Source organism: Tachyglossus aculeatus, chromosome 6, assembly GCF_015852505.1.
Source record: "Tachyglossus aculeatus isolate mTacAcu1 chromosome 6, mTacAcu1.pri, whole genome shotgun sequence".
Lineage (NCBI taxonomy): Eukaryota > Metazoa > Chordata > Mammalia > Monotremata > Tachyglossidae > Tachyglossus > Tachyglossus aculeatus.
Window position 1 is genome coordinate 35,929,874 of NC_052071.1, and position 54,871 is coordinate 35,984,744.

Here is a 54,871-nt window from a genome sequence, read left to right on the forward strand (position 1 = left end):
GCCTAGCACAGTGCTCTGCACACAGTAAGCGCTCAATAAATACGATGGAATGAGTGAATGTTGCCAACTTGTCCTTCCCAAGTGCTTAGTACAGTGCTCTGCACGCACTAAGCGCTCGATAAATACGATTGAATGAATGAATGAATCCCCTCCGCCCTACCTCCTTCCCCTGCCCACAGCACCTGTATATATATTTATATATATATATATATTTGTGTATATATATACATTTATTACTCTATTTTGCTTGTACATATTTACTACTCTATTCTGTTAATTTGTCTACTATATTTACTACTCTATTCTATTACTATTCTATTATTCCATTCTATTCTATATTTACTACTCTATTCTATTATGTTAACCTGTTTTGTTGCCTGTCTCCCCCTTCTAGACTGTGAGTTCGCTGTTGGGTAGGGACCGCCTCTATGTTTCCAACTTGTGCTTAGTACAGTGCTCTGCACACAGTAAGCGCTCAATAAATACTATTGAATGAGTGTTGCCAACTTGTCCTTCCCAAACGCTTAGTCCAGTGCTCTGCACGCAGTAAGTGCTCAATAAATACGACTGAATGAATGAATGAATGATTGTTGGGGGAGGAGGAGGAGGAGCCCCTAGAGAGGCTCCTTCGCAGGAAAGCAGGGACACCTGGCTCCCACCCCACCGAGAAATCCCATCTCCATCTCCGCTCCCCAGCCTCTCTCTCCCCTCATTTAAGATTCCCGCCCTTTTCCGCCCCCGCCTCGGGAATCCGGCGCAAAGAAGAGGCAGAGCAGGCGCTGCGGGTAGACATTGTTTCAGTAGCATCATTACACACGTCACGGGAACATTAAATAAGAGCCCCACTTCTGCCAAAGTGCAGAGCGGCCCAGTGCCATTCCCGATCCCCGGGCCTCCCGGGGCCCCGCCACGCCTGGCCTCCACACAGACAGAGTTGATCTTTGAGAACTGGGGGGGGAGAGGGTGTCCATGCAGGGAGGGGGCCAGGCCTGCAGCCGGCTCCGAAGGGAAGATGGAAGAGGTGCCCCAGGGGCCCTCCTCACCCCTCTCCAGGCTCGGGGGAGACAGCCTGGGGTTGTCACCCCTGTAACCACACAGCCCCCACTCCACTCACAAGAGGACCCTTTTCTGGCCCCCTCGTACCTTGTCGACCGAGAGGAGAGAACCCCAGCTCTTTGGAAAAGGGCAGGCCCCCCCAAAAAAATGGGACCACATGTTGGCAGGGTGGGGAGAGTGGGGCTTGAGGACAAGCGAGGGTACGGAGAATCAGCAGCAACGGACTGGATTAGGTCCTGAACCCCTTTAATCACCCCCCACCCAACCTAGCCCTCCGTTTCTCCTTCCCCCAAGGGCTCCCCTCCGACTAAGGGGCACGGCCGATTTGGAAAGGGGCTCCAGGGTGTGGGGGGCCCCTGACGGGAGGGGTTCAGCTGGTGTCCCCCGGGGCCGGCTCGGGACTGGGGGAGCCCACGCACTCTTTGCTGAGTCGGACGATCTCCTGGGACAGAACCTCCATGTCCTGCAGGCGACAGACAGGTGTCAGGGGGACGGCTCCTTTTCAGGGGGCACTCTTCACCTTCCTCCCCACCTCCCTCGCGGCTCCCACCCCGTACCCAGGGGGTGAGGGCCCGCCCAGCTGCTCTGGGGGCCGGAGAGGATGGAAAGCTCGGGCTTCTGCCCCGTCTGAAGCAACAGGACCAGAGCTTGGGCCTGTCCCTACCTCGCTTCCCCCGTGCCCTCCCTCCCCCAGCTTCGCTTATCGTTGATACATATTTAATTCTCTTAATCTCTCCCCATAAATCAATGCTGACTGGATCTTTAATCACTCTGCTCTTCTCTGGGTTCCGGCTTCTTCCTCAGTGGCTGGGGAAAGAGGCGACGAGGGAGGGGGGTGGGGATGTGCTGGAGAGTGGGGGGCCGGCTTCCAAGATTCCCAAAAGGAGGCAGGGAGCCGACAAGTGGGGTAGCTGAAGAGATTCCCAACTTCCAAGTCCTGATCCCAAGCCCCTGCTCTCACGGCATCAAACTGACAAGGAGGAGCTGGGGGCTGGGTCCTTCCCCAGAGAGGGCCTTAGTTTGGGTGAGAGGCACTGCGCCAGGAACGGAGCGAGAGAAACTGAGGGACAGAGGGGGACTTCCGCTTTCCAACTGAACCTTTCTCTTTCTCCCAACTCAGGGAATGGCAGAAAGTGGGGAGCACGGAGGTCAGAGAAGTGAGGGAGGGAGAGAGAGTACATACACAGCTGAGAAAGGGAAAAGGGAGCTGAGGCTGCTGGGAGGGTATGTGGCTGGGACGGGACCGGGAAAAGGGAAGGGGGAAGAGGGAAAGGAAAGAAGGAAAAATGAGAAAAAGAAGGGGGAAAGGATAAAACAAGAGTGAAGGAGACCGAAAGGATGTTGGAAAAGAGAAGGAACCAGAGGAGGGGTTGAGTGGGGGTGAACAGAAGAAGGGTAGGTAAGGAGGCTTAATAGCTTGGGCCCGGATCTGAAGTCCCAGCCTGCAGGGGCCTCTTCATTCATTCATTCAATCGTATTTATTGAGCGCTTACTGTGTGCAGAGCACGGTACTAAGTGCTTGGGAAGTACAAGAGGACCCTTTTCTGACTGCTTGGAGAAGCAGTGTGGCTCGGCGGAAAGAGCCCGGGCTTTGGAATCAGAGGACATGGGTTCAAATCCCGGCCCCGCCAATTGTCAGCTGGGTGACTCTGGGCAAGTCACTTAACTTCTCTGGGCCTCAGTTCCCTCATCTGTTAAATGGGGATTAAGATTGTGAGCCCCCTGTGGGACAACCTGATCACCTTGTAACCTCCCCAGTGCTTAGAACAGTGCTTTGCACATAGTAAGCGCTTAATAAATGCCATCGTTATTATTATTATTACAAATCGGGAACATATAGAGACGGTCACTACCCAACAACGGTCTTCAGCCTCACTCCCTTAATGCGCTGTCTCGTCTGCCCTTCCTGCCCAGGAGAGGGATGGGATAACAGGGGTGGATGAAGCGGAGGGAGGGAGGAGGGGTGATGAGGAGCCAGGATGGAGAAGGGGAATCCCCCGGGAGAACTGGCTCTCCAGATCGTTTTTCCGGCCCCTCCTTTCCCCGTCTTCTCCCGGCCCTGGGTCTCCGCCTCCTTCCCGCTCCGTGCCGACGGTTCCCGGGCCCCAGGCCCACCTTGTGCAAGTGCATATTCTTGGTGAGCTGCTCCTCCAGCATGTTCTGCAGCTTTTTGTTCATCTCCCGCAGGTTCTCATCCCCTGGCTTCACCAGGTCCCGGAGGACGCTGCCCAGTCCACTGCGGTCTGTGTGCCCAGCTGCCACGGAGACATCTGGGAGGCACCCGCCCGCCACGCTCAGTCCGGCCGCCACCTGACCCTCGCCCACCCTCAAAACCTCCCTCAGAACGCCCCTGGTTACCAAGGTGGGATGAGGGGAAGCCCCTCCACGTGGTCAGGGCTGGGAGCCGGAGGGGCCCGGACCCCCTTTCTCCCCCCACAACCTCCCACTCGGCTAAGGGAATCTTCACCCACCCCGAGGGGCGGACACGGAGGGGACTTGACCCTAATCGAGACAGGGAGCGAGCAAGGACCCGAAACGGATACACGGCAGCTGGAGTTGCCATTGTTGCATCCCAAACTCTCCCTGCCAGGCTCCAGTTCCCCTCTCCCAGCTGGGGAGCAGCGAGGAAAGGGAGATGTGGGGAGGTCCGGCGGGGTGGGGGCTGAGCTACTACAGAAGAAACCCTGGCACCCAAGGCCCGAGAGAGTTCAGCAGAGCAGAACTGGGGCCTAGCAGAACGCCTCTCCAGGCAAAGGCATCGGGGGGAGGTGGGGGGAAAAGACGCCGGCAAGGGCAGACAGGTGACGACGCCAACCTCCATTTCAGAAGGCAGGGAGAGACACCACAAGTCTCACCTACGCTGACAGCCCCTTTCCCACCCGTCTCTGTCACTGTTAACTGGGACTCGTCAATGACTTTGCAGCGTCTTGCAGGGAGTGGGAAGGGGGGGAGAAGGGGGTAACCTGAGGAGACAAGAGACGCGCGTGCACACGCACCCGCGAGAAGGGCAGCTGTCAAGGAGAGGGGTTAGGAGACGGTGAGGAGAACTCTCGGCGGGTGGTCCTTGCCAAATCCCAGACCCCAGATCTCCGTGCCCGGCCCAACCCTCTGAAGGCTGCGGGGGCTCCTGAGTCGTGTCTCTGACCGGGCTCTAGCCCAGATTCCGGGCCCCTGCCCCTTCCCATTCATTCTACCAAGAGGGGAAATTTCCAGAGCCGGCCAAACCTAGCGGGAAGGGAACGGAAAAGGAGGGGAGCCGGTACCCTGGAGTAGCTGGGCCCGGACCACGGCCCCAGAGAGACAGTGACAAGAGAAGCGGCCTTGCAGCCCCTTGCCCCTTCGTGTCCCTTCAGTCTGTCCCACCCGCCATCCCCTCACCGATGCGACTGTCCATGACGTAGGTCTCGATGATGGCGCTTTTGCGACATAAATCCTCCGCCATTGAGGCGCTGCTCACCTCCAGGTGCTTCACCTGCCGAGTGGTGCGAGGAGGAGGGGGTGAGGTGAGGAAGGAGGAGGAGGAGGAGGAGGGAGAGGAGAGAAGTGGATAACTTGATGCCCTTCTCGGGGGCCTCCCCCTCCCCAAGAGCATCAGAGGGTACAAAGAGGGTCTACCTGCCCTCACCCAGCGCCTGTGGATTGGGGAGGGACAGAGGAAGGTGTCACTCTGAGGTCTGGGCGGCCTCCTGGCTGTCCAGGAAAAGAGGGGAGCATGAGAAGCAGGGTGGCCTAGCGGAAAAAAGCACGGGCTTGGAGGTCAGAGGACCTGGGTTCTAATCCCAGCTCCGTGCCAACTATCTTCTGGGTGACCTCGGGCAAGTCATTTCACTTCTCTGTGCCTCATCACCTCATCTGCAAAATGGGGAGTAACTCTTCCTCCCTCCGATTTAGACCGGGAGTCCTATGTGGGCCAGGGACTCGATTATCTCGTATCAACCCCAGGGCTTAGAACGGCGCCTGATACATAATCAGTGGTCAACTGATGAGAAGCAGCGTGGCTCAGTGGAAAGAGCCCGGGCTTTGGAGTCAGAGGTCATGGGTTCAAATCCTGGCTCCTCCTTGTCAGCTGTGTGACTTTGGGCAAATCACTTCACTTCTCTGTGCCTCAGTTCCCTCATTTGTAAAATGGGGATGAAGACTGTGAGCCCCGCGTGGGACAACCTCATCACTCTGTAAACTCCCCAGTGCTCAGAACAGTGCTTTGCACATAGTAAGCACTTAATAAAAGCCATTAAACATACCATAAAAAAAAAGAGGGGGCTGAACAGGGTGTGGCGGGGGAAGGAGGAGAGGGAGCCGGGCCAGAGAGCGGGTGGGAAGGCCTGGGCTTGGGCACCTTCTCTTCCAGCATCCATTTCTCCTGCTGGGTCTCCGCCAAGCGCTGGAATAACTCAGCAATCTCGTCATCTGACAGCTCGGCCGGCCGAGGGGGCTGCGCCTGGGGGCTGCCCGTGGTGGTCTGGGAGGAGAAGAATCCACGGCGGGGAGCCGGGCTCACACCTGGCCGCTCAGCACGGGAGTCCCAGCCTCCTGTACCCCCGTAGCTGCCCACGGTCAGCCCTCTCCTCGCCCCACCTCCCACCCGGGAGGTCCCGGGGTTTCAGGTGAGAGCGAGCCCCTGGCATCCCCTCCCCTGCCCGGCCCAGTCCACCTTGGCGGTGCTGGGGGTCGAACTTTCTTTCATGATTTCTCGGTAGCTGAAGGAGGAGATGCTGCTGCTGTCTCCAGTCTGGGCCCGGCTGGGGGAGTTGATTTCCGCCAGCACCAGGTCCTCGATGCCTGGCAAGTCGAAAGAGACACTTGGTGAAATAAAAGGCCGTTGAGCCCGAGGGGAGGCCGGGGACAGGGTCAAGGGCCTCGGACAACCTGGACCTCTCCGGCCCTTATCCCTTTGTTCTCTATCCCCAGGTGCCCCGCTCTTATGCTCCTGGTCGGTCCGGCAGGAGCGAGACACTCAAGACCTAAGTGTGCCCCGACCTCCCCCCGTCTGCCCGTCACTGGTTCTCACTCTGCTCCCCTCCCCCTCCGCCCCTCCAGCCAGCAGCAGGAGCGGCTGCCGCAGTGAGGAAAGCCCGGCTGGCAGCAGACTTATGAATTATGGATGCTCCCCCCCGACACACACACCTCCCGGGGAGAGGACTGGGCGCTGAACTCTGCGGCTGGGCCGGCAGCGGCAGAAAGAGACCCGGGAACAGAGACACGGGGCGCCAACACAAGCATAGAGACTTGGGGGCAGGGACACGGGCCGACAGAATCGGCCTCAAGCAGAGAGGAGGGGATGGACGGCACAGATAAGCGGACGGAGACACAGGGAGAGAAACAGAGATTTGGGGGCAGAGGCAGAGAGACCCAGGGCCGGAGACAGGCCGAGATATGGGCCCAGACCGCCCCCGCCCACAAAACACGCGTGCCCCATCATTCATTCACTCAATCATATTTACTGAGCGCTTACTGCGTGCAGAGCGCTTGCGAAGTACAAGGCAACATCTAGAGACGGTCCCTACCCAACAACGGGCTCAAAGTCTAGAAGGGGGAGACAGACAACTAAACCAAACACGTGGACAGGTGCCAAGTCGTCAGGATAAATAGAATTAAAGCTAAATGCATCCCTATCCCTGGGTCACCCATCTGGCACGCTGCAGTTTCACCCGCCACTCTACCCTGGGTTATCAACTATTCACGGAGCAACGAAAGACAGACTCTGCAGGCGGTGGGGGGATCCTCCTGGAAATTCAGGACCTCCAAGGATCTCCCAAGGCTGGACTGCCAAAAACAGAGTCCCCAGGCCCTAAGCGTAGGAGTACTGGAGGGTCAAGGCGGTGGGCGTGAGAGGGGCAGGGGAGCATACCCACACATACTCCCCCACTCTTGTCTGTCTGTCTCTCATCATCATCAATCGTATTTATTGAGCGCTTACTATGTGCACAGCACTGTACTAAGCGCTTGGGAAGTACAAATTGGCAACATATAGAGACAGTCCCTACCCAACAGTGGGCTCACAGTCTAAAAGTCTCTCTCACATACATAAACACGCGTGCACACTGGCCTGCAACTGGTGGGGCAAGGGGGATGGGGAGCCCTGCTGTGGCTCCTTGCCCAAGAGGGCCAGATGGGTTCTGATACCTGTGGGCCCGGGTTGCCCCCTTCACCCCCGGCAAAGCTGGGCCGGAGAGGGACGGCTAGACTGGGGCTCCGGAGAAGAGCCAGAAGACGGGGAGGGATGAAGGAACGCACCAATCACGGCTCTAACGCCTCAGGAAGGAACACAGACTCAGGGGAGGCCTCAGGAAGACGGTCAGACAGACAGTAAGCAACGCAGAAACCAAAGAAAACAGGGCCAGAGAAAAGGAAAGGCAGAGACGGAGCGGGCAGAGGAAGCAGACCAGGCATCGAACGGACGAGCCGAGTCGCCGCCTCCTCACCTCGGGCAGGCCGAACTCCCTCCGGCCAAGCCCCGCTGTGGGTCAGCCCTGATCCGAGAAGGGCGGCTTAGATTCAAGAGCCTCCTTTCCCCTTTAGGCGACTGAATGAAGACTAAGGAACATCCACTACATCTGTCACCAGGCTCTCTCTCTGTCTCATCAGAGAGATTGTGTCTGTTTATTGTTATAGTGTACTCTCCCAGGCGCTTAGTACGGTGCTCTGCACACAGTAAGCGCTCAATAAATACGGCTGAATAAGTGAAAGGACGGGAACAACCAAGGAGGGACCGAGGATCGGGCTGTCCGGTGGGCCGGCCTCCGGGACCCGTGGACAAGGGCACTGCGGGAGGCAGCAGCAGAGGGGTGGGATGGGCCCAAGGGTGCCCTAAGCGGTAAAGCCCGGTCTCCAGAGGCCGGGGGCTCACCGGAGCGGCTCTTGCTGTTGGTAAGGATCTCCTGCAGCCGCTCCTGCAGCTTGTCTCCCCGCTTCCGCTCCAGGTGCAGCTGGCGCTTCAGATCCTTCAGCTGAGGAGGAGAGGCAGGCTGATGGCGGGGACAGGAGGGAGAATGGGGGGACGGGGCCGACTGTGGGAGTTTTTTTAGCGGGGGGCCCCCAGCCGAGTGACTCTGAGCCCCTTTCCGTTCCTCCCCACCCCCTGCTGCTCACCGCGGCGCTGCCCTTCTTCTCCAGAATCCGCTGCCCGTCCACTGTGTCCTTTACCTCCTGGGGGAGTCAGGCGAAAGGACGTCACAGACGGCCGAGGCTCTGGGAGGCGCGCGTGGCCGCCTCCTCCTCCCCCTTCCCATCTCCCTTCCCTTCCGCCCCCAATCCCACCCAGGCTGCTCCGAGCTGAGAAGCAGCGTGGCTCAGTGGAAAGAGCCCGGGCTTTGGAGTCAGAGGTCATGGGTTCAAATCCCACCTCCACTACATTGTCTGCTGTGTGACACTGGGCAAGTCACTTCACTTCTCTGAGCCTCAGTTCCCTCATCTGTAAAATGGGGATTAAGACCGTGAGCCCCATGTGGGATAACCTGATCACCTTGTATCCCCCCCAGCGCTTAGAACAGTGCTTTGCACATAGTAAGCGCTTAACAAATGCCATCATCATCATCAGAAAGTGAAGTCACTTAACTTCTCTGTGCCTCAGTTACCTCAACTGTAAAATGGGGATGAAGACGGTGAGTCCCCCGTGGGACAACCTGATCACCTGGTATCCTCCCCAGCGCTTAGAACAGTGCTTTGCACATAGTAAGCGCTTAAATGCCATCATCATCATCATCAGAAAGTGAAGTCACTTAACTTCTCTGTGCCTCAGTTACCTAACTGTAAAATGGGGATGAAGACTGTGAGCCCCCCGTGGGACAACCTGACCACCTTGTATCCCCCCCAGCGCTTAAAACAGTGCTTTGCACATAGTAAGCGCTTAACAAATGCCATCATCATCATCAGAAAGTGAAGTCACTTAACTTCTCTGTGCCTCAGTTACCTCAACTGTAAAATGGGGATGAAGACGGTGAGCCCCCTGTGGGACAACCTGATCACCTGGTATCCCCCCCAGCGCTTAGAACAGTGCTTTGCACATAGTAAGCGCTTAACAAATGCCATCATCATCATCATCATCAGAAAGTGAAGTCACTTAACTTCTCTGTGCCTCAGTTACCTAACCGTAAAATGGGGATGAAGACTGTGAGCCCCCCGTGGGACAACCTGACCACCTTGTATCCCCCCCAGCGCTTAGAACAGTGCTTTGCACAAAGTAAGCGCTTAACAAATGCCATCATCATCATCAGAAAGTGAAGTCACTTAACTTCTCTGTGCCTCAGTTACCTCACTTCTCTGTGCCTCAGTTACCTCAACTGTAAAATGGGGATGAAGACCGTGAACCCCCCGTGGGACAACCTGATCACCTGGTATCCTCCCCAGCGCTTAGAACAGTGCTTTGCCCCTAGTAAGCGCTTAATAAATGCCATCATTATCATTATAAAGTGATGCAATCGGGGCAGTCTGCAGGGTTCTGGGCTGGGGAGAGGAATGGACCGGGATTCAGCTTGTGGAGGGGAACAGGCAAGATTACGGCGCAACGTTGGGGGGTCGGGCAGAGAGGGGTGGAACTGGGCCCCCCAGGGCAGAGAGAGGATCCACCTGGCGCAGGCGGTTGATGGTGTCCAGGTGCTCGTCCCGAGCAGCCTCGGCCTCTCGCAGCTGGTCCTGTAGGCCTGCCGCCACTTCCTGCTGGCCCTGCGGGTGACCGCGCCCGAGTCCGCCGACCGCGTCCACCTGGGACCCTCCTCCCGTCTCCCCGGGAGGGGCTCCGGCCGAGGTACAGGCCGGCGGAACTCACTCGGGGCAGGGGAGTTGGGATCGGGACGGGACAGGGAGCGTGGAGACAGAGATGGCAAAATCCGGAGCGGTTTTCGGGGGGCGAATACCTGGAGCTGAGCAGCGTGCTGCTCCTGGCACTGCTTCAGGGCCTCCTGGTGCTCCCGCTGATGCTGTTCGATCGATTCCTGGCAGGGAGGAGGGGGCGAAAGGCCCGTTTTTAGCCCCGCTCCCCAAAGCCTCCACCTCCCCCAGCAACAGCCGGGACCAAGAGTGGGGACCCCCCGCCTTTCGGCCCACCTCGGCTTCCTTCAGCCTCCGCTCGAACCAGCCCTTGGCCCCATCCATGGAGTGGACCTGGGCTCTCAGTTCCTCCACCGTCTGCTGCAGGCTCTCCAGCTCTCGGCTCCGGGCCTGGGCGGCGGGGAGGGAGAGCGTGGGTGGGCCGAGCCGGGGGGAAGAGCGGAGTCACCGGTTAACGGGTTCTCAGAAGGTGGGGATTCTAGTTGGAAGAGGAGAGGGCCCCTACGGAGAGCGGGCAGGGGCAAACGGGAAGAGGAGGAGCCGGGTGTCGGGGAGGAGGGGGAAAAGGGTCCTGGGGTGACGGGACAACCCGGGCGCGGGCACCTTCTCCTCCCGGATCTGCCCCCGCAGCTCCTCCTCTTGACGCTTCTTGTCTTCGTGCAGCTCTCGCAGCTCCCGCTCGTAGCGGGCCCGGATGGCCAGCACGTCTTTCTCGTGCCGCAGCCGCACGGCCCCCACTTCCTCCTTGTGCTGTGTCTTCTCCTGCAGCGTCTCCATGGCCAGTTCGTCCAGCATCACCTTCCGCTTCTCCGCGCTCTGACCGGGGCGGTGGCGGTGGGGATGAGGGGAGTCCCCGGTCAAGCCCACCCCAAGGACGGGGCGGGTGCCCCCTCCCAGCCTGGCGGAGCCAACCGGCCCCCGCCCAACCATCCCAGGGCTCCACTCCTGACACCCTCCTGCCTATCTACGTGCCCCGGGTGAGGGGCGCAGTTAATAATAATAATGATGGCATTTATTAAGCGCTGACTATGTGCAAAGCGCTGGGGAGGTTCCAAGGTGATCGGTTTGTCCCTCGGGGAGCTCACAGTCTTCATCCCCATTTTACAGATGAGGGAACTGAGGCACGAGAAGCAGCGTGGCTCAATGGAAAGAGCCCAGGCTTTGGAGTCAGAGGAAATGGGTTCAATTCACTGCTCCACCAATTGTCAGCTGTGTGACTTTGGGCAAGTCACTTCACTTCTCTGAGCCTCAGTTCCCTCATCTGGAAAATGGGGGTTAAGACTGTGAGCCCCACGTGGGACAACCTGATCACCTTGTATCCCCCCAGCGCTTAGAACAGTGCTTTGCACATAGTAAGCGCTTAAATACCATTAAAAAAAGTCATAGGCCTTCCCAGACTGAGCCCCCTCCTTCCACTCCCCCTCCCCCCGCCTTCCCCTCCTTCCCCTCCCCACAGCACCTGTATGTTTGTACATATTTATTACTCTATTTATTTTACTTGTACATATTTATTCTATTTATTTTGTTAATATGTTTTGTTTTGTTGTCTGTCTCCCCCTTCTAGACTGTGAGCCTGCTGTTGGGTGGGGACCGTCTCTAGATGTTGCCAACTTGTACTTCCCAAGCACTTAGTCCAGTGCTCTGCACACAGTAAGTGCTCAATAAATACGACTGAATGAATGGTTACATGATTTGCCCAAAGTCACACCGCTGACAACTGACAGAGCCGGGATTTGAACCCATGACCCCTGGCCCCAAAGCCCGGGCTCTTTCCACTGAGCCACGCTGCTTCCAATGGTGCAGATGGTGGGGGTGGACTAGGCTCGGGGCCCAAGAGGACCCTACCTTGCGAGCTTCCTCTAAATCCTGCAGCAGTTGCTCCTTCTCCTGCCCCAGTTCCTGCAGCTGCTCCAGCAAGCGACTGTTGGCTCGGACGGATTCCTTGTGGGAATGGTGAGGGGTTGGCGGGTGAACCCTTGGCTTCTGCACCCCCACCCCCGGGGCAGCCCCGTCCCCGGATCCCTCGCTCGCTGGTGAATGCCTGTCCCTCGATCTCGGGAAACGGGGGGAAGGGAGCACCCTCTGTGCCCCGACCCGGGGCCGGGCAAAGAGAGGCGCTGGCTCCCCGCTACCTGGAGCTGGCTGTTCAGGTCATCCCGCTGCCCCATCAGGGCCTCTCGCTCCGACTGTCGCTGCTGCAGCTCCGCCACCAGCCCCGCGCTCTGCTCCCGCAGCAGACTCAGCTCCTGGGTCTTCGCCGTCTGGATCTGTTGGGATCGGGATTGGGATCGGACCTGCGTGAGCAGAGCTGCTGCGACTCCAGGAGGCCTTCCCAGACTGAGCCCTTTCCTTCCTCTCCCCCTCGTCCCCCTCTCCATCCCCCCCCATCTCACCTCCTTCCCTTCCCCACAGCACCTGCATATATGTATATATGTTTGTACATATTTATTACTCTATTTATTTTACTTGTACATATCTATTCTATTTTATTTTGTTAGTATGTTTGGTTTTGTTCTCTGTCTCCCCCTTTTAGACTGTGAGCCCACTGCTGGGTAGGGACTGTCTCTATATGTTACCAACTTGTACTTCCCAAGCGCTTAGTACAGGGCTCTGCACACAGTAAGCACTCAATACATACGATTGATGATGATGATGATGATGATGACTAGACTAGACTTCTAGACTGTGAGCCCACTTCTAGACTGTGAACCCACTGTTGGGTAGGGACCGTCTCTATATGCTGCCAACTTGTACTTCCCAAGCGCTTAGTCCAGTGCTCTGCACACAGTAAGCGCTCAATAAATACGACTGGCTGATTGATTGACTGACTAGGCCCCGGGCCTTAAGCGGGGGAAGGCTGACTGGTGGCTCTGGGTAGGGGGGATGGCCAATACATTTCCTTACTCCCACCGAAACCTACCCCTCGAGAGCCACAAAACCGATCTGTCTCCCCCTCGAGATTGTAAACTCCTTGTGGGCAGGGAATGTGTCTGTTTATTGTTATACCGTACTTTCCAAGGCACTTATTACAATGCCCCACACACAGTAAGTGCTCAATAAGACTAACACTATATTAATCGAGCCCTGAAAGTGCCTCCAATGTTACCCTTAGCGGTCAGCGGTGGGCAGTTCCAGGGTACCGGAGCGATCCCAGAGAAGCTACCTCAGTGGCACTTGATTCCACACTCCAGAATGGGCCCCTCCAAGCCAGAGACCCCAAAATGCCCGGGGCAGCCCCACTGGCCGCTGGAGATGGGCCCCCGTAGCCTGCACGGGCCAGAAACCCCAGCCTGCTCACCTTGATCCTGCCCAGTCCACTTGAGCCAATACCACTGACCAGGGCAACTGGTCCCACCTGAGCCCACAAAGACCCGGCAGTGGCTAGAAACGGTCACACGTCTTTCTGGAGGTGCCGTCTTGCATGGGTGACGTTCCCAAAGACGTGTAATTCAACCGAGAGACCGAGTCACCGACAGACACCAATACTCCTGCCACCCCGGGGCCCAAGCCGAGGCCTACCCGCAGCCCCAAACCATCACGAGAACGGAGAACGGGGTCCATCTTAGTACTGCCCTGTCCCGGCAGGATAGCCTTGGGACCCGTCACCTCTACAGGGCTAAGCCAGAAGCAGCATGGTCTAGTGTACAGAGCACGGGGCCTGGGGATCAAGCGGACTCGGGTTCTAATCCCGGCTCCGCCACTTGTCTGCTGTGCGACTTTGGGCAAGTCAGTTAACTTCTCTGGGCCTCAGGTCCCTCATCTGTAAAACGGGGATTACCACTGTGAACCCCATGAGGGGCGTGGACCGTGCCCATCCTGATTAGCTTGTTTCTACCTCAGTGCCTGGCATATAAGAGCACTTAATAGTGATAACAGCAATAACAATAAACAATTAATAATGTCCGTGGGCTAGGGCAGAAGTTATTCCCTCTAAGAAGTATTATTTTGTTAGTATGTTTGGTTTTGTTCTCTGTCTCCCCCTTTTAGACTGTGAGCCCACTGTTGGGTAGGGACTGTCTCTATATGTTGCCAACTTGGACTTCCCAAGCGCTTAGTACCGTGCTCTGCACACAGTAAGCGCTCAATAAATACGATTGATGATGATGATGAAGTAATAAAGTTGGAGGCTCGTTGGCCCAGGCCCTCCCACAGTCCCAATGAAGAAGGCCCATCCCCCCTACTCCACCCAGTGGGACAGACACACTCTCCCTACTTTTAATGGGGCTGACTGATTTTCCCCAATTCCAGCCCCCGCCCACCCCATTTCTACTAGCTCAGGCCAATACATACTCACCCCAACCTTTTTTTTTTTTTAATGGAATTTGACGCAGTGCTATGCGTCAAGCACTGTACTAAGCACTGGGTAGTAATAATGGCATTTGTTAAGCGCTTACTATGTGCCAAGCACTGTTCTAAGCGCTGGGGGGGGATACAAGGCGATCAGCTGTCCCACGTGGGGCTCACAGTCTTAATCCCCATTTTCCAGATGAGGGAACTGAGGCTCAGAGAAGTGAAGTGCCTTGCCCAAAGTCGCACAGCTGGCAAGTGGTGGAGCCGGGATTAGAACCAACGACCTCTGGCTCCCAAGCCCGGGCTCTTTCCACGGAGCCACGCTGCGCAGTCCCTGTCCCATATGGGCTCACAGTCTTAATCCCCATTTTACAGATGGGGTAACTGAGGCCCGGCACAGTGAAGTGACTTGCCCAAGGTCACCCGAAGTGACGGACCCCGCCCCACCTCCCCCAAGAGAACACCTCCACTGCTCTCCGGGCCCAGAGCAACAACAGGAAGATACACGCCGAAGGGAACGGCCGATGGGGAGAAGTCAGAGAGCAAGCTGGGGCTAGGAGGATGCTTGGGTTCTTCTCATCAGGCTCGGATCAGGTGAGAGCCAGTCCCGGGCCCTTCAGGCCCAAACTCTCTCGTCCCTGGTCGCGCCGCTCCACCCTCCATGCGTCCGGGAGGCAGGTGTCCAGGCCCCCGCCCCGCCCGCTGAGGCCATACCTGCTCTAGGGCTGCCAGGCTGGTGCGCAGGGCATCATTCTCTGACAGGAGGCTCTCCACCTGCTCCTGGCTTTCAGCGCTCTGGCAAGCCACCTGCACCCCGGGCACCCCAGGAAGCACAGGATAGAAACACGCGAGGGAAAGGACAGGACAGGGAGAGCCAGGAGGGGTGGGCCAAGGGCAGAGAGAGAGCCAGAGATCCAAAGGCCGGGCGGGCGAGGAGAGGACAAGCGGGGAGTTGCCGGAAAGCACAGATCGGGGCGGGGGGGCGGAGGGCATGGCAGAGGCAGGGAAGGAGAGAGGGAGAGAGGGAGAAGGAGAACGAGCGAGAGTTAGAGGATGAGACAGAGACAGACACCAAGAGAGACAGAGCACACTGCTGGGGCTAGGAGAACAATCTGGCACCCACGAGGGAATTAGGGGGCCAACCTGGAAGCCTCAGCGAGAGAAATGGTCGTCCCACACCCTACAGCGGGGCACAAGCAGGGCGGCCCCCAGCTTGACCCTGGGCGGGGGATGTGTCTTCTTTACTGTCGTATTGTACTCTCTTGAGCGCTTAGTACAGTGCTCCGTGCACAGTAAGCGCTCAGATACGTTTGAACGAATGACTGCACTGATTTACCCCAGGGGGGAGAGTCTGGGACTTCCTCCCCGCCCCCCGACGCTGGGCTGGGTTCCTGGATCTCCTCCACATGGCCGGGGAGCCCAACAAGCGCTTTAAGATCACAGCGGAGAGGGGGAGATGGTGGGAAAACGACCCTGAGCTGGAAGAGCCCGGCCCTGGGTCTTTGGCCTCTCTCCGACCAGAGGGTCGGCCGCACAGGTGGAGGGGAGACTCGGAACGAGACCCGGCCCCGTTCTCCGCACCGCCCGCCTCCCTGAGGCGGAGGGCCTGGGTCCCCAAATCCTCCGTCAGATTTCTGATCCCTCCTCACCCCCGAGCCTTTGCTAGGGAGCGGGGGGTGGGGGGTGGAGACGGGGACGGAAGAGGGAGGTGGTTTTCCTGCCTGGTCCTGCAGGGCCTGCAGGGCGACTTCATGCTCCTTCCTTTGGCTCTGCTGCTGCTCCCTTAGCTCCACCAAGCTCTGGAAGGGAAGACGAGGCGACAGTTTAGAATAAAACTTTCCCTCTGACCCCCGGAACCAGGCCGGAAACGGCAACCTCCGCTCCGTCTCGCTCATCCACTCTCGGCCCCAGCCCTCACACCTGGCTGGCCACCTGCAGATCCTGCTGCAGCTTCTGGTTCCTCAGCTGCAGGGCCTTGAGCTCTTCGTCCTTCTGCTGCTGCAGTCCTTCGATCTTGGTCCTGAGGGAGGGGAGCGGACTGACTGGGCCCACCCCGCGGATTCCATACCCCCAGGCCCGGACTTGTGGGGGAACTGCAATCTCCCAGGCCTCAGAACCCATTACACCCCGCCTTGCCTTCCCACGCTACCTGCTATCATTGTACAGTGCCTCCTTTTCTGTCTGCAACCTCAGGAAGCTGGAAGGAAGGGGAAAGATCAGTGGACTTGAGTTGACCGGGCCTGGGTCAGAGGCCTACCGGCCCCTGCCCCAGCCTGATCCCAGGGAAAAAGGACCGTGCCCCTCTATGGACCCCACCTACCTCTCCTGTTTCTTCTTCAGCTTCTCAGAAACCTGCGGAAACAGAGCCGCACGGGTTACAGATGTAAGGGTCAGAAACCCCGGGGTTAAGGAAAGGGGGTCCCTGACACGGGGGGGAGGGTCAGGAATGGAGTGACACAGGCAGGGACGCGAACAGGTGGATCGGAAGTAGTGGAAGGAATCTCCTAATGCAGGGTTCAGGGAAGACCACTACTCCTGAGTTGCGGGGGAGGCGGGAAACAAGGGAGAAAGAGCCAGGTGGAAGCGGCCAAGAGTTGCTAGGCAACTTGGAGGATGTAGATGGGCGGGTTGATATGGCAACTGAGGAGGAGGAGTTGGCTCCCAGGAAAGGGGAGAACCCACCTTGGTCAGCTCTTCGTGCAGACGTGACGTCTCCGCCTGCTTGGAGGTCTTGGGGGAAAGAAGATATAGGGGTCACTCCGGAAGCTCCTAGACGCAGTTCCCTAGTCTTCCGTAACGGGACGGTCCATCGTCAGAGCCAGTCCTCTCTTCCAAGGCTTCCTGTGGACCCTCCGCCCCCTGGGTAACTGCCCTCACCCCAGTCAGCCCCTCCCAACCGGTGGTGATGTCACAGGTGTGGTCACAGCAACCACTTGGGCCACCCCTGCCCAGGTGGCACGAGCCTCTGTTTGTTTCTGTTGTTGGACGGGGTGGGGTGTGGCGGTCACAAGTAAAATCCCCTGCAACTCCTCACCTCGAGTCCCTGCAACTGCTCCTTTAGCAGCCGTTTCTCTTCCTTCTCCATCTCCCATTTCAGCTCCACCTCCGCCAGCAAGGGTGGGCCCAAGGAGGCAGGCGAGACCGGTGGCAGCACAGTTCCAGGGGGGTCTCCCTGCCCACCGGTCCCACCGTCCCCCTGCTGCTGAGCCACTAGCTCTTTCTCGTAGCGTTCCTGCAGGGCTGGGAGGGAATGAATAATAATAATAATAATAATAACGATATTTGTTGAGCGCTTACTATGTGCCAAGCACTGCTCTAAGCACTGAATAATGATAATAATGATGATGATGGCATTTATTAAGTGCTTACTAAGTGAAAAGCACCGTTCTAAGCACTGAATAATGATAATAATGATGATGATGGCATTTATTAAGTGCTTACTATGTGAAAAGCACCGTTCTAAGCACTGAATAGTGATAAGAATAATAATGACAATGGCATTTATTAAGTGCTTACTATGTGAAAAGCACCATTCTAAGCACTGAATAATGATAATAGTAATAATGATGATGGCATTTATTAAGTGCTTACTATGTGAAAAGCACCGTTCTAAGCACTGAATAATGATAATAGTAATAATGATGATGGCATTTATTAAGTGCTTACTGTGTGAAAAGCACCGTTCTATGCACTGAATAATGATAATAGTAATAATGATTGGCATTTATTAAGTGCTTACTATGTGAAAAGCACCGTTCTAAGCACTGAATAATGATAATAATAATGATGATGGCATTTATTAAGTGCTTATTATGTGAAAAGCAGCGTTCTAAGCACTGAATAATGATAAGAATAATAATGATGATGGCATTTATTAAGTGCTTACTATGTGCAAAGCACCATTCTAAGCACTGAGTAATGATAAGAATAATAATGATGATGGCATTTATTAAGCGCTTACTAGGTGAAAAGCACCGTTCTAAGCACTGAATAATGATAAGAATAATAATGATGATGGCATCTATTAAGTGCTTACTATGTGCAAAGCACCATTCTAAGCACTGAATTATGATAAGAATAATAATGATGATGGCATTTATTAAGTGCTTACTATGTGAAAAGCACCGTTCTAAGCACTGAATAATGATAAGAATAATAATGATGATGGCATTTATTAAGTGCTTACTATGTGAAAAGCACCGTTCTAAGCACTGAATAATGATAAGAATAATAATGATGATGTCATCTATTAAGAGCTTACTATGTGCAAAGCACCGTTCTAAGCACTGAATAATGATAAGAATAATAATGATGATGACATTTATTGTGCTTACTATGTTAAAAGCACCGTTCTAAGCACTGAATAATGATTATAATAATAATGATGATGGCATTTATTAAGTGCTTACTATGTGAAAAGCACCATTCTAAGCACTGAATAATGATAAGAATAATAATGATGATGGCATTTATTAAGCGCTTACTATGTGCAAAGCACCATTCTAAGCACTGAATAATGATAAGAATAATAACGATGATGGCATTTATTAAGTGCTTACTATTTGAAAAGCACCGTTCTAAGCACTGAATAATGATAATAACAATGATGATGGCATTTATTAAGTGCTTACTATGTGAAAAGCACCGTTCTAAGCACTGAATAATGATAAGAATAATAATGATGATGGCATCTATTAAGTGCTTACTAGGTGAAAAGCACCGTTCTAAGCACTGAATAATGATAAGAATAATAATGATGATGGCATCTATTAAGCGCTTACTATGTGCAAAGCACTGTTCTAAGCACTGGGGATGTTACAAGGTGATCAAGTTGTTCCACAGGGGGCTCACAGTCTTAATCCCCATTTTACAGATGAGGTACCTGAGGCTCGGAGAAGTGAACTGACTTGCCCAAAGACAGACTGTGAGCCCACTGTTGGGTAGGGACTGTCTCTATATGTTGCCAACTTGTACTTCCCAAGCGCTTAGTACAGTGCTCTGCACACAGTAAGCGCTCAATAAATATGATTGATTGATTGACAAGTGGCAGAGCCGAGATTTGAACCCACGACCCCTGACTCCGAAGCCCGGGCTCTTTCCACCGAGCCACGCTGCTTCCCCAAGAAGCCCCGTTCTAAGTGCTGGGGTAGATATAAGGTAACCAGTTTGCCCCACATGGGGCTCAAAGTCTTAATCCCCATTTTCCAGATGAGGGAACTGAGGCACAGAGAAGTTAAGCGGCGTGCCCGAAGTCACAGAGCTGACAAGTGGCGGAACCGGGATTAGAAAGAGAGGGCGGGGAGGGAGTGTCTCTTCAGCTCCCGCAAATCAGCGCTCGCCGTCAAGTTGTACCTTCACTTCGGTCAACATCATATATCGTATTTATTGAGCGCTTACTATGTGCAGAGCACTGTACTAAGCGCTTGGGAAGTACAAATTGGCAACATATAGAGACAGTCCCTACCCAACAGTGGGCTTCTCCCTTCCATCCCTCCCGCTGACCCACCCCTCAGCATTCCCTAACCCTGCCATGGCCTCGGACCTTTACTAATAATAATAGTAATAATAATAATAATAATAATAATAGTATTTGTTAAGTGCTTACTATGTTCCAGGCACTGCTCTAAGCCCTGGGGTGGATACAAGCAAATCAAGTTGGACACGGTCCCTGTCTCAAGTGGGGCTCGCTCTCAATCCCCAGTTTCCAGATGAGGGAACTGAGGCCCAGAGAAGTGAAGTGACCTGCCCAAGGTCACCCAGCAGACAAGTGGCGGAGCCAGGATTAAAACCCATGACCTGACTCCCAGGCGTGGCTCAGTGGAAAGAGCCCGGGCTTTGGAGTCAGAGGTCATGGGTTCAAATCCCAGCTCCGCCAACTGTCAGCTGGGTGACTTTGGGCCGGTCACTTCACTTCTCTGGGCCTCAGTTATCTCAACTGTAAAATGGGGATTAAGATTGGGAGCCCCCCATGGGGCAACCTGATCACTCTGTAACCTCCCCAGCGCTTAGAACAGTGCTTTGCACATAGTAAGCCCTGAATAAATGCCATCATTATTATTATTGCTATTACTATTCACTTCTCTGGGCCTCAGTTATCTCATCTGTAAATGGGGATTAAGATTGTGAGCCCCCCATGGGGCAACCTGATCACTTTGTAACCTCCCCAGCGCTTAGAACAGTGCTTTGCACATAGTAAGCCCTGACTAAATGCCATCATTATTATTATTATTCACTTCTCTGGGCCTCAGTTATCTCATCTGTAAAATGGGGATTAAGATTGGGAGCCCCCCATGGGGCAACCTGATCACTTTGTAACCTCCCCAGCGCTTAGAACAGTGCTTTGCACATAGTAAGCGCTTAATAAATGCCATCATCATTATTATGATTATTATTATTATCCACGTCTCTGGGCCTCAGTTATCTCATCTGTAAAATGGGGATTAAGATTGTGAGCCCCCCCATGGGGCAACCTGATCACTTTGTAACCTCCCCAGCGCTTAGAACAGTGCTTTGCACATAGTAAGCGCTTAATAAATGCCATCAATATTATTATTATTATTATTATTCACATCTCTAGGCCTCAGTTCCTTCATCTGTAAAACGGGGCTTAAGACTGTGAGCCCCACATGGGACAACCTGTGTCTACCCCAGCGCTTAGAACAGTGCTCGGCACATTGGAGAAGCAGCGTGGCTCAGTGGAAAGAGCCCGGGCTTTGGAGTCGGAGGTCATGGGTTCAAATGCCGGCTCGGCCAACTGTCAGCTGGGTGACTTTGGGCGAGTCACCTCACTTCTCTGGGCCTCAGTTCCCTCATCTGGAAAATGGGGATTAAAACCGGGAGCCCCCCTTGGGACAACCTGATCACCTTGTAACCTCCCCAGCGCTTAGAACAGAGCACACGGTAAGCGCTCAACAAATACCATCATCATCACCACCATATAGTAAGCGCTTAGCAAATGCCATTATTATCACGCCACGTTGCTTCTCATGTTTCACTCTGCTCTTCTTTTAGACTGTGAGCCCACTGTTGGGTAGGGACTGTCTCTCTATGTTGCCAACTTGGACTTCCCAAGCGCTTAGTAGAGTGCTTTGCACACAGTAAGCGCTCAATAAATACGATTGATTGATCGATTGATTGTTCTGAGTCCCCTGGCCCCCGTCTCCCCGCTCACCTGCGACGTTCTTCTGCAAGGCGGTGTTCTCCGCTTGTAGCCGGAGCAGCTCCCCGTCCACAGGGCTCCCGGGCGTGAGGGGAAGAGGCCCCGATGGCGCTTCTTTGAGCTGCCGGTTCTCCTGCTCCAGCTGTTCGATCTGAGAGCACAGCTGAGGCCGGGGGGCGGGGGCGGGAAGGGTCATAATAATGATGACATTTATTAAGCGCAAGTCACTTACTATGTGCAGAGCACTGTTCTAAGCGCTGGGGGGGAGACCAGGTGATCAAGTTGTCCCACGTGGGGCTCACAGTCTTAATCCCCATTTTACAGGTGAGATAACTGAGGCTCAGAGAAATTAAGTGACTTGTCCAAGGTCACACAGCAGACATGTGGTGGAGCCGGGATTCGAACCCATGACCTCTGACTCCAAAGCCCGGGGTCTTTCCACTGAGCCACGCTGCTTCTCTAACCACTGACGGGTAGCCCCGTCAGCCACTAGAACAGTGTGCCACCGCGGCGAGCCCCCTCAGCCCGGCCACCCCAGGCGGCTCCCGGGCCCGTGTCCCGCTCCAGTACAGACCCCCGCCCCCAAGCCCACCTAGTCCGTAGTCAGTCGGATTTACTGAGCGCTCGCTGTATGCGGTGAGCATATACTAGATGCTTCGCACATTGTAAGCGCTTAACAAATACCATCATCATCTTCTTGACTGTGAGCCCGTTGCTGGGTAGGGACCGCCTCTATATGTTGCCAATTTGTCCTTCCCAAGCGCTCAGTCCAGTGCTCTGCACACAGTCAGCGCTCAATAAATACGACTGAATGAATGAATGAATGACATGTCAACTCTGCCACTTGTCAGCTGTGTGACTTTGGGCAAGTCACTTCACTTCTCTGGGCCTCAGTTCCCTCATTTGCAAAATGGGGACGAAGATTGTGAGCCCCACGTGGGACAACCTCGATGACCTCGTATCCCCCCCAGCAGTGCTTAGAACAGTGCTTAGCACATAGTAAGCGCTTAACCAAATACCAACATTATTATTATTATATGTTGCCGATTTGTACTTCCCAAGCGCTTAGTACAGTGCTCTGCACACAGTAAGCGCTTAATAAATACAATTGATCGATTGATTGATTGATAAATACGACAATGAATGAGAGTAAAACTGAACAATACAGCGCTCGATTCTCCCCCTTCTAGACTGTGAGCCCACTGTTGGGTAGACCATCTCTAGATGTTGCCAACTTGTACTTCCCAAGCGCTTAGTACAGTGCTCTGCACACAGTAAGCGCTCAATAAATACGATTGATTGATTGATAAATACGGCTGAATGAGAGTAAAACTGAACAATACAGACACATTCCCTGCCCACAGCATGCTTCCGGTCTAGACGGGGAGACGAAAGACAAAGGAGGCAGAACCACGGGAAGTTCCTCAGACGCCCCTCTCGCTCCAGAGCTCATTCATTCCTTCCTTCAGTCGTACTGATTGAGCGCTTACGGTGTGCAGAGCACTGGACTAAGCGCTTGGGAAGTCTAAGTCGGCAACATCGAGAGACGGTCCCTACCCAACAGTGGGCTCACAGTCTAGAAGGGGGAGAATCGAGCGCTGTATTGTTCAGTTTTACTCTCATTCATTCAGTCGTATTTATCAATCAATCGTATTTATCGAGCGCTGACTGGGTTTAGAGCACTGTACAAAGAAGTACAAGGGGGAGACGGGCAACAAAACATGTAGACGGGAGACCTGGGGTTCCCGTTTTCCCACCTGCCGAGCCTCACCCGGCCCCCTGCTCCCCTCAGTTTCTTTCCGGGCCCTTTCCCGACCCCCTCGGCCGGCCCCGGGCTCACCTTGCTGAGTTCCTGCATGAGAGTGCTGTTCTGCAGCCTGAAGTCATCCTCCTGGCTGTGCAGCTTTCCCTGAAGCATCTCATTCTCGCTCAGCAACGCGTCCACCTCCTGCGGGGGACGGGGACAGGGAACCACTCACCCACCCGACGGTGCCCTGGAGCCCAGCAGTCTAGCGGCGGGTGTCGCTTACGTCCCCTTAGTTACCTCAGTCAGTCAGATAATCGTAATTACTGAGCGTTGGGGAGCAGACACATTCCCTGCTCACGATAAATTCACAGTCTAGAGGGGGAGACGGACGTTGATACGAGGAAATAAATTACCTGAGCCTTCTTGCTTTTACTCAGGGCCTGGAGGAAAGATAAGGAGACAGGTGTGAGCCTGATCTTTTCAGCTAGGCAGCAGGTGTCTGGCTCCGGAAGGTGGAGGCTTAACCAGAGTGAAAAGCTTGGGCCCATCTCGGGCGGCATAAATCGAGCCGAGCCCGAACTCAAACCCAAGTTTCCCGGCAGTGAAGCAGATTCCTACCCCACGACCCATCTCTGGGTGAGGGAGGAGAAAGATGCGCAGGTGCTTTGCCGCACAGGTGTGCGGTCACGCCTGAGTGTGCTGAGATTTGTAGTCCCAGCGAGCCCACGTGGCTACCTGATCACCTTGTAACCTCCCCAGCGCTTAGAACAGTGCTTTGCACATAGTAAGTGCTTAATAAATGCCATTATTATTATTATTAATTCTGACCACGCACAAGCTATCACTGTGTCACTAAACCAGCAAGGGGCCCGGTCCACCATTCATTCATTCATTCAATCGTATTTATTGAGCGCTTACTGTGGGCAGCACCAGTATAGGGCTTAAGGAAGATTAACAGAAGGGAGGAGCTGGGGGCCACCTCTCCCTGGCCCAAGGCCGGCTAATGGGCCAGCGGGATGGCAGACAGAAGCTATGCAGGACCAATATGTAGATCCGACCTCATTTAATTCAGATGACTCTCTTGAGGGGAGGGAGAGGACTGGAGGGAGGAGAGGAGGGGAGGAAAGGAACCATGCAAGAAGCCCACAAGGACCTGAGGGGATGGGGAACTGCTTGGCAAGGCAGGGTGCGGGGGGCCAAGGTACCTTTTGTGCTTTGGAGAATTCCTTATCCAGAAACAAGACCCTCTGTCGGAGACCTGTAAGCTCTGGGGAGAAGAGGGAGTCGAGTCAGGGGTCGGGAGAAGAGCTTAGGCCCAAGCAGGGGTCAGAGTCCTCCCTGACATTCCCCGGACCAGGTGGGGGAAATTGAATATAAGCAGGGAGCACTTCTACCGACACTGTATTGTACTCCCCCGATCGTTTAGTACAATTGTCTGCACGCAGTAAGTGCTCAATAAATACCATCGATCGATCGATTGATAACCAAACACGAGAAGCGGGCTGCCTACTGGATGGAGAGCCCAGGGTGACCGGAGAGGAGCCCAGTCCAGGCCACTTCCACACTCCTTTCCTGCCCGATGGTCCCGAGCCAAGCTGGGCTCTGTCCCTTCCCGCTGACCCTTCTCTTGACCACCCCCCCCCACCCATCGTCCCCTCCTCCAGCCCCTCACCGACACCGTTCTTGCGCAGTTCATCAGAGAGATGGTAGTTCTGTGTCCGGAGCTCCAGGAGCTGTTCCTAAGAGCAAAGGAAAGCAAAGGTTTGCGTTCTCTTTTTCCACCTGTCAACCTCCTCCTTAGGCCTCCGCGAGCCGAACAGTTGAAGTTCACATGAGTGAGGAAAAAACTCCTCACCCTGGGCTTCAAGGCTGTCCATCACCTCACCCCCTCCTACCTCACCTCCCTTCTCTCCTTCTCCAGCCCGGCCCGCACCCTCCGCTCCTCCGCCGCTGATCTCCTCCCCGTACCTCGCTCTCGCCTGTCCCGCCATCGACCCCCGGCCCACGTCCTCCCCCTGGCCCGGAATGCCCTCCCTCCGCACATCCGCCAAACTAGCTCTCGTCATCATCATCATCATCAATCGTATTTATTGAGCGCTTACTGTGTGCAGAGCACTGGACTAAGCGCTTGGGAAGTACAAATTGGCAACATATAGAGAGAGTCCCTAGCCAACAGTGGGCTCACAGTCTAAAAGGGGGAGACAAAACCAAACATACTAACAAAATAAAATAAATAGAATAGATATGTACAAGTAAAATAAATAAATAAATAAATAAATAATAAATAAATAAAAATAAAAAACAAATAAAATAATAAATAAAAAGCCCTACTGAGAGCTCACCTCCTCCAGGAGGCCTTCCCCCACTGAGCCCCCTCCCCATCCCCCCCGTCTTACCTCCTTCCCCTCCCCACAGCACCTGTATATATGTATATATGTTTGCACAGACTTATTACTCTATTTTCTTTGTACACACTTATTCTATTTATTTTATTTTGTTAAGTTTTGTTTTGTTGTCTGTCTCCCCCCTTCTAGACCGTGAGCCCGCTGTTGGGTCGGGACCGTCTCTGTATGTTGCCAACTTGGACTTCCCAAGCGCTTAGTACAGCGCTCTGCACACAGTATGCCCTCAATAAAAATGATTGAATGAATGAGGGAAAGGGAGCAAGGATTTGACGGGGAGAGTCGGCAGTTAGATAATGGACTGGGAAGCAGAACTCCGGGGTTCTGTTCCTCTCTAGGCGACGAGAAGGACCCATTTGTCCCTGGCCCCCTGACTGGAGAGCGCTTAGCGTGGCTCAGTGGAAAAGAGCCCGGGCTTTGGAGTCAGAGGTCATGGGTTCAAATCCCGGCTCTGCCAGTTGTCAGCTGCGTGACTTTGGGCAAGTCGCTTCACTCCTCTGGGCCTCAGTTCCCTTATCTGTAAAATGGGGATGAAGACTGTGAGCCCCGCCGTGGGACGACCTGATTACCTTGTAACCTCCCCAGCGCTTAGAACAGTGCTTTGCACATAGTAAGCGCTTAATAAATGTCATTATTATTATTATTATCATTCAAGCTCCTCAGAAGCCTCTGCCTTAAAGGCAGAGCCCGGGCTTGGGAGTCAGAAGACACGGGTTCTAATCCCGACTCTGCTACGTGACCTTGGGCGAGCCACTTAACTTCTCTGTGCCTCGGTTACCTCATCTGTAAAATGGGGATTAGGAGTGTCAGCCCCAGGTGGGACAACCTGATTCCCCTGTATGTATCCCAGCACTTAGTCCAGCGCTTGGCACAAAATAAGCGCTTGACAAATACCATTATTATTAGGATTATTAGTTCTCTCCAGCTCCCGAATCACTCCCGGCCACCTTTCCCCACCAGGTCCCGGCTCCTCCCCAAAAACAAGGATGATATTCGGGCCGAATGCTCCTTTTCCCTTGCTGGTTCACCCCGGGAGCACCACAGTGGGAATCCTGACATCACCCCGGGGCCGGCTCCGTCTCGATAAGTGATCGTGTTGCCACCTTGGACTTCCCAAGCGCTTAGTACAGTGTTCTGCACACAGTAAGCGCTCAATAAACACGATTGACTGATTGATTCTTCTAGACTGTGAGCCCACTGTTGGGTAGGGACTGTCTTTATATGTTGCCACCTTGGACTTCCCAAGCGCTTAGTCCAGTGCTCTGCACACAGTAAGCCCTCAATAAATACAATTGATTGATTGATCCCCCCTTGAGCCCCTTCCTTCCTCTCCCCCTCGTCCCCCTCTCCATCCCCCCATCTTACCTCCTTCCCTTCCCCACAGCACCTGTATATATGTATATATGTTTGTACAGATTTATTACTCTATTTATTTATTTATTTTACTTGTCCATATCTATTCTATTTATTTTATTTTGTTAGTATGTTTGGTTTTGTTCTCCGTCTCCCCCTTTTAGACTGTGAGCCCACTGTTGGGTAGGGGCTGTCTCTATATGTTGCCAATTTGTACTTCCCAAGCGCTTAGTACAGTGCTCTGCACACAGTAAGCGCTCAATAAATACAATTGATGATGATGATGATCCCCCCGCCTTACCTCCTTCCCTTCCCCACAGCATCTGAATATATGATGTTTGTACATATTTATTACTCTATTTATTTTACTTGTACATATCTATTCTATTTATTTAATTTTGTTAATATGTTTGGTTTTGTTCTCTGTCTCCCCACATCTAGACTGTGAGCCCACTGTTGGGTAGGGACTGTCTCTAGATGTTGCCAATTTTGTACTTCCCAAGCGCTTAGTACGGTGCTCTGCACACAGTAAGTGCTCAATAAATATGATTGATTGATTGATCGATCTCTCCTGGTCTAATAACCGTCCCCATAAACGGGGGGCCAATCAACAGGTGGACGGTACAGGGGCGTCTATGGAAGCGCGTCCCCTCCTCAAGTCACCCCAAACCAACAGGCCCTTTCAGTCCCGTTTTCGGGAACGGCCAGGCATAAGCCGTCCATAAGGCAGCGTGGCTCAATGGGAAGAGCCTGGGCTTTGGAGTCAGAGGTCATGGGTTCAAATCCCGGCTCCACCACTTGTCAGCTGGGTGACTTTGGGCAAGTCGCTTCACTTCTCTGGGCCTCAGTTTCCTCATCTGTAAAATGGGGATGAAGACTGTGAGCCCCCCCATGGGGCAACCTGATCACCTTGTACCTCCCCCAGCGCTTAGAACAGTGCTTTGCACATAGTAAGCGCTTAATAAATGCCATTATTATTATTATTATAAGGCGGGAAACTGAGGCTAGGACCAGCCTGAACCAAACAGGACCAGGTCGAGATGTTTGAGTCCCCCAGTCTTGGAGGGGCGGGAGTCGGGGTGGGGGGTCAGTTGCCCCCCCAAATTTGCCCCCCAAATATCTGGTGGCCTGGGGTTGCCTCCTCCGAGAAGCATCGTGGGTCAGGGGAAAGAGCCCGGGCTTGGGAGTGAGAGGATGTGGGTTCTAATCCCGGCTCCGCCACTTTGCTGTGTGACCTTGGGCAAGCCACTTAACTTCTCTGGGCCTCAGTTCCCTCATCTGTCAAATGGGGATTCAGACTGCGAGACCCATGCGGGACAACCTGATTACCTTGTATCTCCCCCAGCGCTTAGAATGGTGCTCGGCACACAGTAAGCGCTTAACAAATACCAACAGCATTACTTTGGGCAAGCCACTTAACTTCTCTGGGCCTCAGTTCCCTCATCTGTCAAATGGGGATGAGGACTGTGAGCCCCACATGAGACAACCTGATGACCTAGTATCTGCCCCAGCGCTTAGCACACAGTAAGCGCTTAACAATACCATCATTATTATTATTATTCTCTGTGCCTCAGTTCCCTCATCTGTAAAATAGGGGTGAAGATGTTGCCAACTTGTCCTTCCCAAGCTGTGCCTCAGTTCCCTCATCTGTTAAATGGGGATGAAGACCATGAGCCCCCAGTGGGACAACCTGACTACCTTGTATCTCCCCCAGCGCTTAGAACAGTGCTCTGCACCTAGTAAGCGCTTAACAAATACCATCATTATTATTATTATTCTCTGTGCCTCAGTCCCCTCATCTGTAAAATGGGGATGAAGATGTTGCCAACTTGTCGTTCCCAAGCTGTGCCTCAGTTCCCTCATCTGTCAAATGGGGATGAAGACCGTGAGCCCCCCGTGGGACAACCTGATTACCTTGTATCTCCCCCAGCGCTTAGAACAGTGCTCGGCACATAGTAAGCGTTTTACAAATTCCATCATTATTATTATTATTCTCTGTACCTCAGTCCCCTCATCTGTAAAATGGGGGTGAAGATGTTGCCGACTTGTCCTTCCCAAGAGCTTAGTCCAGTGCTCTGCACACAGTCAGCGCTCAATAAATACGAATGAATGAATGAATGACTGTGAACCCCACGTGGGACAGCCTGATGACCCTGTATCTCCCCCAGAACTTAGAACAGTGCTCGGCACATAGTAAGCGCTTAACAAATGCCACCATTATTACTATGTATTATTTCCTGCAGGAGTCTGGCTCCCGCAGGGCTTCCTCCCCGCCGCCTCTGGGGCGCCCTCCTCAAAGCCGTCATTCACTCATTCATTCACTCAATCGTATTTATTGAGCGCTTACTGTGTGCAGAGCACTGGACTAAGCGCTTGGGAAGTCCAAGTTGACAACATCTAGAGACGGTCCCTACCCAACAGCGGGCTCACAGTCTAGGAGGGGGAGACGGACAACAAAACAGAACATGTAGACAGGTGTCAACATCGTTAGAATAAATACAATTATAGCTATATGCACATCATTAACAAAATAAACAGAATAGTAAATATGTACATGTAAAATAAATAGAGTAATAAATCTGTACCAACATATATCCAGGTGTTGTGGGGAGGGGAAGGAAGTAGGGCAGGGGGGATGGGGAGGAGGTGAGGAAAAGGGGGGCTCAATCTGAGAAGGCCTCCTGGAGGAGGTGAGCTCTCAGTAGGGCTTTGAAGGGATCGTATTTATTGAGCGCTGACTGTGTGCAGAACACTGTACTAAGCGCTTAGGAAAGACAAGTTGGCAACATAGAGAGATGGTCCCTATGCAACAACGGGCTCCCAGTCTAGAAGGGGGAGACAGACAACAAAACAAAACATGTAGACAGGTGTCAAAATCGTCAGAACAAATAGAATTATAGCTATATCAATGAATGCATTCATTCGTATTTGAATGAATGTATTCATTCATTCAATCGTACTTAATAATAATTTTGGCATTTGTTAAGCACTTATTATGTGCCATTCATTCATTCAATCGCATTTATTGAGCGCTGACTGCGTGCAGAGCACTGGACTAAGCGCTTGGGAAGGACGAGCCGGCAACATCTTCACCCCCATTTTACAGATGAGGGGACTGAGGTACAGAGAATAATAATAATAATGATGGTATTTGTAAAACGCTTACTATGTGCCGAGCACTGTTCTAAGCGCTGGGGGAGATACAAGGTAGTCAGGTTGTCCCACTGGGGGCTCATGGCCATTCTTTCATTCATTCATTCAATCGTATTTATTGAGCGCTGTGTGCAGAGCACTGTCCTAATCAATCAATCAATCGTATTTATTGAGCTCTTACTGTGTGCAGAGCACTGGACTAAGCGCTTGGGAAGTCCAAGTTGGCAGCATATAGAGACAGTCCCTACCCAACAGTGGGCTCACAGTCTAGAAGGGGGAGACAGACAACAAAACCAAACATACTAACAAAATAAAATAAACAGAATAGATATGTACAAGTAAAATAGAGTAATAAATATGTACAAACATATATAATCGTATTTGAGCGCTTATTGTGTGCAGAGCACTGTACTAAGCGCTTGGGAAGTACAAGTTGGCAACATATAGAGACAGTCCCTACCCAGCAGTGGGCTCACAGTCTAGAAGGGGGAGACAGGGAACAAAACCAAACATACTAACAAAATAAAATAAATAGAATAGATATGTACAAGTAAAATAAATAAATAAATAGAGTAATAAATATGTACAAACATATATACATATATACAGGTGCTAAGTGCTTGGGAAGTACCTCCCCAGTGCTTAGAATAGTGCTTTGCACATAGTAAGCGCTTAATAAATGCCATTATTATTATTATTATTATTACAAGTCAGCAACAGGTAGAGAGGGTCCCTACTCAACAAGGGGCTCCCAGTCTAGAAGGGGGAGACAGACCACAAAACATGTGGACAGGTGTCAAAGTCATCAAAATAAATAGAATTACAGCTATATGAATAAATTCATTCATTCAATCGCATTTAATAATATCATCATCATCATCATCATCAATCGTATTGAGCGCTGACTGTGTGCAGAGCACTGTACTAAGCGCTTGGGAAGTCCAAGTTGGCAACATCTAGAGACAGTCCCTACCCAACAGTGGCTCACAGTCTAAAAGGGGGAGACAGAGAACTAAACCAAACATACTAACAAAATAAAATAAATAGAATAGATATGTACAAGTAAAATAAATAGAGTAATAAATATATACAAACATATATACAGGATTATACAATATATAATAATTTTGGTATTTGTTAAGCGCTTATTATGCGCCATTCCTTCATTCATTCAGTCAGTCGTATTTACTGAGAGCTGTGTGCAGAGCACTGTACTAAGCGCTTGGGAAAGACAAGTCGGCAGCATATGGAGACGGTCCCTACCCAACAACGGGCTCACAGTCTAGAGGGGGAAGACAGACCACAAAACACGTAGACAGGTGTCAAAGTCGTCAGAATAAATAGAATTATAGCTATATGAATAAATTCATTCATTCAATCGCATTTAATAATAATTTTGGTATTTGTTACGCACTTACTATGTGCCATTCATTCACTCAATCGTATTTATTGAGCGCTGACTGTGTGCAGAACACTGTACTAAGCGCTTGGGAAGGACAAGTCGGCAACAGATAGAGACGGTCCCTACCCCACGATGGGCTCCCAGTCTATGGGTAGGGACTGTCTCTATATGTTGCCGACTTGTACTTCCCAAACGCTTAGTACAGTGCTCTGTACACAGTAAGTGCTCAATAAATACGATTATATATGGGGGGGGGGGGAGGGGGGAGGAGCCAGACCACAAAACATGTAGACAGGTGTCAAAGCCGTCAGAATAAATAGAATTATAGCTATATGAATAAAGTTATTCATTCATTTAATATTAGTTTTGGTATTTGTTAAGCGCTTATTATGTGCCATTCTTTCATTCAGTCGTACTTATTGAGCGCTGACTGTGTGCAGAGCACTGTCCTAAGGGCTTGGAAAGTACCTACCCAGCGCTTAGAACAGTGCTTTGCACATAGTAAGCGCTTAATGTTATTATTATTATTATTATTATTATTATTATTATTATTATTACAAGTCGGCAACAGATAGAGACGGTCCCTACCCAACAAGGGGCTCCCAGTCTAGAAGGGGGAGCCAGATAACAAAACAAAACATGTAGACAGGTGTCAAAGTCATCAGAATAAATAGAATTATAGCTATATGAATGAATTTATTCATTCATTCAATCGCATTTAATAATAGTTTTGGTATTTGTTAAGCGCTTACTGTGTGCCATTCATTCACTCAATCGGATTTATTGAGCGCTGACTGTGTGCAGAGCACTGGACTAAGCGCTTGGGCAGGACAAGTGAGCAACAGATAGAGCCGGTCCCTACTCAACAACGGGCTCCCAGTCTAGAAGGGGGAGACAGACCACAATCAAGCGCTCAGTCCAGCGCTCTGCACACAGTCAGCGCTCAATAAATACGATTGAATGAATGCAATCGTATTTACTGAGCGCTTGCTGTGTGCAGAGCACTGTCCTAAGTGCTTGGGAAGGACAAGTGGGCAACAGATAGAGACGGTCCCTACTCAACAAGGGGCTCCCAGTCTAGAAGGGAGAGACAGACCACAATCAAGCGCTTAGTCCAGCGCTCTGCACACAGTCAGCGCTCAATAAATACGATTGAATGAACACAATTGTATTTACTGAGCGCTTGCTGTGGGCAGAGCACTGTCCTAAGCGCCTGGGAAGGACAAGTGGGCAACAGATAGAGACGGTTCCTACCCAACAACAGGCTCCCAGTCTAGAAGGGGGAGACAGGCCACAATCAAGCGCTTAGTCCAGCGCTCTACACACAGCCAGCGCTCAATAAATACGATTGAATGAATGAATGAATAAAAACAATCGTATTTACTGAGTGCCGTGTGCGGAGTACTGTACTAAGCGCTTGGGAAGGGCAAGTCAGCAACAAATAGAGGCGGTCCCTACCCAACAACAGGCTCCCAGTCTAGAAGGGGGAGACAGACCACAATCAAGCGCTTAGTCCAGCGCTCTGCACACAGTCAGCGCTCAATAAATACGACTGAATGAATGCAATTGCATATACTGAGCGCTTGCTGTGTGCAGAGCTCTGTACTAAGCGCTTCGGAAGGACAAGTGAGCAACAAATAGAGCCGGTCCCTACCCAACAACAACAGGCTCCCAGTCTAGAAGGGGGAGACAGGCCACAATCAAGCGCTTAGTCCAGCGCTCTGCACGCAGTCAGCGCTCAATAAATACGACTGAATGAATGCAATTGCATTTACTGAGCGCTTGCTGTGTGCAGAGCTCTGTACTAAGCGCTTCGGAAGGACAAGTGAGCAACAAATAGAGCCGGTCCCTACCCAACAACAACAGGCTCCCAGTCTAGAAGGGGGAGACAGGCCGCAATCAAGCGCTTAGTCCAGCGCTCTGCACACAGTCAGCGCTCAATAAATACGACTGAATGAATGCAATCGTATTTACTGAGCGCTTGCTGTGTGTGGAGCACTGTCCTAAGCGCTTGGGAAGGACAAGTGAGCAACAAATAGAGGCGGTCCCTACTCAACAACAAGAGGCTCCCAGTCTAGAAGGGGGAGACAGACCACAATCAAGCGCTTAGTCCAGCGCTCTGCACACAGTCAGCGCTCAATAAATACGATTGTATAAATGAAAACAATCGTACTTACTGAGTGGCGTGTGCGAAGCACTGTACTAAGCGCTTGGGAAGGACAAGTGGGCAACAAATAGAGACGGTTCCTACTCAACAACAGGCTCCCAGTCTAGAAGGGGGAGACAGGCCACAATCAAGCGCTTAGTCCAGCGCTCTGCACACAGTCAGCGCTCAATAAATACGATTGTATGAATGAAAACAATCGTATTTACTGAGTGCTATGTGCAGAGCACTGTCCTAAGCGTTTGGGAAGGGCAAGTGGCAACAGATAATGACGATTCCTACCCAACAACAGGCTCCAGTCTAGAAGGGGGAGACAGGCCGCAATCAAGCGCTTAGTCCAGCGCTCTGCACACAGTCAGCGCTCGATAAATACGACTGAATGAATGCAATCGCATTTACTGAGCGCTTGCTGTGTGCAGAGCACTGTACTAAGCGCTTAGGAAGGACAAGTGAGCAACAAATAGAGCCGGTCCCTACCCAACAACAAGAGGCTCCCAGTCTAGAAGGGGGAGACAATCAATCAATCAATCGTATTTATTGAGCGCTTACTATGTGCACAGCACTGGACTAAGCGCTTGGGAAGGACAAATTGGCAACACATAGAGACAGTCCCTACCCAACAGCGGGCTCACGGTCTAAAAGGGGGAGACAGAGAACAAAACCAAACATACCAACAAAATAAAATACATAGGATAGAAATGTACAAGTAAAATCAATCAAGCGCTTAGTCCAGCGCTCCGCACACAGTCAGCGCTCAATAAATACGATTGAATGAACGCACTCGTATTTACTGAGCGTTTGCTGTGTGCACAGCACTGTACTAAGCGCTTAGGAAGGACAAGTGGCAACAGATAAAGACGGTTGCTACCCAACAAGAGGCTTCCAGTCTAGAAGGGGGAGACAGACAACGAAAATTCCTGTTCCCAGTGCCCTCCTGTCCCCAAATTTCCTTTTCCCCCTTTGGCACCTGCATGCGCTGAAACTCCTCGTCGGACAAGGCCTGCGCCATGATCCTCCCGCTCCCGCCCTCCTCCCTCCGCTCTCCAGCAGGGCCCCGGACCCCACCACTAGGACCCCCGCGGGGGGGGCGCGGAAACAACGCTCTGCTAAACGTTGGACAACCAGGAGCCCCCACCTCTCACCCCCCCTTCCCAGTCCCTCTGTCATTAATGATCACCTCTTCTACCGAATCCCGCCCCCGGTGCCCCGCTCCGCCTCTCCCCTCCCCTCCCCGGTGAATTGTCCCCCCCCTCCGGCTCCTCCTCAGTGGACTCGTCCGCGCGTAAGGCTCCGCCGACACCAGCTCTCCGGCTCCCCCTACGGCCCTTTAAACGACTTTCCCTTTAAGAACGAGGGGGACGGGATGACGGAGGGGCGCAGGCGCAGTAGCGCGAGACGCGGGGGGCCACGCGCGGCCTCTCCTGGCGGAACGGCGGTAGTGCAGCGGTTCGGGCGCGGCGGAGGGGCGGGGCCCTTCGTCACGCAGCTTCCCCCCCCCCCGGGGGAGGGCGGTGCCGGAAGTAGAGTGTTTATTATTATTATTATTATTGTTATTATTATTATTATTATTATCATTGTTGTTGTTGTTATTATTATTATTATCAGTATTATTATCATTATTATTATTGTTGTTGTTGTTATTACATTATATATTGTATTATATTACATATAATGCAAAATATTGCATATTATATTAATGCTTATAGTATATAAAACAATAATGTATATTATATACAATATATCGCATAAAATATTATATTGTATTATATTACATATGATCTGATATATTATGTAATATGTCATATTGTGATTCATTATATGATATAATACATTACATAATATATATGTGGTGATATATTATATGTGATATATTACATAATATATTGTTATAATATATTGCATAATATATTGTGTTATAAATATCATATATGGCATATTACATAATATATTACATATTATATGTGATATATTACATAATATATTGTTATAATATATTGCATAATATATTATGTTATAAATATCATATATGGCATATTACATAATATATTACATATTATATATGATATATTGCATAATGCATTATGTTATATTATAGTATTTTATTTGTGATATATTACATGTTATAATATTTTATGTATAGTATAGTATATTGCATAATATATTGTATTGTGATATATCATATGATATAATGTATTACATAATATATTATATTATGATATGCCATATAATGTATTGCATGATATATTATAATATATTGTATGTAATATGATGTATTGCATAATATATATGATATAATATAATCATATATTATGTTATATTATAATCGTATTTCATTTTATGTTGTATTATATATTATATTGTTATTATTATGACATTTATTAAGCGCTTACTATGTGCAAAGCACTGTTCTAAGCACTGGGGAGGTTACAAGGTGATCAGGTTATCCCACAGGGGACTCACAGTCTTCATCCCCATTTCACAGATGAGGGAGCTGAGGCACAGAGAATAATAATAATAATGGCATTTATTAATCGCTTACTATGTGCAAAGCACTGTTCTAAGCGCTGGTGAGGTTACAAGGTGATCAGGTGGCCCCACGGGGGGCTCACAGTCTTCATCCCCATTTCACAGATGAGGGAGCTGAGGCACAGAGAATAATAATAATAATGGCATTTATTAATCGCTTACTATGTGCAAAGCACTGTTCTAAGCGCTGGGGAGGTTACTAGGTGATCAGGTTGTCCCAGGGGGGCTCACAGTCTTCATCCCCATTTTCCAGATGAGGGAACTGAGGCCCAGAGAAGTGAAGTGACTTGCCCAAAGTCACACAGCTGACAGTTGACAGGGTCAGGATTTGAACCCATGACCTCTGACTCCAAAGCCCGTGCTCTTTCCACTGAGCCACGCTTCTTCTTCTTCTTCTTCTTCTTCTTCTTCTTCTTCTTCTTCTTCTTATTATTATTATTATTATTGTATTTCTTAAGCGCTTATTATGTGCCAAGCACTGTTCTAAGCGCTGGAGTAGATAAAATAATAATAATAATGATGGCATTTACTAAGCACTTACTATGTGCAAGGCACTGTTCTAAGTGCAGGGGAGGTTACAAGGTGATCAGGTTGTACCACGGGGGGCTCACAGTCTTCATCCCCATTTTACAGATGAGGTAGCTGAGTCACAGAGAAGCGAAGTGACTTGCTCAAAGTCACACGGCTGACAAGTGGCGGAGCCGAAATTTGAACCCACGACCTCTGACTCCAAAGCCCGGGCTCTTTCCATTGAGCCACACTCTACAAAGTAATCAAGTGGGGCTCACAGTCTTAATCCCCATTTTACAGATGCGATAACTGAGGCCCAGAGAAGTTAAATTAAGAAGAAGTTAAGAAATTGAGGCTCGGAGAAGCAGCGCAGCTCAGTGGAAAGAGCCCCTTCCCCCATCCCTCAAACTTCCCAATTCCATTTTCTCTCTTCTAAGCCATTCATTCATTCATTCGATCGTATTTATTGAGCGCTTACTGTGTGCAGAGCACTGTCACTTACCTGCTGTGTGACCTTGGGCAAGTCACCGAACTTCTCCGCGCCACGGTTCTCTCATCGGCAGAAAACGGGGATTCAATGCCACCTTGTACTTCCCAAGCGCTTAGTACAGTGCTTTGCACACAGTAAGCGCTCAATAAATACGATTGAATGAATACCTGTTCTCCCTCCTACTTAGACTGTGAGCCCCATGTGTTTCGGGTTGATATTAGAGAAGCAGCACGGCTCAGTGGAAAGAGCCCGGGGTTTGGAGTCAGAGGTCATGGGTTCAAATCCCCGATCCGCCAATTGTCAGCTGTGTGACTTTGGGCAAGTCACTTCACTTCTCTGGGCCTCAGTTACCTCATCTGTAAAATGGGGATTAAGACTGTGAGCCCCCCGTGGGACAACCTGATCACCTTGTAAACTCCCCAGCGCTTAGAACAGTGCTTTGCACTTAGTAAGCACTTAATAAATGCCATCATCATCATCATATTATTTCTACCCTAGCGCTGTACATATTTACTAATCTATTTATTTTGTTAATGATGTGCCTCTAGCTTTACTTCTATTTATTCTGATGACTTGACACCTGTCCACATGTTTTGTTTTGTTGTCTTGTCTCCCCTTTCTAGACCGTGAGCCCATTGTTGGGTAGGGACCGTCTCTTTATGTTGCCAACTTGGACTTCCCAAGCGCTTAGTACAGTGCTCTGCACACAGTAAGCACTCAACAAATACAATTGAATGAATGAATGAATGAATGAATGATAAGCACTTAACAAATACCACGGTAGGCTCAGTGGAAAGAGCCCGGGCTTGGGAGTCAGAGGCCGTGGGTTCTAATCTCAGCTCCGCCACTTATCAGCTGTGTGACCTTGGGCAGGTCACTTAACTTCTCTGTGCCTCAGTTCCTTCATCTGTAAAGTGGGGATGAAAACTGTGAGCCCTACATGGGACAACCTGATTAACCTGTATCTCCCCCAGCGCTTAGAACAGTGCCTGGCACATAGTAAGCGCTTAACAAATACCATCATTATTAGTAGTAGTAGAAATAATAAGAATAATAATGTTGTTGTTCCTGCACCATGTAATTCCCCGGACCAAGCTGCATTTTTCACTGATGAGCAGCTCGGGACAACCCACACTTCAGCTGCCCCTAAAACCGGCTGCTTCCCGGACTAGGTGTGCCCGGTCCCAATTCTTCCAAACATTTTACATCCTTTTCCATCTCCCAAACAGCACTTTGGGCAGGTACATCTGAAGTTGGCTGTAGATGGTTTGAGGCTTCCTTGACTTTCCTCTTCGGCCTCGGACAATTCCCTGCGCTCAAGAAGACTCTACAAATTGACCGACAGTTCCAATGGAGAGTTTGGGGAGAGGAGGGGCATCACAAATTGTCTGAAATGTGGGAACAACAAAGAGTAGTGTCAGGCAGGGTCAGGAGTCCCTCTCCCTCTTCTCCTTCCCCTAAACTTGCCCTCTTTTTTTTTCTCGAGTACTTACTATGTGCCAAGCTCTGTGCTAAAAACTGGGGTAATCACATTGGAACACGAGTCTCTGTCCCAGACGGTACTCACATTTAAGCATAACAGGTATTATTTTCATTCATCTTCCTGCAGAAGAAATTTTTCTTTTACCTTGTGATGAGGATGGCATTTATTCATTCATTCAATCATATTTACTGAGCGCTTACTGTGTGCAGAGCACTGTACTAAGCGCTGGGGAGGTTACAGGGTGATCAGGTTGTCCCACGGGGGGCTCGCAGTCTTCATCCCCATTTTCCAGATGAGGTAACTGAGGCCCAGAGAAGTGATTTGCCCAAAGTCACACAGCTGACAATTGGCGGAGCGGGGATTTGAACCCATGACTTCAGACTCCAAAGCTCGGGCTCTTTCCTGGGAAGCAGCGTGGCTCAATGGAGAGAGCCCGGGCTTTGGAGTCAGAGGTCAGGGCTTCAAATCCCGGCTCCGCCAACTGTCAGCTGTGTGACTTTGGGCAAGTCACTTCACTTCTCTGTGCCTCAGTTACCTCATCTGTAAAATGGGGATTAAGACTGTGAGCCCCCTGTGGGACAACCCGATCACCTTGTAACCTCCCCAGCGCTTAGAACAGTGCTTTGCACATAGTAAGCGCTTAATAAATGCCATTATTATTATTATTATTATTTCCACTGAGCCACGCTGCTTCTCCTTATGAACCTTCTTCATTCATTCATTCAATCGGATTTATTGAGCGCTTACCGCGCGCAGAGCACTGTACTAAGCGCTTGGGAAGTCCAAGTTGGCAACATATAGAGACGGTCCCTACCCAACAACGGGCTCACAGTCTCGAAGGGGGAAATCTTTATGAAAATCTTTACCCACTTTTCTGCTCACCCTCATGGGACTCTGTTTTTAGACTGTGAGCCCACTGTTGGGTAGGGACCGTCTCTATATGTTGCCAACTTGTACTTCCCAAGTTCTTAGTACAGTGCTCTGCACACAGTAAGCACTCAATAAATACAATTGATTGTTCCAGGTCCTTTGCTTTCCTTGCTCTCCACCTGGTCTTGGAGAGCACATCCATCTACGCAGTTTCAATAATCGCCCTCAGGACGATGACTCTCCATCTATGTTTCTAGCCCTGACCCCTCCGACACACACACATCTTCTCTCTTTTCCTCCTGAGACATCTTCACTTGGCCTTCCCAACTCAAACGTAGCGCGTATTTTCCTTCCGTACTTCCTATTTTGCGCCTCGCTCTCCTCCCTGGTCTCCAGGCTTGCCATTTTAGGGTTCTGGTGCTAATTTATAAATCTGCCTCTTCCTCTCCAGTCCTTTAACCACAATCCTATTACGGTGACAAGCTTTGTTTGTCATGCGCCAGCCTATCTTTCCCCATTCCACTGGGCCCTACACACCCGGCAAAGAATCCCTCGCACGATTGGATTATACCACTCCCTTCTTCAGGAGCCTAAAGAGGCTCAATCGATCGTATTTATTGAGCGCTTACTGTGTGCAGAGCACTGTACTAAGCGCTTGGGAAGTACAAGTTGGCAACAAGAGGCTCGCCACTGATTCCTACATACCTAACTGTTGCCTTCTCCTGATTGACATCCCTCACTAAAGAATTTCAGGCTCAGACCAGCACGCTGCCCCTGCTTGAATGCCCTCCTCGCCGTCACAGTTCGACTTCGAACTCACTTCCTGCACCAAACCCTCTCCCGCTAATTCCAACAATTTGATCGCTCCTCAATTCCGGCCGTCCCAGCCCAGGTGCCCGTCTGACTGGAAACCCGCCTCCGCTTCTGTTCCCTGTAGAGCCCTGTTCTTTGCGCTTTGGTCCGATTTCACGCCTCGTCCCTCGGGTAAGCGCCTCGAGGTAGGATCTGTGTCTTCTCACGCAATTCGCCCGCGATGGAGCTGGGGTTTCAACAAATACCACCGAGGATGATTGTGAAACTGAGGGCAAAAGGAGTCCGGCCATTTTCTCCTAGTGCCCTGGGAGGGGGTCCCCTCTCCCTTCTCCTTCTCTACTGACAACAGAAGACGCAGCGAGATGCAGGGCCAGGGGGCCGGTATGATTTATTTCTCAGCTTTAGGCAGAGGCCGTGATGTTGGGCCGGGGTCTCAGTTTCAATTAAAAAAAAAAATGTAAAGAGTGCCCCCTCCCAACGTCCTTTAAAAAAAAATGTCAGCGAATCGGAGCTGGAGGGCAACATGGCATCCAGCCCCCAGGGCACACGACGGCCTGCCCTGCCCACCCCGCTTTCAGGCCACCTCCGGGGTGAAGTCCGCCAGCCCGGGGCGAGGAGACTGGAGCCGTGGATGGCTCCCTTTGTCCTGCGGGGAGGGAAGGGGAAGTGATGGGAGATTATTCCCCCCACTCCCCCCCACCTCTGTCCAGTGGGAGCGGGGAAGCCCAGGGGAGCCCTCCTGCCTAAACTCCATTCCCTCCCCTGGGATGCTTCCTCACTCTGCCTTCTTGCCCCCAGAGCAGCCCCCTTAAAGGAAGACGCCGGGAAGCCGGGCAGCCTCGGTTTTCCATTTCTCCTACTCAGCAACACCGAGAGGGTTCGGGACCCTCCTTGAGGGCCCTGGGGCCAGAGGGTCTCCCTCCCTCGGGCGACGGAGGAGGAACTGGAGCCCTCCCCGGGCAGAAGGCCTCGACTGGCTCTCGTCCTCATCCCCCTCCGTCCCGTCACCTCCGGCACCCCAGTGCTCCCTTCCAGGGAAGGGCCTCGGAAGAGAGAGAGTGAGGGAACAGGAGATGAAGGGAAAGTGTAGTGGCACGGTTGGGGGGCAGGCGGAGATGCCCGGGTCCGGGGAGTCCCTCCGGCTTGGGGTGGGCTGCAGAGAGCACACGGGCCCTTCTGAGGCGGGGACGGAGCTGAGAAGGGAGCCCAGAGGTGGAAGTGTGAGCCTCAGGGGGCTGACAGCCTGAGTCTGTAAGGGCAGAGCAGGGTTCATCACGAGTCCTCTTCCATGCTGAAGCTGCTGCGGCGGCTGCTGCCTTTGGAAGCGCCGGGGGAGACGGAGGAGAGCAGGGGGTCGGCGGCCCCGAGGGGGGACAAGCCGGCGGGGCCGCCCTCCTCCATCAGAATGTCCTCGATGGCCGTGTCGGGCCCCAGCCCCAGCTGGAACGGGTCCCCTAACTCCCCCAGGGAATCGCTGGAGAAGTTGAGGTCCAGGATGGAGTCGGTGGGAGGGTGAGGGGGCGGCCGGGCGGCCAGGAAGGAGCCCCCCTCTTCCGGGCGCCCGGGCTTCGGCGTGTCGGGGGGCAGCGGGGCGGGGAGGAGCCCGTGGATCTGGGCCTGCAGCTCCAGCTCCTTTGAAGGAAGGAGGTGGGGAGGGGGACAGGGAGAGGGAACATCAGTTATTCCACAGAAGAACGAGAAAGGGCCCTCGCCTTGAGCTGAGAGGCAAAGCAACGGCCCGGGGTTGGGGGGTGTGAGGGGTTATTATGATTGCTACTAATAATCGTAATAATAACAAAGCCCCCCTCCCCGGGCTTTATTATTTACTACCCTTAGTAGTAGTAATAATACTAATAATGGCATTTGTTAAGCGCTTACTATATGCAAGGCACTGTTCTAAGCGCTGGGGAGGCTACAAGGTGATCAGGTTGTCCCACGAGGGGCTCACAGTCTTCATCCCCATTTTCCAGATGAGGGAACTGAGGCCCAGAGAAGTGAAGTGACTGGCCCAAAGTCACCCAGCTGACAATTGGCGGAGCCGGGATTCAAACCCATGACCTCTGACTCCCAAGCCCGGGCTCTTTCCACTGAGCCACGCTGTCATCATAATAATAATTGTGCTATTCGTTAAGCGCTTACTATGTGCCAGGCACTGTAGTAAGTGCTGAAGTGGATGGTAGTAATAATGGCATTTGTTAAGTGCTTACTATGTGCAAAGCACTGTTCTAAGCGCTGGGGGGATACAAAGTGATCAGGTTGTCCCATGTGGGGCTCACAGTCTTAAATCCCTAGTTTTCAGATGAGGGAACTGAGGCTCAGGGAAGTGAAGCGACTCGCCCAAGGTCACACAGCAGACGTGTGGCGGAGCCGGGATTAGAACCCATGACCTCTGACTCCCAAGCCCGGGCTCTTTCCACTGAGCCACGCTGCTTCTCTACGTGGATACGGCCAACCTGGGTTGGACACAGTCCCCGTCCCCCACGGGGCTCCCGGTCTTCACCCCCATTTTCCAGATGAGGTCACCGAGGCCCAGAGAAGTGAGGTGACTCGGCCCAGGCCCCCCGGCAGACAGGTTGGCGGAGCCGGGATTAGAACCCAGGTCCTTCGGGCTCCCGGGCCCGGCCCGGGCGGGGGCTGACCTGGACGCGGAGCTGCAGGCTGCGGTTGGCCTGCTCCAGGCTGCGCTGCCGGCTTTCCATGTCCTTGGAACGCTGCTGCTCCTTCTGCAGCTTGCGGATGTAATCCACGGAGGCCTTCAGGATGGTGCCTTTGTTCCAGCGCATCTCCCTGGGCGGGGGGGAATGGGCCAGGGGGTGGGTGGGGGGGGTCTGGGCCGGCGGCTCTTCCCAATCCGCGCCCCCTTTCCCCCCCACAACACACTCCCCACCCCGCTCACGGGTCATTGGACTTGGGGATCAGGGTGCCCAGCTCTTTGATGCGGTCGTTGATGTTGAAACGCCGCCGCCGCTCGACTGCAAGGGGAGACGGGGAGGGTGTTGAGGAGGGGGAGGCCCGCGGCCCGGAGACCCTTCCCCACTCCCCGAACAACGGCCCCACGTACTCAGGTTGTGATTGTCCTTCTTCTGCCGCTCCTTCAGGAGGGCCTTCGCCTCATTCTCTGTGGGACCAGGGCAGAGCGGGGAGAATTCAAGAGTCAGCGGGGCCAGGGATGGGCGGGAGCCGCCGGTGTGGCCCGGCTTGCTGGGAGGGGGCACGGAGGGGCTCTCTCCACTTCTCCACTCTCTTCTCCCACTCCCCCCCAGCTCGCCCACTTGGTTCCACTCACCCGCCCAGCCACGCGCCCACTCCCTGGGCCTCGCTCTCTTCGCCGACCCAGACTGAGCCCCCTTTCTCCTCTCAATCAATCAATCGTATTTATTGAGCGCTGACTGTGTGCAGAGCACTGTACTAAGCGCTTGGGAAGTACAAGTTGGCAACATATAGAGACGGTCCCTACCCAACAGTGGGCTCACAGTCTAAAAGACTGCCACCCTACCTCCTTCCCCTCCCCACTGCACCTGTATATATGTTTGTACAGATTTATTACTCTACTTGTACATATTGACTGTTCTATTTATTTTGTTAATGATCAATCAATCAATCGTATTTATTGAGCGCTGACTGTGTGCAGAGCACTGTACTGAGCGCTTGGGAAGTACAGGTTGGCAACATCTAGAGACAGTCCCTACCCAACAGTGGGCTCACAGTCTAAAAGACTGCCACCCTACCTCCTTCCCCTCCCCACTGCACCTGTATATATGTTCATACAGATTTATTACTCTATTCTACTTGTACATATTGACTGTTCTATTTATTTTGTTAATGATCAATCAATCGTATTTATTGAGTGCTGACTGTGTGCAGAGCACTGGACTAAGCGCTTGGAAAGTACAAGTTGGCAACATATAGAGACTGTCCCTACCCAACAGTGGGCTCACAGTCTAAAAGACTGCCCCCGCCCCAACCCCCCCACACTACCTCCTTCCCCTCCCCACTGTACCTGTATATATGTTTGTACAGATTTATTACTCTGTTTTACTTGTACATATTGACTGTTCTATTCATTTTTTTCATGATGTGCATCTAGCTTTATTTCTATTTATTCTGATGACTTGACCCCTGTCCACATGTTTTGTTTTGTTCTCTGTCTCCCCGTTCTAGACTGTGAGCCCGTTGTTGGGTAGGGACCGTCTCTATATGTTGCCAACTTGGACTTCCCAAGCGCTTAGTACAGTGCTCTGCACACAGTAAGCACTCAATAAATATGACTGAATGAATGAATCTAGCTTTACTTCTAATTATTCTGATGACTTGACACCTGTCCACATGTTTTGTTTTGTTGTCCGTCTCCCCCTTCTAGACTGTGAGCCCATTGTTGGGTAGGGACCGTGTCTATATGTCACCAACTTGGACTTCCCAAGCGCTTAGTACAGTGCTCTGCACACAGTAAGCGCTCAATAAATACGATTGAATGAATGAACCTAGCTTTACTTCTGTTTATTCTGATGACTTGACACCTGTCCACATGTTTTGTTTTGTTGTCCGTCTCTCCCTTCTAGACTGTGAGCCCGCTGTTGGGTAGGGACCGTCTCTAGATGTTGCCAACTTGGACTTCCCAAGTGCTTAGTCCAGTGCTCTGCACACAGTAAGCGCTCAATAAATAGGACTGAATGAATGAATGAATGAGCCCTTGCCCACGCACTCCTTCCAGCCTGGAACTCCCTTCCCCTGCTCCATCTGTCGAACTGCTATTTCTCCTTCTTCAAAGTCCTTCTGGAATCACAACGCCTGGAGGCCTTCCCCAGTGAATTCCTCATCTTCCGACCTTTATCCCCTCATCTGTAAAATGGGGATGAAGACTGTGAGCCCCCCGTGGGACAACCTGATCACCTTGTATCCTCCCCAGTGCTTAGAACAGTGCTTGGCACATAGTAAGCGCTTAATAAATGCTGTTATTATTATTATTACCGCTTCACAAGTTGCATGGCACCTAAGCACTTGGGGTACTCACCCCCACCCTGCCAACAAACCCTGAGAGTACTTGTGTACAGAGAAGCAGCGTGGCTCAGTGGAAAGAGCCCGGGCTTGGGAGCCAGAGGTCATGGGTTTGAATCCCGGCTCCGCCAATTCGTTCATTCAATCGTATTTATTGAGCGCTTACTGTGTGCCGAGCACTGTACTAAGCGCTTGGGAAGTCCAAGTTGGCAACATCTAAAGACAGTCCCTACCCAACAGTGGGCTCACAGTCTAGAAGGGGGAGACAGAGAACAAAACAAAACATATTAACAAAATAAAAGAAATAGAATAAATATGTACAAATAAAATAAATAAATAAAAAGAGTAATAAATCCGTCCAAATATATATACATATATACAGGTGTTGTGGGGAGGGGAAGGAGGTAAGGCAGGGGGGATGGGGAGGGGGAGAGGAAGGAGGGGGTTCAGTCCGGGAAGGCCTCCGTCAGGCCAATTGTCAGCTGTGTGACTTTGGGCAAGTCACTTCACTTCTCTGGGCCTCAGTTCCCTCATCTGTAAAATGGGGATTTAAGACTGTGAGCCCCACGTGGGACAACCTGATCACCTTATATCCATCCCAGCGCTTAGAACAGTGCTTTGCACATAGTAAGCGCTTAATAAATGCCATTATTACGGGAAGCAGCGTGGCTTGGTGGGAACAGCACAGGCTTCGGAGTCAGAGGTCATGGGTTCAAATCCCAGCCCTGCCACTTGTCAGCTGGGTGACTTTGGGCAAGTCACTTCACTTCTCTGGGCCGCAGTTACCTCATCTGTAAAATGGGGATTAAGACTGGAAGCCCCCTGTGGGACAACCTGATCACCTTGTAAACTCCCCAGCACTTAGAACAGAGCTTTGCGCATAGTAAGCGCTTAATAAATGCCATCATTATTACTATTATTATTACTACATATCTTTATTCTGTTCTTACCTCCTGTCATTTCTTTTCACATCCAGCTCCCCTGATGGACTGAAAGCTCCTTAAGGACAAAAATCACATCCACTAACTCTGCGGTACTTCCCCCAAGTGCTTAGTATAGTGCTCTGCCCACAGTAGGTGCTCAATAAATACTACAGCTTGGGGAAGCAACATGGCTCAGTGGAAAGAGCCCGGGCTTGGGAGTCAGAGGTTGTGGGTTCTAATCCCGGCTCTGCCACTTGTCAGCTGGGTGACTTTGGGCAAGTCACTTCACTTCTCTGGGCCGCAGTTCCCTCATCTGTAAAATGGGGATGAAGACTGTGAGCCCCACATGGGACAACCTGATCACCTTGTAAACTCCCCAGAGCTTAGAACAGTGCTTGGCACATAGTAAGTGCTTAATAAATACCATCATTATTATTATTACTACATATCTTTATTCTGTTCTTACCTCCTGTCATTTCTTTTCACATCCAGCTCCCCTGTTGGACTGAAAGCTCCTTAAGGACAAAAATCACATCCACTAACTCTGCTGTACTTCCCCCAAGTGCTTAGTATAGTGCTCTGCCCACAGTAGGTGCTCAATAAATACTACAGCTTGGAGAAGCAACACGGCTCAGTGGAAAGAGCCCGGGCTTGGGAGTCAGAGGTTGTGGGTTCTAATCCCGGCTCTGCCACTTGTCAGCTGGGTGACTTTGGGCAAGTCACTTCACTTCTCTGTGCCTCAGTTCCCTCGTCTGTAAAATGGGGATTAAGACTGTGAGCCCCACATGGGACAACCTGATCACCTTGTAAACTCCCCAGCGCTTAGAACAGAGCTTTGCACATAGTAAGCGCTTAATAAATGCCATCATTATTATTATTACTACATATCTTTATTCTGTTCTTACCTCCTGTCCTTTCTTTTCACATCCAGCTCCCCTGTTGGACTGAAACTCCTTAAGGACAAAGATCACATCCACTAACTCACTGTACTTCCCCCAAGTGCTTAGTATAGTGCTCTGCCCACAGTAGGTGCTCAATAAATACTACAGCTTGGAGAAGCAACACGGCTCAGTGGAAAGAGCCCGGGCTTGGGAGTCAGAGGTCGTGGGTTCTAATCCCGGCTCTGCCACTTGTCAGCTGGGTGACTCTGGGCAAGTCACTTCACTTCTCTGGGCCTCAGTTCCCTCATCTGTAAAATGGGGATGAAGACTGAGGCCCCCCTTCTAGACTGTGAGCCCACTGTTGGGTAGGGACCGTTTCTATATGTTGCCAACTTGTACTTCCCAAGCGCTCACTACAGTGCTCTGCACACAGTAAGCGCTCAATAAATACAATGGATTGATTGATTGTGAGCCCCACGTGGGACAACCTTGATTACCTTGTATCCCCCCAGTGCTTAGAACAGTGTCCCAAAGTCACACAGCTGGCAATTGGCGGAGCCGGGATTTGAACCCATGAACTCTGACTCCAAAGCCCGGGCTCTTTCCAGTGAGCCACGCTGCTTCTCCGGAAGAACGGGCCGGGCACAACTGGGTTGGCTGGGAAGGAGGGGAGGCTTACATAGTAAGCGCTTAACGAATACCAACATTATTATTAGGTGAAGAAGAGAGATCCTCGCTGCCCACCCACCCCCAGGGCTTGCTGGCCCGCCGCCTCAGGCTAGATGAGGAAACTGAGGCCCTGAGCTGGGACAGAGAGACGGGTCCAGAGTCACCCCTTCCGACTCTCCCCGGCCCGGGGTTTCCACGGGGGTCTCCCCACGGGAGGAGGGGCGGACCCACACCTGAGATCTCTCTCTTGATGTTGGGCAGGTCAGCCGGGCAGGAATTGCTCACAGTGATGGCCGGGGTCGTCACGCCTTGCCCGTTGTAGACGTCCAGGAGGTTCCCGGACACCGGCAGCTGGGGGGGGAGGAGGCAGAGAGAGATAGAAGGGAGTCTGGGGGGAGAGACCGTTCCACCCTGTGCCCTAGCTGAAGTCCCTCTGGGACCCAGGCCCGGGCCGGCCTCGGGAGACACCGCGAGGCAGCCCAAGGGCTCGGGAGATTCCAACCTAGCTTTATTTGAAGGGCCTCCCTTCAAGGCCCTACTGAGCGCTCACCTCCTCCAGGAGGCCTTCCCAGACTGAGCCCCTTCCTTCCTCTCCCCCTCGTCCCCCTCTCCATCCCCCCCATCTTACCTCCTTCCCTTCCCCACAGCACCTGGATATATGATGTTTGTACATATTTATTACTCTATTTATTTTACTTGTACATATCTATTCTATTTATTTTATTTTGTTGGTATGTTTGGTTTTGTTCTCCGTCTCCCCCTTTTAGACTGTGAGCCCACTGTTGGATAGGGGCTGTCTCTCTATGTTGCCAACTTGGACTTCCCAAGCGCTTAGTCCAGTGCTCTGCACACAGTGAGCGCTCAATAAAAGTGCTCAGACTGAGAGCTCACCTCCTCCAGGAGGCCTTCCCAGACTGAGCCCCTTCCTTCCTCTCCCCCTCGTCCCCCTCTCCATCCCCCCATCTTACCTCCTTCCCTTCCCCACAGCACCTGTATATACCTATATATGTTTGTACATATTTATTACTCTATTTATTTTACTTGTACATATCTATTCTATTTATTTTATTTTGTTAGTATGTTTGGTTTTGTTCTCCATCTCCCCCTTTTAGACTGTGAGCCCGCTGTTGGGTAGGGGCTGTCTCTCTATGTTGCCGACTTGGACTTCCCAAGCGCTCAGTCCAGTGCTCTGCGCACAGTAAGCGCTCAATAAAAGTGCTTAGTACAGTGCTCTGCACATAGTAAGTGCTCAATAAATACAATCGAATGAATGGCTTAGAAGAGAGGAAATGGAATTGAGAAGTTTGAGGGATGGGGGAAGGGGTTGCCTTCCCCTCCCCACAGCCCCTGTATATATGTTTGTACATATTTATTACTCTATTTATTTTATTTGTACATATTTATTCTATTTATTTTATTTGGTTTATATGTTTGGTTTTGTTGTCTGTCTCCCCCTTCTAGACTGTGAGCCTGCGGTTGGGTAGGGACCGTCTCTATATGTTGCCGACTTGTACTTCCCAAGCGCTTAGTCCAGTGCTCTGCACACAGTAAGTGCTCAATAAATACGACTGATTGATTGATTGATTGATTGATATCTCTGGATGGGCCAGGCCGATCCCAAGCTCGCTCTGTGGCCTCCTGGTACCCTGCCCCAGCTGGGTGGGGGCCCTTCCAGGAGCCCCCCGTCGCAATTTAAAGAGCACTGCCCAGATTCTCCGGCCCACTCCATCCCCCTCATTCCCCCTCACCGTGCTGGGCAGCTGCAGCCCGGCCCCTCCTCCGGGCAGGTAGTTGAGCATCTCGTCATTGTAACTTGACTCTAGGCTGATGATTTCATCGATGACATCATCGATCTGGTAAGGGAATGGACAAGGGGTTGGCCACTGCTTCTCTAAGGCCTCGGTGGGGAAGAGGTGCAGGCCATGGAATAATAATAATAATAATAATAATGATAATAATGATGGCATTTATTAAGCCCTTACTATGTGCAAAGCACTGTTCTAAGTGCTGGGGAGGTTACAACTTGATCAGGTTGTCCCACGTGGGGCTCACAGTCTTAACCCCCATTTTACAGATGAGGGAACTGAGGCCCAGAGAAGTGACTTGCCCAAAGTCACACAGCTGGCAATTGGCGGAGCCGGGATTTGAACCCATGAACTCTGACTCCAAAGCCCGGGCTCTTTCCACTGTGCCACGCTGCTTCTCCGGAAGAACGGGCCGGGCACAACTGGGTTGGCTGGGAAGGAGGGGAGGCTGATCGCTCTTTGGAAGGGGGAGAATAATAATAAATGATAATAATAATAATGAGGGCATTTATTAAGCACTTACTATGTGCAAAGCACCGTTCGAAGCGCTGGGGAGCTAACAAGGTGGTCAGGTTGTCCCACGTGGGGCTCACAGTCTTTAATCCCCACTTTACAGATGAGGCGACAGAGGCACAGAGAAGTAAGGTGACTTGGCCCGAGTCACACAGCTGACAATTGGCGGAGCCTGACCGCTGACTCCAAAGCCCATGCTCTCTTCCACTGGGCTAGACTTCTAGACTGTGAGCCCACTGTTGGGTAGGGACCGTCTCTATGTGTTGCCAACTTGGACTTCCCAAGCGCTTAGTCCAGTGCTCTGCACACAGTAAGCGCTCAATAAATACGATTGATTGATTGATGGACGCTGCTTCTCTAAGGGGTCCCCTTCACCCCCTTTGGTTAGAGATCTGCCAGACTTCTCCTTTTCCCTCCTGCCCCACCCCAGCCACTAGGAGCCTGGTAGAAGGGGCCACTGAGAGATGCCTCAATGGGGCGTAGGCCCCCGAGGGCCAGGGAAGGCGAGGCCCGACTAGATCCAGGGAGGATGGGGGAGTGGGGTGGGTACGGGGGGACGGGCCCCGTTCTCTCTCTCACCTCCTTCTCTGAGTTGGAGCTGATGTTGAGCATGGCCATGGGGCTGTTGGGGGCACTGCCGCTGGGCGGGGGCAGGACCGGGCCCTCGGGTTGCGGGCTGGGGGCGGGCGGAGGCACGGGCGGCGCCAAGGCCTGGGAAGCCAGCTTGGGGCCCAGTGCGGTGGACAGGTACTGTTTCACCTGCTGCCGCTGGGCCTGCTGAATGTGGTACTTGGTGGGGTTCTCCAGGTGCGTCTGGACCTGGGAGAGGAAGGGCGGACCGTCGGCGACCCGGAGTTTCCCTCCCGGCCCCGCGGAGGGAGTGGAGCCCACCGCCTCCGCGCCCTCCTCCGCGGGACCTCGGGCTCCTCACCTTCAGAACCTCCATGGGCACCTGGGCGGGTGCGGGCCGGCCCATGGCGCTGTTGACGCTGATGGCGGGGGTGGCGGGGACGGGAGGGGCGGCCCGCTCCGCCAGAAACTGGGCCGACGCCGCCTGCTGCTGCTGCTCCCGCCGCTCCTGCTCCTGCGTCTGGGCCCGCATCAGCTGTTGGCGCAACAGGACGCGCGACGACATGGTGGAGGCCCCGACGGGCAGGCCGGGGGCGCCGGGGGCCGCTGCCGGCGGGCCCGGGGGGCTCTGCAGGGCGGGGAGGCTGTGGGCACAAGGACCGCCGGGTCACCGGGGGCCCCCCGGACGCCGCGGCCCCGGGGGCGGGGGGGGAGGTGGGATGGGGCCTGGACCGGTCCACGGGGGAGACGGGGCTAGAAGGGGCCAGGGAAGGGGTCCTGGCGTGGGCGCCCTGGGCCTGGCTCCCCGAGCCCCGGTCCCAATCCAGAGCAGGTTTCCTTGCTGATTACGAAATCAAAACTGCAACCAAAACAAACTGGGGAAGGGGAGGGGCCGGCGGGTGTGTGTGTGAGAGGGAGAGAGAGACGGAGAGAAGTTTGAGGGGGGTGAAAGCGGGGACCCCCCGCTCCTCAGATCGGGGGTGGGCAGGAGTCCCTCTGATCCAAGGCCTTCAGCTTCATCCCTGAACTGGGGGCAGGGCGATTTCCCAATAGAGCGGCCGCCCCCCGCCCCCCCGGTCCGGCCGGGCAGCGGCGGCGGCGGGGTTGGGGGGGTGGAGGGGGGGGGCCCGGCCATGAGTAAGCACATTCCTGGGCAGCGGCGGCGGCGACAACAGGATAGGGAGGGGCCGGTGACCAGCCACCCCGGACTGGAGGGAGGCCCGGACAGGAGGCCGGCCGGCCGGGAGTCCAGCCTGGACAGGCCCCGAGGCCCAGCTCTCCTTGGGATGGAGAAGGGGCAGGGTAGCGCACTAGATCCAACCCTCATTCTGGCCCGTGCCCCCCGCCCGCCCCCCTCCATCCTCAACCGCTGTCCTCCGTTCCCGGCCTGCGTCCCCCTCGGGGAGAATCCACTCCAACTAGCCTCTAAGCTGGTGAATGGGAGTGGAGCCCAACCAACCCTTCGGTTTCCAGGCTAAGCTGATCTAATCAGAGGCCTTGGACCAAGGGGCTGGGGGGGAGGGTTGAGGAAGGGAGAGGGGAGTAATAAAGGGGGGCTGTGGGAGGAAAGGGGGAGGAAAGGAGGGAAGAGGAGGAGGAGGGGAGGGCCAAGAGGGATGGGGGGGCAAGAAGATGACGAGGAAGGAAAGCAGGGAAAAGGGGAGAGACAGTAACAGGAAAGGATGAAAAGGGGAGCCAGAGGAGGGAAGGAGGGATGGGGGAAGGCAACAAGAGGGAGGGAGGTGAATGAGAGCAGGGGAGGTGGAGGGGGAGAGAATGGAAGGGGTCTCTGTCTGGGGAGGAAGGAAAGCAGGGAAAAGGGGAGAGACAGTAACAGGAAAGGATGAAAAGAGGAGCCAGAGGAGGGAAGGAGGGACGGGGGAAGGCGACAAGAGGGAGGGAGGTGAATGAGAGCAGGGGAGGTGGAGGGGGAGAGAATGGAAGGGGTCTCTCTCTGGGGAGCTAACAGGGATGTGGCGTTTACTGGGAGGGTTAGCCCCACTTCTGTGAATCACCACTCTGTTCTGAGCCTCAGTTTTCTCTTGGCACGTTTCCCAATATTTGGGGCTCGTAAAGGAAAGGCCAGAGTGTGGTGGCATCGTTACTGCTGCGGTCATAAAACAGCCAATCTCCCGAATTAGTAGTCCTCCCAGCTGGGGACTTCCTGGTCGTGGGCTGGGACTGGCCCTCAGGGAGCATCCCACGAACCCGGCCACAGAAGCACGACCACCGAGGCCCCTTTGCGGACCTTCCCCGGAACGCCGCCCGCCCCACGGAGCCCACGCCTACGTCCCCAAGACGCAACCCCCGCTACCACCCCAAAGCAGCTGCATGCAGCAAAAATGCAGTGCAGAAGCAAAGCCTTTTCTTTTATGGTACCGGTTAAGTGTTCACTACGTGCCAGGCACTGTACTAATGATGATGATGATGGCATTTATTAAGCGCTAAGTGCGTAGCACTGTTCTAAGCACTGGGGAGGTTACAAGGTGATCAGGTTGTCCCACGGGGGGCTCACACTCCTCATCCCCATTTTACAGATGAGGGAACTGAGGCCCAGAGAAGTTAAGTGACTTGCCCAAAGTCACAGCTGACAATTGGCGGAGCCGGGATTTGAACCCATGACCTCTGACTCCAAAGCCCGGGCTCTTTCCACTGTGCCACGCTGCTTCCCATATTAAGCACTAGGGTAATAATAATAATAATGGCATTTATTAAGCGCTTACTATGTGCCAAGCACGGTTCAAAGCACTGGGAAGGTTACAAAGTGATCAGGTTGTCCAACGGGGGGCTCACAGTCTTAATCCCCATTTGACAGATGAGGTCACTGAGGCCCAGAGAAGTGAAGTGACTTGCCCAAAGCCACATGGCTGACAGTTGGCGGAGCCGGGATTTGAACCCGTGACCTCTGACTCCAAAGCCCGGGCTTGTTCCACTGTGCCACGCTGCTTCCCGTATTAAGCACTAGGGTAATAATAATAGTAATAATAATAATAATAATGATAATGGCATTTATTAAGCGCTTACTATGTGCCAAGCACTGTTCAAAACACTGGGGAGGTTACAAAGTGATCAGGTTGTCCCACGGGGGGCTCGTAGTCTTAATCCCCATTTGACAGATGAGGTCACTGAGGCCCAGAGAAGAGAAGTGACTTGCCCAAAGTCACAGCTGACAATTGGCGGAGCCGGGATTTGAACCCATGCCCTCTGACTCCAAAGCCCCGGCTCTTTCCACTGTGCCACACTGCTTCCCGTATTAAGCACTACGGTAATAATAATAGTAATAATAATAATAATAATGGCATTTATTAAGTGCTTACTATGTGCCAAGCACTGTTCAAAGCACTGGGGAGGTTACAAAGTGATCAGGTTGCCACCATCATCATCAATCGTATTTACTGAGCGCTTACTGTGTGCAGAGCACTGTACTAAGCGCTTAGTCCCATGGGGGGCTCACAGCCTTAATCCCCATTTGACAGATGAGGTCACTGAGGCCCAGAGAACTGAAGTGACTTGCCCAAAGCCACACGGCTGACAGTTGGCGGAGCCGGGATTTGAACCCACGAACTCTGACTCCAAAGCCCGGGCTCTTTCCATTGAGCCACGCACACGATATTAAAAACTTTCCAATATCTCAAGCGGAGGGGACGACGGAATACAGTCGCAAATGTTTTCTCCAGTTAGAGCCCGAAGAACGTCAGAACACTCGGGAATCCTTGGGACGGCAGGGACCGGGAGTAGGGATCGGCAGAGGAGGTCACCAGAGGCCGGAGCTACCCGCGCCCTCGGCCCTCCTAAAAAACCACCTCTGCCCTATGGTCCTGAGCTCCCAAGCCCAGGGGGCCCCTGCTTGAATAATAATAATAATAATAATGGCATTTATTAAGCGCTTACTACAGCACTGTTCTAAGCGCTGGGGAGGTTACAAGGTGGTCAGGTTGCCCCACGGGGGGCTCACAGTCTTAATCCCCATTTTACAGATGAGGAGAAGTTAAGTGACTTGCCCGAAGTCACACAACTGACAATTGGCGGAGCCGGGATTTGAACCCATGACCTCCGACTCCAAAGCACGGGCTCTTTTCCACTGAGCCACGCTGCTTCTCCCCGAATCAAGTCCCCAGAGACCGTGAGATTCAGGGAGCCTCCCCCGAGTCCCCTCTCCCCCCCGACCACCCCAGATAAGAGGTAACAGAGATGACCGTTTCCCCCCCTTTTAGACTGTGAGCCCACTGTTGGGTAGGGACTGTCTCTATGTGTTGCCAATTTGTACTTCCCAAGCGCTTAGTCCAGTGCTCTGCACATAGTAAGCGCTCAATAAATACGATTGATTGATT

The 54,871-nt window shown here is 52.4% G+C and overlaps 2 protein-coding genes across 4 annotated transcripts in view; both read right to left on the reverse strand.

Annotated features, from left to right (window-relative positions):
- Positions 1-775: 775 nt before the first annotated feature.
- Positions 776-34,503, reverse strand: GRIPAP1 (GRIP1 associated protein 1). Of its 2 annotated transcripts, XM_038748033.1 has the most exons (26): positions 34,460-34,503; positions 24,691-24,757; positions 24,224-24,285; positions 23,432-23,458; positions 23,112-23,219; positions 21,284-21,434; positions 17,147-17,352; positions 16,795-16,842; positions 16,433-16,464; positions 16,262-16,309; positions 16,033-16,132; positions 15,834-15,911; positions 14,827-14,919; positions 11,955-12,089; positions 11,668-11,763; positions 10,426-10,638; positions 10,099-10,212; positions 9,909-9,986; positions 9,622-9,717; positions 8,146-8,202; positions 7,904-8,003; positions 5,708-5,835; positions 5,393-5,515; positions 4,435-4,528; positions 3,172-3,326; positions 776-1,519 (listed from the first exon to the last, which is right to left on the reverse strand). In XM_038748033.1, exons 1-26 carry the CDS (start codon positions 34,499-34,501, stop codon positions 1,427-1,429), a joined length of 2,544 nt encoding a protein of 847 aa, XP_038603961.1. In that variant the 5' UTR covers positions 34,502-34,503; the 3' UTR covers positions 776-1,426. The 2 variants fall into 2 exon arrangements, with proteins under 2 accessions (XP_038603961.1, XP_038603962.1); XM_038748034.1 differs by lacking the exon at positions 14,827-14,919.
- A 6,052-nt stretch (positions 34,504-40,555) lies between these two features.
- The window catches only part of TFE3 (transcription factor binding to IGHM enhancer 3), a 21,161-nt gene continuing 6,845 nt past the window's right edge, over positions 40,556-54,871 (reverse strand). For both annotated transcript variants that reach the window (XM_038748018.1, XM_038748019.1), the window contains 8 exons: positions 50,902-51,184; positions 50,550-50,789; positions 49,401-49,505; positions 47,886-48,003; positions 43,246-43,302; positions 43,081-43,156; positions 42,824-42,971; positions 40,556-41,816 (listed from right to left, as the gene is read on the reverse strand). In XM_038748018.1, coding sequence (XP_038603946.1) covers positions 41,457-41,816; positions 42,824-42,971; positions 43,081-43,156; positions 43,246-43,302; positions 47,886-48,003; positions 49,401-49,505; positions 50,550-50,789; positions 50,902-51,184 — 1,387 coding nt within the window. In that variant the 3' untranslated portion in view covers positions 40,556-41,456. The remainder of the gene's footprint in view (positions 41,817-42,823; positions 42,972-43,080; positions 43,157-43,245; positions 43,303-47,885; positions 48,004-49,400; positions 49,506-50,549; positions 50,790-50,901; positions 51,185-54,871) is intronic.

What these genes read in the sequence shown, in the direction of transcription:
- GRIPAP1 (XM_038748033.1), bottom strand. Translation starts at nt 34,501, where the DNA reads ATGGCGCAGGCCTTGTCCGACGAGGAGTTTCAGCGCATGCAG. An exon ending in ACCTGAACAGCCAGCTCCAG is followed by an intron (nt 11,764 to 11,954) that starts GTAGCGGGGAGC and finishes CATTCCCACAAG; the next exon opens with GAATCCGTCCGAGCCAACAG. An exon ending in CCATCAACCGCCTGCGCCAG is followed by an intron (nt 8,203 to 9,621) that starts GTGGATCCTCTC and finishes TGACTCCCCCAG; the next exon opens with GAGGTAAAGGACACAGTGGA.